At 47.2% G+C, this 56742-nt stretch overlaps 2 protein-coding genes across 2 annotated transcripts in view; one reads left to right on the forward strand and one right to left on the reverse strand.

Moving 5' to 3' along the window:
• Positions 1-5329: 5329 nt before the first annotated feature.
• Positions 5330-36465, forward strand: LOC119431415 (cytosolic 10-formyltetrahydrofolate dehydrogenase-like). The gene is given in 13 exon segments (XM_037698905.2): positions 5330-5877; positions 5879-5978; positions 17741-17901; positions 25207-25289; positions 26285-26450; positions 27848-28045; positions 29641-29910; positions 30257-30586; positions 31539-31912; positions 32867-33059; positions 33061-33108; positions 34689-34934; positions 34936-36465. Coding segments are annotated over 13 exon segments (2724 nt in total). The 5' UTR covers positions 5330-5850; the 3' UTR covers positions 35464-36465.
• A 3392-nt stretch (positions 36466-39857) lies between these two features.
• The window catches only part of LOC119432017 (transmembrane reductase CYB561D2), a 19969-nt gene continuing 3084 nt past the window's right edge, over positions 39858-56742 (reverse strand). The window contains exons 2-4 of the mRNA XM_037699465.2: positions 45834-45874; positions 43800-44045; positions 39858-40144 (exon numbers count right to left, since the gene is read on the reverse strand). Coding sequence (XP_037555393.1) covers positions 39878-40144; positions 43800-44045; positions 45834-45874 — 554 coding nt within the window. The 3' untranslated portion in view covers positions 39858-39877. The remainder of the gene's footprint in view (positions 40145-43799; positions 44046-45833; positions 45875-56742) is intronic.

Consider the following 56742-nt stretch of genomic DNA (forward strand, 5'->3'; position numbering starts at 1 on the left):
TGTGACGGCTTTTCGAAGCCTGGAATAAACTATTAAAGTGCGCAAAAATGCTGGGAAATTAGCAAGGTCACGCTGAATTCATTGGCGAGGATAATGAAAAATAAATGCCGGTTTTGACTACCGAGCTAAATTAAATCCACCTGTCGCATCGTCATCGCTATTAGCATCGTCATCACAAACAGTAGCACAACCCCTGATCTTACTGCTAATCAGTCGTTTTTGTACCGAAGAAACGCAAACGAAGCTTCAAAGAATATTCCACGCGTCCGAACTGATTTGATGTTTCTATTGATTGTTTGTTTACGAGATAACACGAGTCGTCGAAGGTAATAAACGTCCGCAATTCGTTTCAGCTGTGAAAGCGTTAATTTTTATTTTCCTCGCTGTTATCAATGAGTACGTTTATTTAACCTTAGCCACGCAATTGCGGTCACTAGGTGAAGCATGGCGAGCTGCTGGTGGCGTGCACGCGCCAACAACGCGCGCCGTCGTCAAGGGTCGTTGCCCAGGTTTGTGGCGTTGTGACGTCGACGCATCGACGGCGGCAGCATTCCGTTCACCGAAACATTGCGGTTGCGTTGCTGCCGCTCCACTCGCCGGAGGCCTCCGCTCTCTCTCTATATATGCTGAGTTTACGCAGATATAAGCATTCTTGTCCTGTACGAGCGCGAGGAGCGCTGGTATTTCAAACATACTTTTGCGCGCTCGTTCCCTGATTACAGCGCCTGCTGTTCATATATTTACCGCGGGAAATATCGGCCTGTTGAACTCACGACAACGGCGATGCACTTTTCTTCTGCAACGACTGCGCCGAGTATGATAGCATTTGGTGCATTTAAAACGAAAGGCGAATGCCAAGCGGAGGGAGTAGATTTTTTATTTAGGCTATCCGCTTAATTAAAAAAAAAGATAAAAAAATCGGAAGGACGAAGAAAAAAGAAAAGTAAGAAGCTTTAATTGTTCAGAGCAGAATTAACATGCACTGAACCGATCATCTGGCGCCCGCGGTCACGTGTACACTCCCAAACTTTACGTCTCCGGCATTCCCATTGTGAGCGAGGGATTCGTACGGAAAAGTAATTTTGTTTTCACTATGGTCGGCGACCTGCTTCTTTTCTGAGAAAGGCGCTTCAAGTTTATTGCATCTATTGGGCCATACAAAGCTAAAAATAATGATATAACACCGCTCTGGATTGTCCCTATAATTTTTAATGCAAGTTTTGCAAAACTCATCCTTACAATTAACGATTTCACGGCCGTCGGGGGGATTAATTGTGACCATCTGGCGTTCTCTAACGCGCACCTAAACCTATAAGTGCGCGAACTTCTATTGTAGTTCGTCCCAATCTAAATGTAGCTGCTGCCCTAGCCGGGATTGAACCCGCGACCTCGTACATATAGCAGCAAAACGCCACAGCCACGAAGCTGCCGCGGCGGCATACAGTTTACACACGCGTAAATTATAGATATATGATATCGGTCTTTGATGCAAGGTTACAGAGTTGCAAGCCCCGTGTTATCGTATTCTTTTTTTTTATAATCAAATGTGGGCAATTCTTGATAAAACTTGTTGGCTTAAATAGAAATTCTGCTTCCGTAAGTGGGTAGAATTTAGCTTTCTCACTCGGATGCAGCAAGATGTATTCGTGTACAGCGGTTGTCCATTGAGGCCATTTCTCTGCTTCACGCGTGTTTCAATTACGGTAATGCGAGATTTCAGCCAGCAGCCGTGGTTGACAGCTCCGACTGCACCGGTGATCGGAGTCCTCATCCTAACAGCTCCTCCAACACAATCTCGGGATGGAGGAGCTTAGTAATCCCGGTGTGCCACGCCTGGTATTAAGCTCATTGCCCGAAAAATTCGAGGGCGAGGAAGCGAGGACGAAAATAAAAAAAGAAGAAAAATAAAGAAATAAATAAAGCAAAGCGTATACCGCCTTGGAAGTCCCAGGTAGGCACAGGTAGGGCTCAGGAGCATTAACGCATTGCAGTTTGATTTTGCTATTCGAAGCAACGCGCTCGAAAAACGCAGGGGAAAAAAACGAGTTTCTCTCAACATATAATCGGTTGTTCTCGCCGAAGCGGATGGAAGCCGCGCCAACGTCAGGCCGGGGCAACTGTTTCCGCGGATTGCTTGCAAACCGACGCGAGATGTTCCTCGCGTCCACCGCACAATCGTTAGTGCGTCGCAAGTGAAGAGAGGCGCGGCACGTCCCTTCACCGCGCAAGGTACGCCGTGCACGTATTTTGAACAATCTGCTGTCTCGCATTGACCTTCTCGGAAATCTATAACCCCTTGACAGGCGAATATGTACAATGTTGCTCCTCTCTAACTGCGAATTTCTTTTAGCGCGTAGCACATTTATGCTACGTTTGCTGTTGAACCGCTGTGACTTCTCGAGCGTTAATTTACATGTTTTCCTTCGCTATTGCTCGCGGGAACACACTTACGGGGGCACCAAATTGTTTTGGCTACTTACCGTACCGACGCAACGACTCCGCTGTCCTGAGCAGTTCTGTGTTGCTCTCCCTGCGGGTACGATTGCGCGTAGTTCTAAAACGGCCCCTTTTTGGCTCCACTTATCGAACACGACGCTTGCGGCGTGATGGCAAGAACAGAAAGAACTCGCAGTTTTTATTTTTTAGAGGCAGCAATTAAGCTGGGCAATGACATTGATGGTTGTTTGCGTTGCTCGCCTCGGTTCGCGGCATTAAAGAGGCAGTAAATAGAGAACTGGGCCGGGATGTTGCACTTCCCGAGTGCCAAACGTCTCACTGCGAGAGAAGCCAGAAAGGGCTCAAGAACGACCGACTACACCACTTTCCCGCGCGAGCTTCCGCGATGTCTGGTTGCGACAGCATCTCTTGAATGTTAGCTCATTGTCTGTCAACTAGAATTACAATGCATTCGAAAGTACGCTTAAGACTTAGCGCCGTGGTGCCTTTGGTAGCATTCTATGGGCAAAATACGGCCGATATACGCGACATCACTGTGCAACGTATACCTGTGACCTCACACGGGCATGTCGCACTGGCATGACAAACTTGCCTCCTTCTTTCTGGGGTTTTACGTACCAAAACCAGTTCTGATTATGAGGCACGTCGTAGTGGAGAGCTCCGGATTAATTTTGACCACCTGGGGTTCTTTAACGTGCACTACAACGCAAGCACACGGGGGTTTTTGCATGTCGCCTCTAACTAAATGCGGCCGCCTCGGCCGGGATTCGATCCCGCGATCTCGTGCTCAGCAGCCTTAGTTGACTGAGCCACCGCGGCGGGTAAACTTAAGCCTTTCACTACGTTTGGGTACCATCGTTCATGAGTTCTAAACGTTTCTTTTAGTCTTATACGGGGTGTCGTTTTCTGTTTTGTTTGGCAATACAGAGTTTTTAAACATTACCAGCTGTGGCAGATAGCGTAATTGTAGTCCTTGAGCTGGATTATTCGAAACGGCGAACATTACTTGCACGACAAATTGATTTGTATAATCAAATAACAAACAAAAATATGCTAACGAACTTAATGATCAATAATATACGATGGATATTGCAATTTACGAATTGTAGCGTGTGATCTTGCAAAGCATTTACACTTGAAACGACTTCCAAGGATCGCACGGGTCTCGAGATATGCGCCTATGAAACCTTACGGTGAAATGCACTATTGTTCTACTTACTTTTTTAACAAACCTCCGTTTTATGCATTGATGCACAAAAGTAACTGGAACGCCCATGTACTTCAAGGCACACTTTGGGAATTATCTCGAAACTGGTGTCATCCTGAATATTCATTCCTAGAGGATGCGCCTTGCAAACTCATCGGCTACAATGTGTAAATTGCAATACGTGCCGTAAATTAATTAATTAGTAAGTTAATGAGGAATCTTTTGTTAATTTGTTGATTATGCATTTCGATTTATCGTGCAAGTAATGTCCGCCTCTTTGAGGAATACATCTCAAGGGACTAATTATGCTATCTGCTACAAACGATTTTGAAAAATTGTGTATGGTAAAAAAATTAAGAACAGTATATGACCAAAACCGAGTGCATTTGTAGCTTTAGCACACATTTTCTTTTCGATATTGCGGTGCGAAATTCTCTCGCATATATTCTTGTTCGTATTGCACATACCGGACATTAAGGTAAACCAACATTCTGATACCGTTGGGTCACTAAGATTTGAGTGCCGCTGACCACTTTGTGCGGTTGCTTAACGACTAGATTCCTCTAATCGCATCTGAGCGACTGTGACAACAAAGAAGCGTGAACAAACAGTAGCAGCTTGTAGCCACCGGAGCAAACGAACTTATAACAACAATGCTTTTTTCGCAAAAGGACGCATTGGCGAAACTGATAAGATGCGGAGTGTATGCCTGCATGTGCAAGATATGGCAACAGGTTATAGGAAGTGACACATACTAGAGTTGCCCCGAGAATGATAACTTACAGAGTACACAATCTCGACAGTCATATCAGGGTCCTTCAATACTTGAATGGCCATATCAAAAGTAAATAATCGTTATGAAATGCAGCCTGGCATGGGACCGTGTATTCTGTGACAATTCTTTTTTATGCGAAAGCGTCAAATGGGCCATTGAGCGAAAATGCCGGCGTATGTCGTCTGTATAGCAGCGGAACGGCATCTACACTCGCATTGCCTGCGACGCCACGTCACGACGGAGCAGAGCGGGCACGCCAGTGAGGGCATCGTTGCGACTCCACGTGACCCTCGCTCTCGGCACGAGCGCTGCCTCGACGGCGCAGAGCGGGCGAAAGTGAAGATGCATGCATCGCCGCGTCGGTGACACGCGGGCACCGCAGGCTTCTGCTGATTGCTGGCTCGGGCAGCACGTATGACACATCACTCGCAGCGCAAAACTCTAAGGACCGCTCAGCGCCGTTCAATTGGACATGAATGCTTTCGCATTCACAACTCATATTTACGTGTGCGGGAGTGACACAACGCTTTATTACACGCTTCTTCTGAAGTGAGTCAGGCGCAGTCGAAGAGGCAGTCTGAAGCTTTCTCCGTGAATGTTTACAGCGGGTGCGCGCTGTGCGTACGACGTTGGTAGGTCACGTGCACCCGTGAGCAAAAGTATACGGACCAGGGATTGCGCGATAAAGCCGATTTTTTTCAACTGCCTGCGAATGCAGCTTGAAATTGAGGACTGCAGTCCAATCTTGGCATTGCGAACTTTCCAGTGTACTCGTCAATTTCAGTTTATGCATGTTAATTACGAAGAAATTGAGTTTTTTCGGCGACCCTGTGGTTCGTATACTTTTGCTCACGGATGTACGTATGTTCCGGGGCCTGCCCGAGCCCCGCTAAGCGGATGCCACTAGCATGGCGCGTCACCCCAATAACACCAACCGTGCCCTGGCCGCGTCTCCATCGCAATACCCTGTAGCGGGACTAGTGCCTCGAGTTCGGTAGATAAAGGCTGCACGAAGAGCGGGAAGCTCCTACTTTCTCATTGTCCCCGACTGTCAAAAAGTATTCAGGGAGTCCCATCATATCACCAGAAATCCAAGTGTACGCCCTGACTCGATAACTTTTGACCAACACAGCCGATATTTCTCTCGGGTTATGATCTTCGCCGTCTCACTTTCCCTATCTGTCTTCGGCATACTATCTTGCGCTGTGCACGTGGTGCTCTTCCCCTCTGGCTGACCTCTCGTTAAGGTAATCTCTCGCTCAACGGCCGCCTCCCTTTCCCCGCATCCATTCCTGCCGTGAAGCAGACGCTCACGCAACCGGGAATACGTGACGTCATCCTCAGCAGCTTGTTTATATGTCTCGCAGCTCAACAGCCGGTGTGTAGCTCAGCAGCAACAGCGCCGACGACCATGAGGATCGCCATCATCGGCCAGAGCTGCCTTCGCCAGCGAGGTGTTGAAGCTGCTGCAGAAGAACGGCCACGAGATCGTCGGCGTCTTCACCGTGCCCGACAAGGATGGCCGGGAGGACGCGTTGGGTGAGCGGGACGCTCTCTTTCTACTTTGAAGCTTCTTGGCAAAGTCATTTTGGAAGGATTAATTATAGAGGTACACTAACCCACCCTTGAAGTGAGTATTCCTTCAAGACTGTTCGCATTTTGTTTTGGCGGGAAAATGTTGGTTACTGCCGAGAAGTCCAAAGTTCCCCCTTTTAAACTTGAAGGTTTAAACCGTAGTATCCGTACGTGTGTGCACCCTTGTGTGTTCGCAAGGGTGCAATAGAAAATTTACGTACTGTAGTATATCTATAGCAACAATTAGGCTTTAAAAACATATACAGTTTCTACTCCTAAGCGACAATAAAGTTGCAGAAGAAAAGAATAAGAATCGAAAGAACCGGTACATATTGGTTATACTAGAAAGATCTCGCAATATATACACCGACAACGCAACGCAATGCAGCACACATGTAGTACTGATAGTTGCGAACAGCATAGTTGGTATACCGATGGACTTAAACTCATTAAAAGATCACGCAAGAGAGTCATCATAGCCTTATATAGAAAGAGAGAGAAAGGGAAAGGTAGGAAGGTTAACCAAGGACGTGCCCGGTTGGCTGCCCTACACTAGGGGAGTGGGGGAAGGGGAAGAATAGATAAGGAGTTAGGTGATGGTATGTACGTGGTTGGGTCTTTGTTACAGGCTGGAATTTAGCAAGGTGATCCTGGTCGGCAGTTATTCCGCCCGAACGACGCGGCACAGCTCGTTAAAGGCCCGACAAACTGATATGTAGTAAGAGCGCGAGTAAGAGGGCCGACAGAAATTTCTTTGAACCCTTCGGGAAACACAGCACCTGCTTGAAACACGAAGGCCTTCGGGTCCTGGTCTGCCAAAGAGCGTCTTTTTTTTTTTTTTTTCCGCCTCGAGCCTCGGGCGCAGCAACACGAAGTCTTCTGCGCTGGCCCGCTCGTCCCGTGAAGTTCTTATGTAGTGGTGAAACAGGGCGTCGCATTTTAGTTCTATCATTCTCAGGAGATTGTTTCTCCGAAAAAAAAGTGCGCATATTACACAACGAGTAATGGTAAGAGAGTCAAAGAGAACCCGACTGAATATTACAAATAATAATATTGTTTGACAGGAACTAAAGAGATTTTATTTGCACAGACCAGGTTAGAATTTTTTTTTTCTGAGCTACACGTGGGACTGCGCAAAACAGTTCTTGTGTTTAACGAAACTAGGTTGGGCCAGGTAGTGTGCGTTCACCGCAAGAAAGCACAGGAGCCAACGAAAACGAGACGGAACAGGCACTGAGAGCGAAGAAACAGGCGCTGAGTTTTTATGTTTCGTCGGAGAGAAAGACACATTGCAATTTTTGCGCGTTCATGCTGCTCTTGAGTGTCATTTTCTTTTGCAGTATACTTGGACTTCGCATGTACGAAAGGACTCTTTGCCTATTTTGAGCTAATTTATCTTTAAGAGCAAGCTGTAGCTCGCGGAGACTGCGATTCTCCCATTCAAATACATGTAAAGCGCAGAATTTTTTTTTTTTTTTTTTTGTTAGACACCCGCTGGGCTCATTTGAATGGAATTTGTTGCGTTTCAGAGAGAAAGTAACATTCTATAGTGACTCGAGGAAGCAAACTTTTGGTTTAAGGCCTGCATTCTATAATGTAATTCTCAAAATTCGGAAAGGTTGACAAAATTGACGCATTAAGTTTCCAAATCCCCCAACTCTGCACGAAAAGCAGATACCGCAGTTCTGTAAACTGCACCTGTCAGACCATCTAAAGTGAAAAAAAATTGTCATCGGAACTTTACGTGAAATTATTACCGTGCTCACGCGACCGAGTGCCTCTTTCTTTACTACTGGCGTGGTTTCATAGGAGAGGTTGGCGCCTTTTGGTTGGCACCGGCTACTCCTCGTCACACGCAACACATACCGAGAAGCACCGAATACAGTCGAAGAGCAGCAACACATTTAACGTTCTGCACCGGAGTCCAGGAAGCCACAGAAGGCGCCAACATGCACAAGTATATACCTGTATATATGTGTAAGCATGCACAGTTCGATACATAAATATATCTCAAAGATTCCCAGTGCCCTCACGGAAGTTCACAGTTTTTCAGATGAGTGGACCAACGCAGAGTATACACGCAATTACATAACCTCCCACATATATCTATATCACAGATAATAAACTTTCATGACGCATGTATCACTTGTAGTAATCATGCCTTTTTGTTATTAGAGTACACGAATATTTAATATAAACCTATATTAAAGCTATATATAAACCTATATTATTATCTTCTAAACAAATTTTGAAGACTTCCGCAAAATAGGTCAGGTGTTGTTCTTGAGCGACACGCTGCCCGTGGCAACTCGATGCTTTGCGCATGCGAATAGTTGTATTTTATCGCGCGCTTTTTCAGCGGCACTCGAATTTGCATACGCAAATTATATATATATATATATATATATATATATATATATATATATATATATATACGAAGTTGGCAAGAGTTGTAATTCACAGAGTAAATTTAACTGCAGGGCTTCGCAATGAATTCTTAACCTCTTTCTCCGGTCAAATGAATAGTCTCGAATAAATGTGTTACCTATCTAATGTGTTGCTATTCTTGCTCTATAGCAATCGGAAGACATCACTATAGCGTTTAGCGTTCTTCGAGCACGCAGTTGTCAGAAAAATTGCAGTTGCAAACCACTTTCGAGGTAAGCGCATGCAGTGATTGCACACGTCGACCATCAGCTTCTTGACCACTCCCTGTTCTGGACACAGGAGCAACTCACGGCCGGGGATTTCTGCGAAAGCGGGCGCGTGCAGCTACGTTAGGAAAGGTCGCATGCCGCGCCCCGCCGTCAATGGCGCCGGCATGCGACAGGTATATTTTGTAACGTCGCTATACTCGGCCTTCGCTTGGACCTGGAAACGATCTGTTCGTGAGGCTTTTGACATTCTCTCAACTTTGTTTCGACACGACGAATCACAGTCTTGCGTTTAAACATTTAGGTTCCTGGTCAGAACTGCAGTTGTCCGTAAGCGGAGTCGTCTATAAAGTACAATGAAACTTCATTCAGAAAAAAGAACGCTCTAATCAGGCTGTGGTTGTAATAGCATTCGAATTCGCCTGTCTAGCAGCTGGCAAGCACAATGTTGCAATTTTCCGTCCAAGGCGGTCATGGCAGAAAAAAGAAAAAAAGAAAAAAAAAACACGCAAAAACAGAAAGCACGTGCGTACAGAGATTTCTTATGCACTTATCCTTTAGCCAGTATCCAAGCAGTGTTGTACCGTGCACATAAAAAAAAAAAAAAACGGATTGTCAAACATAAACAGCTGTGCCTCTACATTTATTACTTATTAGACATGTGGTTTGTATTTAAATCTTATTACAGTGGTGTAGAATGCTTGTATTCGTCGTCTGGCACACCTAAGTTAAAAATAGCGCTTAGTATTTTATGCTTAGAACACTCTTGCTTTCTTATCCCGCTTGTTGTGTTTGTAGTTTTCTGTGCAATAATTATCTTCCTGTTATCGCATACGAAATTTCTAAATTTCTCTTCATTAAATTGGCAGATGAATCACATTTTTCACTTCATGAATTATTCTTACTATCCTTTCAGGTGTTTTGAAAGGTCTGTTTGACGTTCATTCGAGACTAACAAAGCGAAAGGAATTAAACTAACTTGAAAAATATTCGCACATTTGGACGGGAACAAACAGCGCTAGGACGGGACGAAGTGAGTTCGACACACAAGGCGCTGAACTAACAACCACTGGTTTATTGCAGGGAATGCAATGTACACAATACACAGGTTCAGCGCAGAAGGCTAGAAAAAACACGGTTTCTGCGCCATGAAGGGAATGAAATCATCACATCAGGCGCTTGTGTATATATTGCATTCCCTGCAATAAACCAGTGGTTGTTGGTTCAGCGCCTTGCATGTCTGTTGTACTCACTTCGTCCAGTCCTATAGCGCTGTTTGTTCCCGTCCTAATGATGTACCAACCAGCCCAGACCAGCACACTCCTTCAATTCGCACGTTGTTCGTATCATTAGAGCTGCAAGTTAAAGAATATAGCCTCCTGTGATCAGAATTTTAAGAGTAAGCTTTAGCGCGGGGACAACTCCGATTTCCTCATTCAAATGCGTGTAAAACGCAGAAATGATTTTATGAGACAACTGCTGTGTCAATTAGAAAACGAAATATTGCATATATCAGCGATGAATTAAAGTCCAGTGACTGTAGATGCAGAATTGTGATTTAAGGCAGGGAATTATTTTACGAAAGTTCTCGAATATTCGTAGGTTTCACAAATATTGAAGCACGAAGTTTTTAAATCCGGAACTCTGCACTAAAAACCGATGTCGCATATAGTTCTGGAAGTGGCATCCTTTAGAGCACATAGAGCGCACAAGTTTCATGTGTGAACTTACAACTTACCTGAAATTAATACAATGTTTACGAGGGTTGTGCAAAAGTCCTATATATATATATATACTCACAAATTAGTGGTGTATTTCAATTTCAAAGCCGTGTATATTGCATCAATTTCGTCCACTTTAGATGTATTATTAGTTGTATTTACAGCATTGTGATATCGTTTTTATTTACTGAGTAAATAAATTACTTTACACGTATTGAGGCGAAGCTTTGCTTGATAGTTGAGTTTCCGAAATTTGGAATTTTTCATAATTTTCAAAGAAAAAGAAAACGATGGCCTAAATAAAAACATTCTGGTCCATAATTCACTAGATTTTAAATGTTTCTTTCAAATGCGACAAACCTCATGAAATTCAAAACAAAGTTGGCCAAAAAAAAAGATTTATTCGTTTCGGTGTATTTAGATAGGAGCTTAATAGCTTTTGTCTTACACTACGGCGTCCCTCATAGCTTTGTGGCATTTGAATCGAGCAATTAAGCAACGTATATTCAACATAGTTATACGTAGTGGCTCTCGAGCGCTGCTTTACACGTATTAAGACGAAGCTTTGTTGCCGCGTTCGAGGAACTTTTTCGTACGTCTCTAACGCCGAATGCGTTTAACGAATGGTGGCGCCGTCTAGGAACGGTGAAGCGAAGTAGTATTTTACCATTTCAAACATACAATTTCGTACAAAAATTACAAGAGGGAACTGTGGCGCTATTGTCCACGGAAGCTGCAAGCATGGCGATTCAGCCCGTATGGGAATGATGTGCACATGTGGCCGTGCCTAAACTTTGTCCTTGTGCCTTCAGACGGCATTGGCACTTTTCAAGCCCATCATTTTCAACAATGTGCGGCGTTATAAACAGTTACATAAACGTTATTAAAATTGTCCGATGGCAGAATTCGAACATAGGACCTCTAGCACACAAGCCTCATATTGAAAGCATTAAGCCACGGATTTTTTTTTCTTTATTATCTTCTTCGCAACAAATACAGAGCGGGTCACTTGGTGCTACACAATATTCTTACATAATTTGTCTAGGATGCATGCGTCGACAAGTGGCATAGAACACCCTTTCTCGCGGGCAAGCAAGCGCGTTGAGACGCATGGCGCGTTTCTATCCGCAGTTGCACTATAGAAGACATCGACGCATCAGAAACACCAGAGCGCCACACGACAATATGGATCACCACTGAAAATTTAAACTGATATATATATATTGTCGTGTATACCTTGTTGTAGTGCACGCTGAGTGAGTATCCAGGCGTTTGCACTTTGCGAAGCATAAGCGTCGACGCGAGTTGGTATGGTATGGTATGGTATGCCTTATATGATAGCGCATACCCACTGCGGGGTATTGGCCACGATTTGGATGGAATTAGGCAACCTTTGTTAATACTAAAATTGGTAAAGGTAACTGGAGAAAATGAACAAAAATAAAATGCTTAAGAATTCAAGAAAATCTATTTGAAGCACTTATAAATTCCTCCACGGCTGAGCAAATATCCCCGTGGCACTTTCTAAGAGAGGATGCTCTTAATGAAATGATATTTAGAATAGAAAAGCTTAAACCAAGCTGTGTAAATCTTGATTCTAGAATATTTTTCCTTAAAGAAGAAAAACGGCGGCAGGATATGAAAAAAAAATGTGGTTGATCCCTCTTATATAGGAATCGGTATAGAACACGAAAGTGAAACGTGTCTTCACAGAAGTAGTGTAATGTTTATTGCACATTGATATATAATGTCTATTGGTGTTTTGTGGCTAAAGCGCCCTTAGGCGTTGATGCACCCACGCTGACGCCTGGTGGCACGTCTCCTCCATCACGACTACCAACGTCGATGACCATGAGCAACCGTCGTGCATATGGAAGCTGCACTACGCTGCACACGCTAGCACAACGCGAAAGACGAAGCACGTAACTGACACACTAATACAACGCGCAAGACAAAGCACGTAACTGAATCGTCACCGAGTCAAATCAGCGCGTACAGCGCGTCGTAATTGCAGCCTCCGCGATCAACTTCAGAAACATTTTCAGAGCTAATTGCGGAGGCCACGCTCCGCTGTGCTGAGTACGGTGAACGCCACCTAGGTGGTGGCGTTGGTAGTGCTTCTTGATGCCAGCGTCCCTTCGAATGCTGGCATCGAGGCGTCGTAGTGCTGAGACCACCGAAGCGTTCACTGTCGGTGCGCGTTAGTGTCATAATGCAGTACTTCTCTTTTCTGCTCGTAGGCGGCGGCACCGCCCCGAGCAATAGCGCGGGTACACGGAGGAGTGTTAGATATATAAGGCGCGTCTGTGTAGCTCTCTGCAAATGCGTTTGTGGCGCAATGGGTTAAACGCTCGGCGATCTATCGTCGCGGACCGAGAGGTCGTGGGTTCGATTTCCAAATTGTGCATGTTTGTGGAACTTTTTCTTCTGGTTTCTTTCTTTGTATTATGTTCTATGACGTATTTCCGTGACGTAAATCACTGACGGAAATCACTGACTTCACTGACGTATTTCCGTGACGGAAATACGTCAGTGAAGTCTTGGTGGACCCCGGCATAAAACACTTTCGTGTTAAAAAAAAATGATCTATTGTTTCATCTTCTCCACAGAATGGGCACAGAGGGGAGGGCACCAGACCAGCCCTGTGACGATAGAAGTTTAATATTGGTACTCGACAACGTAATCGGGTAAAGATGACCAGTTTTTCTGGTGTGAAAAGAATTTTGGGGCCAAGGGAATAGGAGGTGTCGATATTCTGAGAAATTAGCTACAGCTGGGTTCAAAAAGTCTTGAATAATTGAAAATCTCCTGAATCTAGTAGTCGTTAGGTAAGCTATTGTAGGAAGTAATGGTAATACAGGGCCACTGAGGGCGGCTCTCGCGAGACTGTCAGCCATTTCGTTCATGACTAATCCTTTATGTCCAGGCACCCAAAGCAATCTAATTAAATTTATGTGGACAGACACTAGAAAATGAAATGTACGTAAAATGTTAGTGACACTATTTGCTGTGAGCGAGGAACATAAAAAGTTGCCGAGACGAAGCTCGTCCTCAGGGGCGGATCCAGGTTTTTTCTGAGGGGGGGGTCAGCTTCTGTCAATGATGATGATGATGATGATAGCAGCCTTTCTTATTTATCGAAATTCACCGTTTCTGCTCACGATAAACCCGCGTTTTATACGTCTAGAGCAACACCTGTTGCTCTTTGTGTTCGGCATGGTGGCTCAGTCAGCTCAGGCGCGTTGCGCTGCTGAGCACGAGATCGCGGGATCGAATCCCGGCCGCGGTGGCCGCATTTCGATGGAGCCGCACAAAGTGAGATGATAATAGTCTGTGAACAGTCCAATTAACTAAAATTGAACAATTATTTTTTGTCGACTGCTGTAAGTGGGTATGTTTGTATTGAAAACTTAGAGGCAGTCGTGTTTCTCACTGCAGTCAATTATTCCATTTTAGTCAATTCGGCTGCTGACAGCGATAATTATCACCTCACTTTGTGTCCCCCTGGCCACATAACTTACTTGCGCAGGTGCTCTTCACGTGCCTCCCAGTGCCTAACTTTAAGAAAACCATAATGCTTAATTTTGAACACCTGGTATATCTAGCCTGTATTGTTTCTTAAAATAAAATTTGGGATGATCTGTTGCAGGTTCGTTATAAATGCGTAAGCACGGGCCCGTCTTTGGCGTTCTGTTGGGACGCATTGATTTCCTTAAGGAGATTCTTTTTGATCGGCTGAGACACCTTCGTTTGCTTTGGAGCTCCAACGCGGCAACCACTACGCTGGTTGTTTACGATATGCGAATCACCGCGTATGAAGACTCACGACGCCACCTACAAGAAGAACGATGTGTTTTAGTAGCCGAGAGCGCGAGCCAGCATCTTCATGTTTTGTTTCCCGCGCGACGCCATCCTTTTACACAAGGCGCGCATCTGCTCACGTTTCTCTAACCACGCGACGCCATCCTTGGCCCGCGCGCTGGCGTTGACCGCTGACGTCACGCTCCCCCACTTGGCAGCCGCTGCTCGAGACTTCGCCCCGCTCCGCGAGAACGTCCACTCAGATAAACGGATCCAGCGGCTTTGACCCTATTATGCCTAATGTACGGCAATAAAACTGCGAAGTTACAATGAAAAACGTAGCGTACGAACGGTACTGTGCTCGTACTGGATATTGTCAACGTGTAACTGTGATCACAATGAGTGCTACAGTTAAAAAAAGTTGCCCATGCGTAGTTCTTAGTTTAGCTGTTAGTTGTTATTTATACAGGGTTTGTCCGAAAAGTAATGTCAGTCAGTCGATTAAAAAGAAATTATTGATCAGATCGGTACAACACAATAAAATGTTTCAAAATAGGCTCCTCCTGCGTCCTTACATTGCTTCTAGCGAGATTTTCAACCATCGAAGGCGTCACGGTAGGCCTCCTTAGGAATGTCCTTTAGAGCCTTGGTGCAAGCCTCATCGACTTTGCCAACGGTCGCGAAATGATGTCCTTTCATTGGAATTTTCAAGAGCAGAAAGAAGAAGCCTGGGAGAGCCACGTCAGGACTGTAGGGCGGCTGGGGAACCGTTGACATCTTTCAATCGGCCAGGAAGCGGGTCACAAGGAAGGCGGTGCAGGCTGCATGGTGCGTTGTCATGGTGAAGTTTCCAATCGCCCCCGATATCAGGCCGGGTGCGATGAATCCTTCGTTTGAGTCGCTTGAGCACTTTCACGTAGAATTTGGCGTTCACGGTTGTGCCATGGGGTACAAACTCATGGTGGACAAGGCCAACTGATGTCAAAGAACACAATCAGCATGGTCTTGAACTTTGACTTGCTAATTCTGGTCTTCTTGGGGCGAGGGGACGCCGAGCTGTGCCACTTGGAACTTTGCCTTTTTGTTTGGGGGTCGTATTCAAACACCCAAGTCTTGTCACCTGTGATGACATTGTCCAAAACGTGGGGGTCACTTTCGCACAAGTCCCAAACCTCCTGTCATGTTTCACCTCGGCTTTATTGTTGGTCGTCTATTAATATTTTGCGCAAGATCTTCCCGCACACTTTTCGCATTTGAAAATTATTCGTCAAAATCTCGTGAATGGTACGTTTTGGAATGTTTACTGTCTGTGCCACTAAACGGACACTCAAACAAGGGTCTGCGTACAAAAGATATCTCGCGCGCGTCACATTTTCGTCGCTGATTGTCGTTGATGGCGGTACAGCGCGGGCTTCATCGCTGACCTCTTCACAACCTTCTAAAAAGACGTTGTGCCCCCGGTAAACTTGACGTTCTGACAAACAATTATCACCAAAAGCTGTCTTTATCATTGGAAAAGTTTCCACTGCAGACTTGCCGAGTTCCACACAAAACTCGATGGCAATCCTTTGTTCCAACGAGTGCTGCATTACGGCTTGCACGGTAAATAAAAATGAGTTGACGAAAAACCTTGTCCTTACTCTCCAGATTGTCGCAGACGACTGAGCGACCACGCGTGCGTATGCTAACTTCCCCTTCCACCAATCCCAACTGGTCTTAGCGCCCTGCGACGTTTAGTCGCTTCACAATATAATCACTGACATTACTTTTCGGACAAACCCTGTATATGAACACTTCCGCAAGTGGTCTCTTTCATTAAGCAGGTTGGTCACGGAACAGATGACACCCCAAGGGGCAACTAAGTTGATCAGGCGCGAAGGCTCTCGCGCGGAAATCGGCGTGTTTGGCAAAAGGGACGTCCCTTCGTTCATTCGACGCCACCTACGGGACGAGTAAGGCACCGTCGGCGCCCGGAGGTCGAAGGTGTTCATGAGAAAAAATAACTACGGCAACTTCGCGACACCACACCCCGACGGAATACAACTAAGCTTGTGAGCGAGCTAGCTTTACTTCTACATGGCTGATATCACTGGTAGTCGCGAAATATACTTTTGAAGAATGCTGGTGGCCATATTTTCTTGCAACAGGGCCATCCCCCTGTCAGCGACGGGGCGATGCAGAAATCTGAGGGGGGGGTCAGGACATCCGGACATCCCCCCTGGATCCGCGCCTGCTCGTCCTCCTCTTCCCCAGTCCCCTTGCTGTGCCACACCACGTGGGAATATGTGTGTGTGTGTGATGTACTGCATGTAAATATGTGTATATAATATCCGGCCTGTCTAGAATTCACGGCAAATAAAATCATTTCTTCGTGCATAACATGCTGCTCTTTAATACCAATATGGAATACCAACACCAACTGGAAGACCACATTTCATATACACAGCACACATTGTTCGTGAGCCACTCGCACCAAGAATGCTTCGCTTTACGTAGATGTCAACTGGAGTTGCACCTGCCAGTTTTTTCTTTTTTCTTCTTTTTCAACACCCGGCCGGAGTGATTCCTACGAGATGCGTGTTTGTCCTCCCCTATCAAAATGATTTGAGGAAGTCTAACGCTATACACAGTGCAAGCAGACTTCTTCTTAATGACTGGCTTGTCCTCTCTCTCTTTCCCTAAAAACAATTTCACAGGTTGTCGATACGGAGATTCTGTATTTAATGAAAAGCTGGAAATTCTTGCTTAGCTGACGGCCTGGTATGATACTACTGGCGTTGTGGAAAACTATGACAGTTAAAGCAACAGATGAACGGTGGCTTAGCGGCCATGGTGTTGCGCTGCTATAAGCACGAGGTCGCGGGAACAAATCCCGGCCGCATTTCGATGTGGCCGAAATGCGAAAACGTCCGTGTCCCGTGCATTGGGGGCACGTTAATGATCCCCTGGTGCTCCAAATTGATTCGGAAGCCCCCACTACACCGTGCCTCATAATCAAATCGCGGTTTTGGCACGCAACACCCCAGAGTTCAATTCAACAACGGACGCACAGAAGGCGCGTGCAGCCACGTACACGCATTAAGCTTCTCGCGGAGTCTCATTAAGTTTCGTAGTCTCCAAAAATACTAGACGCTCCCGGAGTTTGAAGCTTGAGTCCCCGGAGAAATGCAGCACTGCATTTAGAGGCTGTCTAGAGACATTCTGCAGGTAAGTTTTACCAAGTCGAGAGAGTCTGAGGAAATCTGCTATGGACGGGAAGAATCGTGAAGAAAACAAGAATTTACGTTTACTAAAGTCTTTAAGACTTTCTTCAACACTTCAGAATGGTTTACTCATCAGCAGGCGCTCTGTGGTGTGTCTCAACAAATGCTTTTTTTGTGTGTGTGTTTGACAGATATGTGAGAGTGCAGTGGATCTAAATAGACCGTCGCCACTGCTTAAGCTGGTGATAGGTGGCAATGATTTATCGGCATCCCCTTTGAAACGGGGCGTTGACACATCGCCTGCTTGCTTCAGGTATGCTTTACATGTTCAACAACTTGTCGTGCAGCGACCACGGCGTCGGCTTGCGGCGTGGAGCGCGTGGTCAAGCTGGCGCGCTGGCGAGCCAAGGGCGGCGGTGGTGTGCTGCCCGAAGTGATGCGCACCTACGAGGAGGCCCGGGCGGAGCTCAACGTGCTACCTTTCTGCAGCCAGTTCATACCCATGGAGGTGATCGGCTCTCGCTGCGTTCAAACGCATTTGACGGCGTCCGGAGTGCATTTCGGTATGGCCGCACACACTGGGCTTGCCTGATGAACGCGCCACAGCCAATTGAGGGTGGAACTGCGTTACAACCTGTGCAGCTCGAACGTAGCCGACGCTTGGATGGTGTGACCTTTATTCGGAGCTCTGTTGCGCTTATATTGCAGTTAATAATGCTCAGTGGTCGAAACGTGGTCACAAATTTCTCTTATCGGATTCAGCATGCATCTGAGAGGAGTGGCGCGAAGGAAAGTACGAGTAAGAAGGGAAAAAAAAGTTGTCGCAGTTTCACCTGAAAGGCGAAGCATCAATTGCGATAGCAAACTTGTAGAGAGCTATACGGAGTAATGATATTAGCTTTATCAGCTGTATAAACTTGGACATGCAGCAGCATCGGCAACACGCAGAAATGTTGTCGACGCCATCGGCGTTTTGCCCGCGTTCGCTCAAAATGCGTGCGGCGTTGGTGACTGTTGCCGGAGCCTGTGATATAAATAGGCACTTGGTGCCGCAGCTAAACGTCGCCTCCCTTCCCTCCCCCTCCCCCACGGCCTCTCGCTCGTCGGAAGAAGGCGCGTTTGCTCTACATACATGGAGATTGTGAAGGAGAACAGAGACGCCTACTTCTGCAGCCCTTAAGCGAGCACGGCGCAGAACGCGCGTTTTTCTCCGCCGTGCGTTCACTCCCCGTGAAAGACGCGCCCCTCGCGCCCTTTCACTCGCACATACAGCGTTCGGCGCGCGGCGACGATTTCTTCTCCAAATGACGTCATACGGAACCTCACGGCGACGGAGACGGCGACGGCGACGGCAGAAATCTGCTTTTGAGTGTCCATATAATTGCTATCGCAATAAAAAGGATTCGCGCTTGGTCTCTTCCTGCTGGCCCCCAGTTGAATACCGAATACACACGCCAACTAGCTCAGGAACTTAAATGATCTTAAAATGACATATTGGTTATTTTGTATTTTACACAGCCGAAGCTAGTAAATTAGTACGACAGGCCCATCACTCCGCCAGTCTGCTGTGTTAACGCGATAGCGTTAATGACCACGTGTCGCAAAAAATCCGGCATCGGCGTCGGTGTCAGCGTGGGCTCGCGGGCATCGTTGGCCGAAATCATCATCCCGAACCACCCCGACCGAGCAGGCCCTTCGCGTGGCGCAAGGCGTTAGTGAACAAAATTAAATTTCTCAAAGTAAAATCCGTCAGAAAAATCGTCAAGTACGACTTAACCACAACCTACAGATGTGATAGTGTCGGATTGTAATTTGAATATACGATAAAAAAAGCCTGATAAGCAGCTAGGGATCTTTGAATGCTATTGCGTTCCACTCCTAAAGGCGAAGCTTAAGCGTCCTTCAATTTTTTTTTAATGCAACTCGCTTCTCAACAAATAACAGTGCCTGCGTAAAGGAGAGCTTGAGCGATTCATATCCACATGCCGCGCATGTCACACCGGCCACTCCTGACAGCCCAAGTTAACCCGACCCAATCGCGCACGTACCATGCCAACAGGCCTTTCACCTCTGTTCCCTGCTTTTGTTGAACATACTTGTTTTAAAGCAGCAGCTGTAGGAGCTGAAGTGCCAGCTTTCACTTTCGCAGAAACGCGGCGCCACGCGCGTGACTTCATTTCGAGGGTGGACGGCGGCGCTGCGTCCGATAAGCCGCTTGCCCGGAAGGCGCGACCGGCAGCGGCCGGCCGAAACCGATCTCGGCTCCGTTTTCGGAACGGCCTCGAGGTGGTCGATAAGAAGACACGCGTGTAAATGCGTTCCTCTTCCGCCTCGTCGTGCGAGCGAGCAACGCTGGTGCGAAGTTTCCAGATTACCACATCACGCAGCGTCTGCTTCTTTCTTACCCACGGACTGCAATGTGCGTCGACTGGACATGTATACTGACACCTACCTAATAGCGGTCTGACCTTAAAATAATTGCAGGTGAGGCAGAGCAGCCACGCGATTACGATCACCATTTTCAGGAAACCTCGTAGAAATTACACAAAACCAGTTTAGAACAAATAGGAAAGAAGAAACGGAGGGGCGGGGACGCTCAATTGGAATGTACGCCAACGGCAACGCACGTTCATTTACATATTCGATTGGGAAGGAATTTGGCAAAAGACACAAGGGGGCAACCAATGTGTACACGAGAAAAAATAGCAAGCGGGAGCACAGAGCAACTAGAAAAAAAAAAGAAGAGGTGGAAACATTAATTTATGTTGGCACAGCATCACGGTCTTCTATGCTGAAGCTTTGCAGAGTACACAGCAGTGCCAGAACACACAGCCTAGCGAATGTGGGAAGCAAAACTGGAGAGACGCTGCATACATTGGCCATGACACTTTCGATTGCTTATCACGAGGCAAGACTGTCCGAGTTGTGAAAACGTCGAAAGTGCGCATGCGCAGGGCATAACGAGCGACGAAAAGTGACCGCTATCGTTTGGAATGGCGTATCATTTTCATCACCTCCCTAGCGACCAATGTCGGCGACGCTGGGGTGAAAAAAATTGTCGCAGTTTCACCCGAAAGGCGAAGCATCAATTGCGATAGCAAATTTGTAGAGAGCTATACGGAATAAGGATAGTAGTTTTATCAGCTGTTCAAACTTGGACATGCAGCATCACCGGCAACACACAGAACTGTTGTTGACGCCGTCGGCGTTTTTCCCGCGTTCGCACAAAACGCGCGCGGCGTTGGTGACTGTTGCAAGAGCCTCTGGGGGCGGCTCGGAGGTTTTCGACGAGATCAGAACGCGACACTCGTCGAGCAGCGTCGGAAGTCTTTTCCACCTTCTTTGAAGTCTTTGCCCCCCCCCCACGGCCTTTCGCGTGTCTGAAGAAGTCGCGTTTGCTCTACATATATGGTGATTGTAAAGGAGGAAAGAGACGCTTAATTCTGCAGCCTTTAAGGGAGCACGGCGCAGAACGCGCGTTTGTTCTCCGCCGTGCGTTCACTCCCCGTGAAAGCGCGCGTCCCTCGCGCCCTTTCACTAGCACATACAGCGTTCGGCGGCGCGCGGCGACGTCCGCATCGGCTGCAGCTGGACGGCAGCACGCAGCTACCGACTGGGACGAGCGACGTCCCCGGCCTGCAGCTCCTGCGGGGAGCCGGAGACGATCGAACATCTCCTGCTGGCCTGCCCGGCGTACCTCCAGCAGCGGGGCCCACTCCTGCAGGAGTTCCGCCGCCTGGGCCTCCCCTGTGGCAAGGAGGAAGATCTCCTCTTCCCCGGCCGACACCACCTTTCTGCACTTCGAGGCGTCGTGGAGTTCCTTGACTCGTCAGGGCTCTCCGCACGCCTCTAAGGACATTTCTACAAGCGGGAAGGCCTCACGGCCTCCCACTCCACCCCGGGCCTGACCGGCCTGGCACAACACCCCTGCAGACTCTGCAGCACGCCAAGGCCTTCCATCTCGGCCTGATACGTGCCGCCTATGCCTGCCGGTTTTGCTTCGCCCAGCCATGGCGTCTCCACTCTATCCCTTCTTTCGCTCCCACTTACCCCTCCCCGTTGGCGCTGAGCCGTGCTCCCTCAAGGGCTGCAGAAGATAGCGCCAACCTTTCCCTTTCCCTCAAGAACCACTTACCACCACGCGCGGCGACGATTTCATCTCCATTGACGTCATACGGAACCTCACGGCAACGGCGACGGCGACGGCGACGACGACGGCGACGCCGACGGCAGAAATCTGCTTTGGAGTGTCCATATAATTGCTATCGCAATAAAATGGAAACGTCGTAGCGCCCTCCGAATAGTGCAGGGTGTCCATACCGCTACCGTTTCCCCCAACTAGCGCCAGACAGCGCGTATGAGCAGTGGGCCGGGACGAGCGGTGACGCTGGACTAGCGTAGCCATATACGCCTACCATGCCAATGCAGCGCATGACCGGAGCGTGAACGTCGAGAGACAAGAAAAAAATGTCACCGTTTCGCCCTAAGGGCGAAGCGATGAATGCGATAGCAACACAACAATGTCATACGAAGTAAGGTGAGCGGCTTTGGTAGCAATATGAATTGTAGTAAACATGAGCTGGATTAAGTAAGCAGGTGTGCTGCGGCGTAAGTAGACCGACATGAAGAGAGACTCGATGACCACGAGAAGGCGCGTGTGAAACGGTGGTGTTGATGAGAAGCGCTTACCGTGGGCAGCGCGTGCGAAGGGACACACCTGTAGTGCTGCACTGCCGATCTGGGCAGCATTGCATGTGTAGCGTGCGTTGGAAAATGTGGCCCGACTATTACTAACTGAATGAACAAGCGTGGTGTGAGCGCGCACAAACAAACATGAATAGATCACACTGAATGACTGCAGCCAACGACTGTCAAAACGCTGGCAGCGGGCGAAGGTACGTGCGGTCTATCGCTTCAACGAAAACTGAGCGGCGAATGCGCATAAAGGTCAGAGCCGTGTGGAGATAAGAGACGGTGCGGTCGAACGAACGACGAGCGCGGTTGTTGGCAGCGTAGAAGTGCGCCCCCCCCCCCCCCCCCCCCCCGCTCCTTCCGGCGCTGGCTTCCCGCTTCCTTGCTTGCGCGTGGGAGAGATAAGAGACTGTGCGGACGAGCGACGAGCGCGGTTGTTGGCAGAGAAGTGCCCCCCCCCCCCCCCCCCCCCCCGCTCCCTCCGGCGCTGGCTTTCCGCTTCCTTGCTTGCGCGTGGGAGATTGAGTGCGTTCGCTCTCCGTGATAGCGCGCGTCCCCGCACGCTGCCTCTGGGGCATACGGCGCGCGGCGAAGATTTTATCTATACGGAACCTCACGGCGACGGCGACGCCGACGGCAGAAATCCGGATGAAGTGTCCATATAATTGCTATCGCAATAAAAATTAAAAAAAGGAAGAAGTTTACGCATCATGAAAAAACGATAAATCGCGCAACACAGACCATCACATTTTGAGAAATGCTCTAAGAACAAACTCAGATACGCGAAATACAAGTGAGCTTAAGTGGACGTAATGGGGACCTGTGTCTCGTAAAAGAAATGTGGAAAGTACTTTTGCAGTGCGCAGAGAAGGAGCGTGTCGGGTGCGAGGGAGATATGAGAGGGGGGCAAGCATTTACGTCTCGGGAAAGCAAAGATAACGTGATCGCTGCACTTCTTGCCGAGGGGGCGTTTGAGCCCGCGTACCCCCTTTCCCAAAGCGAGCGTCGTAATCACTACGCTATACAGCCACGCCTGCCGAGCATACATTTATGCGAACCATATGATTGCGTTCGAGCGTCTTCGTCTTCGTCCACAGCTGGCGCGTTCGTACGCGCGTGCTCTGCGAGGTGAAGAGGTTTTGCGCGCTATGAGAGCGAGAGAGAGACGCATTCACTGAGCGGGTCTCCTGGAACGCGGTGTCGGTGTCGGCGTTGCAAGCTGCGCTATGCAACGCGCAGTGACGGCCGTAAGTCCGAGACGCGCGAAAAAGAAATTATCATCATCATGTGTAATAAGATGGAAAGTTCGCGCGCACTTCCGGAAAAATGCTGGGCTACGTTCGCCCAACTTCCCTGTTTCAAGCGTTGCGCGGCCGAGTGCGAGGTTAACGGTTTTATATCTACTTGTAAGAATCTGAAACCGGCGCAAGTGTAAGATAATATTTGCCAAATATTTCCCTCTTTTTAGCCAAATGTCGCTTGCAGAGATGAATTCGTTTGCTGCTTTTTCCAGGCGCTTGAAGCGAAAGTAGTGTCACACACGTGACAGGACCAGTGCGCAAAGCAAATTTACGCAAGAGCCCTCTGCGTTCGAACCCCATACCTCAGGTACTCTGTACAAACGCAGCGCGGAACGCGCAACGCGAACGAAAGAGCAATATTACCGGTGAATTGGGAGTTGGTCGATAGACTTCACAGGAAAGCGTACATTGGCTAGATATGCCCAAATAAAGTTTTGTGGTGGTTATCTTAAGGGAAGCGAAAGTTTTACGACCGGCTCCGACAGCGATGCACCGTATCACTTACGTATAGCACTTCATCGTGCGTAAGAGGTAGCACGTGTTTGAGGCGACGCTGCCAACACCCTTCTCTCTCGAGCACTTGGCGCCCTTCCCGCCGTGAAGCAAACGTGGTGCCCGCGATATCGCACGTGTGCATTCGTCCACGTGCAGTCCGTGGCATTCCTTCCACTATTTCTCTTCGCGGTTATTTGCTTTTCGATTTGATATCGGACAGGCGTTCTCGCTTTGCCGCAAATAGGCGTTAAGGACGCTTCATTCTGTTTTCTTGGCATCGGTCTCAGGTGTCGTCATCTTGCCCCAGTGTCGTAGCCAGATTTTTTTTCGGGGGGGGGGGGGGGCACGTTCCCGGTGTCCCCACCCTCCTGGCTACGCAGCTGGTCATCGCATATCTGTCATCACTGTGCTTCCCTGGCTGAAGAAACCGACAGAAACTCAAATTGACCCCACCGAGGGTTCGATTTCACGGAATTGCAATCCGCAGGCCGTCGTGCGTTATCATCACGGTAATCTTTGCTGTCAAGCCAGCTGTCTATGTTTTGGGCGGCGCGGCATTTCCTCTGAGTGGCCCTCTGCTGTATTTATTGATTTTTTTTCTTTTTCAAGCAACTCCGACGGGTCCTTCCTCTGTGTGTTAGCGTCGTCGCTTGGCTTCAATATTTCTCCCTCGTTGCACTGCCGTCTGTTTCATTACTTTTATGATTTTTTTAAAACTTGATTTTGTCATCTTGCTGCTCAGCTATAGTGAAGTCCGTCTTTCTTACTTTATTGGTCATGAAATGTTTCTTCGTAGAACTCACCCAACGCTTTCTTAAAACATGCAATACCTTTCCTAAATACTAATGTAGTCAGTGAGCTAATTTCCTTCGATGTACACGAATGCGAAACTATAAAGCCGCCTCTTAGAAGTACAGTTGCATGCAATAATCACAGAACCGCAGATTTTTTTTTTTTTTCGCAGCCTGGACGTGCAGGCTGAAATCAAGTGGCACAGCCCACGTGTGCATGGTCGACCGATGCAAAGCATTGAGACAAGTCCACTTTTCACGGCTGTGTCGGAAGAAATTTGAATTTCTCACAGATGCCGTGGTCTCTAGACTTTTGCTGGCAGCTGTACCTGTTTACTATTTGACGCGCCGCAGTCTCATTCTATAGGTGACGTATGCGCTTGCTCGCAAAAATATTTAGCGAATCATAAAGAGTTGCGAATGTTCAGTTGGATCTTGACAATAGAAAATGACAACGCTATCGTCTCGACAGCAGCTCTTTCGAGAATTCGAAATGTCTCAACCGCGGCGTTAATTGCTGCGTCATCCGCGCAGGTGATCACGTGGCCCAAGCATCAGTCGATCGTGTACCACCCGTCTCTGCTACCGCGCCACAGGGGCGCCTCGTCTGTGAACTGGTGAGCCGCGAGCGTGCTTGCATGCAAAAATCACTCTGCAAGTGTAGTTCAATTGAGAAGTTATTTGCAACACCTACAAATTGTGCCACGTTAAAGGTCTCTGTGGCAAGAAATCAGGTATACTGAGTCAGCTTGACGGAGCCCTGGAAGCCGATGTCAGGAAGCGACGAGACACGCTATAAATAAATGCATGCAAAAAATACTTGCCTTACTCAATGTCTGCATTGCATTATATACGTACAGTATACGTACACACGCATGCGCCTATACACACTGCGAATTCGTAGCAACGAAGTTCTCCGCAACTATATAATAACACCACAGGTACTCCGCAGCAGTATACGATGACTGTGCTTGTGCCCAACCGGAGTGAAGGTACACTAAAATTTGGTTGCTCGAAAAGTATCGAAAATGGAGCTAAGCGTACGTCGACACCTCACTACGCCAGAAAGAGTTGCGAGCACTCCTTTTACTGTTATAGGGCAAGGTATATACGGTCTAAGGGTATTGTGGCAACTGCTTGTGCGGCAGTAAATGTGTGCCCAGTTCGAGAGTACTTCGCACCACAGACTCATTACAAAACAGAATTTAAAAAAAGAAAGATCTCTTTGTTTGCACCGAAGCGGAGGTACTCCACTAAGGATTGAGCGTATATACTCTCGGAAATGTAGTTTGAATTTGAAATTTGCAGCAACAGCACCAATACGCTGAGCGTGATGAAGAAAAAAAAAGAAGCTAATTAGGACAGCTTGAGGGGACCTGGCCAGCGCACACACCCAGCAGCACATGGAGGCATGGTCAAGGGTAGTGAAGGGTACAATGCAATACGAGAACCAATAATATTCAATGCAACAACAGTCTTTTATCTAGAGGGTTCTGAAAGCGGGGAAAAGCAGATACTCTCGCAAAAAGAGTTAGCGGCAATTTTGTTCGGTATCGAACGACGTCCTCGACACCCGAGCCCAGTACAGTGGACGACCACGCACTTCTCGCAGGACCTTGATCGAGGGCGACGCCAAGGGGGGCCTGAGCGTGTTCTGGGCCGACGACGGTCTGGACACGGGTCCTCTGCTTCTGCAGCGAGAGTGCGACGTGCTGCCCGACGATACGGTCGACTCGCTCTACGCGCGGTTCCTCTTCCCCGAAGGAGTCAAGGCCATGGTAAGGGTCTCTCCACCTGGCCACGCGCTAAAGCACCGCGTGTGCCCAAGTGCAGTCTTCGTCAAACGTTTCTGAGACAACTGCGCGCGGGGTCGGGTCGCGGTCTCTGGGCCAAGGATACCCCGTGGAAGTTTGTTCGCTCGAAAGCCGCAAGCAGTTTAAAGTACATACGGCGCCGCCCGCACTCCCAACTTTTGGAGTGTGTGTATACGCAAAAGCCCTCAACACGTGACTGCTCGGTGGGCATTCGCGGTTTGACTCGGACACTTTTGATGAAGGCTGTGCGGACCTTATCCTAAACAAGAACCACGGAACGTATATTATCGAATCTAATCTCGCGCCATGTTCATGTGGCGATTTTGATGGCCGTCAAACGATTTGATAGCCGTGAATAAGAGCTTGCAAAGTTGCACTGCAACGCGCTTTGTTTACCAAGCTACCACAATGAACTGTTGTCTAAGTTCACATATTTTGCCTTAATGTCTGTGACCTCATATCGAGGTCTTCAATGAGTGCGTATCCTATACCTATACAGCGAAGGATCAAAGAGCGAACGCGGATGAAAGACGGCGAGAACGAAGAGTGTGCGAGGAGTAAAGCGGAGGAGGAGGGTATGGCGAAAGGGTGAAGAGGAAAACGGGGTTGCAGGAACCACTGTAACGGGGTGCCGGCGGCGACCAGACATCAGAACACTGGCGTGGGCTTCGGACCCACTGTGCATGGGCTACTCCGCCTGCGGCGCCGGCGCCGCTAAATAATGCGCCCTGCACGAGCGACGCGTTCCCGTGTTCATGCCTTCTTTCTGAACAATGTGCGACGCGCAACCGGTGGAAATACTTCGTCTGCCGCTGCTGTGAAACGAGCTGCTTGAGCAGAGGCGGAGCGCCGCCGCCGCCGAGAGCACCCTGTCGTTCAGAAACAATATATCGCGAATTCAAAACCCCTAAAAAGCTGCGCTCGAAATTCTCATTAGGGACTATCGTTAGCGTAGGTGAATTTTTTATTATTAACGTTTTCGCATTTATATTAGGGGGATCCCCAGCACAATCGGTGTTTATCCTTAATGTGCGCACATCAACATTACCTTTCTTTTTTTATTTTGTTCATACATATGCGCACGATGCGGCGTGTGCGTCCTCGTTTGCTGCTGTTTATGTTTTCCGTCGGCTGTTGCAAGCGATTTCGCCTGTGTGTACATGTTAGTCCTTTGTCTTCTGTATTTCCCCTTTTCTTTCACTCATTTAGAGCGCCTGCAACAGGCCCCGGACAATTCCTATCCTCCGTTTTCTGTCGCTCCTTTTCGGTCGAGCTGGTGCAGCTCAGCTAGGCTTTCTTACGAACGCACGGAATTCGTGGCAGGGACAGATTTTCGAGAACCTGCGTGTGGGCGCACGCAGGGCGAGGCAGTGGAGCTGATAGCCTCCGGCAAGGCACCGCGTATCGTGCAGCCCGCCGAAGGCGCCACCTATGACCCGATGCTGAACAAGCGGGAGCTGCGACGCGTGGACTTCTCCAAGCTGACGGGCCAGGCGTTGCACAACTTCATCCGGGGCATGGACAAGGTGCCCGGCGCATGGATCACCCTCGAGGGACAGGTGTGCTCCCCTACCAGCATTTATTTATTTATTTTACAAGATACTGTGCTGTCGTATTGTATCAGGCAGTTGAAATTTGTCATAAGAAAATAAAAGAAAACAAATCAAGAAAGCACGAATTCAAAACTAAGCCTACAGCACGAAAATACATAATGTTCAACAATCACTGTAAGATCAAACGATTTAGCAGCAAAGAGGGACGCAGCACAATGATATCTGCGTGCTTTACATTTGTAGGCAGCAGGCCTTGACTTAGTGCTAAGGGCAAACTGAGTGACTAAGAAAATGCAATGCACAAGAAATACGCGATACAGGTGTACATATCAAACGGAACTTTATTAGATACAACCCTGTCCAGAAGCACCGAATTCTCAATCGCGTGGCTATATGGACGCGTGTCTTGTGCGAACATTGTATCACTGACCAAGCCACATAAACCTTAAGACGCTTAGGGTTCCGCACGAAAGCCTTATTCACGTCGGCATGCATGATTTGAATCAGTCATGCAGTGACCCTGTTTATACTGTTCCACGCTCTCGTGCGATGTTCACGTCATCTCGACTGAGGAAAGGACAATATGGTTGTTTGAGAAAATAGCTTCAGCGTGGCACTGTTACAAATAACCCTGGGAGTGTTAACCAGCGCCACCACTCACAAACCTAGGCGGCCGATGTGGAACATCCTTTCTGCCTTTTTGGGTGAAGGCAACTGGTTAATAAACCCACATATGCTACCTGAAGGCATCAATGTTGCCGGATTTGAGGCCCTCGTTATGTAATGAAGGAGAAGAAAGGGAACCGAGGGGGCCCGATTTTAATCATATCATAAGAAGCTAACAAACATAGGCGCCAAGAACAACATAGGGGAAATTACGTGTACTTACTAATTGAAATAAAGAAATTACGAATTAATTGAAATGAAAGTGGATGAAAAAAACTACTTGCCGCAGGTGGGGAACGATCCCACGTCTTCGCATTACGCGCGCGATGCTCTTGCCATTGAGCTACCGCGGCACCGTTTTCCCATCCGCTTTCTGAGGTATTTATGTTTTACTATTACAAATAACCCTGAGACGTGGGATCGTTCCCCACCTGCGGCAAGTTGTTTTTTCATCCACTTTCATTTCCATTCATTTATAATTTCTTTATTGCAATTAGTATATAAGTACACGTAATTTCCCCTATGTTGTCCTTGTTGTCTATGTTTGCTGGAGTCCTATTTTTATATATATATATATATATATATATATATATATATATATATATATATTGACAGAAACTTTTTAACTTCAAGAATACTAGGATTGATTGTGTTAACGCCTGTTGACTATTCCAGGACTATTCGATATTTGATTCGATTCGATTACAGCACTATTCGATTCGTTTGGATTCGGTCTCAAAAATCCCTATAAGCACACCCCTCATTATTTGCCTAAGCTATTGTGAGGCTTAGGGGCCCACCGGTATGACTTCTCAAACGGTACCTTTTAGAAAAAAAAAATGTCATGGATATTTTGAGAAGACAGTGGGCCTGCTTGCAAGCACGGCGAGTTCCTCTTCGAGAGTGTATGCAGATGCGTCAGCGCGCGCACGCAGGCGACGCGCGTCTACGGCTCGAGCCTGTGGCCCTCCGTTCCCGTGGAAGGTGCTCGGCAGGTTTCAGTGGAAGGCATGTCCCGGCCCGGACTGGTGCACGGCGAGGGTCTGCTGCTGTGCGGCTGCGACGGCGTCTGGGTCAACGTGCGACAGCTGGCCTCGGAGGAGACGGGACGCGTCAGCCTCGCCTCACGCTTCGGTCAGCAGCAGGCCGACGGCGAGGCGCTGGAGCTCACCGACGAGGAGAGGGCTCTGGTCGACAAGCTGAGGGTCAGTACATGCGTGAGAAGCCTCGTTACCACAGACGTCATGATTGTATAGCGTATGAAGGGAGGCTCTACCGGGAAGTGTCTTCATCGGTTGTCGTCATCTAGCTAGCTGCGACAGCAAGGACCGGCCATTCTATTTTGTCGTCTCGTTACATTCAGTGCTGTTGTTGTGAGTTGCTGTGTAGTAGCCGGATCAAGTGTATGCGCCATCTTGAAGCACCGGATACTTAGCTCCCTTATCCACTTCCACAAATAGAGCTTAAATAAGTTATCTCTGTTTAGTACGAGAAGCGCTCAGTGCTTCGCGACATCCTTCATATGACGCGCGCATTCATTCTCGCGTATAGGGTATCTGGAAGAGCATCCTACGCCGTGACGTCGACGACGAGACGGACCTGTTCGAGTGCGGCGCCGGCTCCATGGACGTGACGCGGCTCGTCGAAGAGGCGCGCGACGCCTGCGGCCTCCAGTTGGCCGCCGAGGACGTCTACCTGGCGTCGCGGTTTGCGGACTTCGTGCGCGTCGCGGTGCTCAAGGCGCGCGGGCAGGGCTCTGGCGGCGACGAGGTCTCCTACGACGCGGTCGAGCTCCAGGCTAACGGCAGGACAATTCGTGTGCCGCACCAGCTCTTCATCGACGGCAAGTTCGTGAACAGCTCGTGGGGACGCAGCTCAGAGGTACGGAGCCGGTTGCCGCTCTTCGGCGGGACACAATGAATGAATGAATGAATGAATGAATGAATGAATGAATGAATGAATGAATGAATGAATGAATGAATGAATGAATGAATGGCTAGTGTGAATAACAGAATTACAGAAGCTCCTATGCATAGACTGTGGTTTCTAAATTGACATTTGTATCCGCGTGCACTGTCTGTGACCCTACATGATAGTGAACGTGACTACCTTATAGAAAATATTACGTGAGAAGGGTGGTAGTGGGGAATATAAGGGGGAGGGTTGAGAGAGCCAGCCTAACAAAAATGCTTGTGTGCCTATACTGTCGCTTGCAAAATGGGTTTCCTGGGGTTTCTTGTCATATCGTGTACGTTGTGTGTATGTACTATAGTAAGAAAAAAAAAGTAAATTATGTTTGCAGGTTTCAGCAAATTGGGTTCAGTTGTCTGCTTTTGTTGTTTATCTTGTATTGTATATTCACAGTATAAGTGAAGTGCCTTTACTGCGATGAGAAGCTATGAGGCCGTTCCATGGTTCTCTCCGTATACACTATAGCGCAAACTGCGCGGGATCTTTATATGCACTTTTGTACAGAAATACTTCATTTGTCGGCATCGATTTATTAGCGCTGTCCGTAAATACGTGATTATGGTTATTTGAATAGCGAAGTGTGGAACAGACTACGTGGCAGGATTCTCTCTGTAAAGCGCAGGTAGGTTTTAAAGGTGCAGATTAGAGAAGTCGCTAACGAGGAGCTTTAGGCTCATCTTTTTTTTTTTTTTTTTAGTGTATGTATTTGAGGCAAGGAGTCCAAAGCTGTCATCTGCGGCGTCGTAACAATTATTTTTTCTCTCAATAAACCTACTTCTGGGAGCGCGTTTGTCGCGCCTTTGTCTTGCGCGCCGTGCCAGCCGAGCTCTCGGTCGTGCCTTCAAAGAGCCGGTGCCCTCAGGTGGTGAACCCGACGGACGAGAGCGTGCTGTGTCGGGTCGAGAGCGCCTCGTCCGAGGACGTGGACCGCGCGGTGGACGCGGCCAAGGCGGCCTTCGAGCAGGGCGAGTGGGGCCGCATGAGTGCCCGGGACCGAGGACGCCTGCTGCTGCGGCTCGCCGACCTGATGGAGCAGCACCGCGAGGAACTGGCCACCATCGAGTCGCTGGACTCGGGCGCCGTGTACACGCTGGCCCTGAAGACGCACGTGGGCATGTCCATCGACGTGTTCCGCTACTTCGCCGGCTGGTGCGACAAGGTGCAAGGCAGCACGGTGCCCGTGAGCCACGCCAGGCCGCGCAAGAACCTCACCTTCACCCGCTGGGAGCCCATCGGGTGAGAGGCCATGGCTGCGCTCCATAAGGGGCCACTCGGATAGGGCACGGTAACGACCAAATGAATACGAAAACAATCGTGTGTCAGAAAAGAAATACTTGAAGAAAGAAAGAATACTGCACAATTGAGCGGTCTAACAATGTGAACACACCGTTAAAAATCATATATGCGGAATACTCACACTGTCATATGAACGCAGTAACTTCGTGGTCCTTCTTACTGCCTAATTCATCCCACTAGTATTTATGCCTTTACCAGAGAGAGGCCTTCACCAACAAAGATCTCAGGTAGACTGGTTAGTACACCTTGGTGCAAAGAAAACCGAAAGTCCGAGGCAGGCATACCCCATAAGGCCAAAGCGCAGTGTCCTTGTGGTTCTTTTTATGTCGCGCTGTTGGCTTTGTCTACATGTCCTGGGCTGCAGCCTATTACCATTTAGAGCATAAGCGCGAGGAAACGGGAATAAGAAAGTAGAGACACGGCGTTCGGCGCTACTCGAAAACATACTACGGCCGAGCAACACCGAAAAAACGCTTATAACACCCACTGTATTCTTCTAGATCACCCGATTTAAGTTATCTTGAACTGAAATTAGGTTATATTCTGTGGTTTTACGTGCCATTATTACGATATGATTATGAGGCACGCCGTAGTGGGAGACTCTGGATTAATTCTGACCACCTGTGCTTCTTTAAGGGGCACCTAAATCTAAGTGCACGAGCAGTATGGCATTTCGCCCCCATCGAGATGCAAAAACGACCGTGTACCGCGCATTTAAGATCCCCTGGTGGTCAAAATTAATCCGGATTCCCCCACTATACACGGTGTGCCTCATAATCATATCGTGGTTTTGGCACGTAACATCCGAGAATTTAAATATTTCTTTAGGGTCCATTTAATGCGGGGCCGTTGAGGCCACGGCAGTTGTGCCACGTGCTGGCTAATTGTGCGCAGCGTGTGCGGCATCATCACCCCGTGGAACTACCCGCTCATGATGGTGGCGTGGAAGAGCGCCGCCTGCCTGGCCGCGGGCAACACGCTCGTGCTCAAGCCCGCCCAGGTGTGTCCGCTCACGGCTCTCAAGCTGGCCGAGCTCACGGTGCGCGCCGGCATCCCGCCGGGCGTCTTCAACGTGCTCACGGGCTCCTGGCACCGTCGTGGGACAGGCCATGTGCGGACACCCCCTGCTCAGAAAGGTATACGGCCAATTAACAATACCTGCTATATTGCTCAGAGGTCTGAATCAAAGTTCTCACCTGCTACACTCAGCATACAGGGTATAGCGTCAGTAAATATTTAAAGAAGGAAAAGTGTTGATGGTGAGGACGAAAATGACGATTTCAATGAACGCGAACCGCGAAGACTCTTTCAAGTCTCCCATGCAGACGTACCACTCTCGTGCAAGAATACAATTGGACTATAGCGTTTTGAACATCACACCACCTACGACAAGGGTCGCCAAACTTACAAGAGAACCTATATTTGGACAAAGGCTTTGCCAAACGCTCTGCCACTTTTCTCGTTCGGAGAGTGCGCCCATTTACGGCTGTGTTTGTCAAACCTTCTGTATTGACTATAGACCAAGCGCTATTCCGGGAACCCTTCGAGTACGCTTTCTCTATAGCACGCAGAGAAAGCCAGACATCGCGCTGTCGCGGTTACAGCGGGAGGGACGGTATATATTTGAACCCCACGGGAACAAATAGCACCTTCGAACAATGTACATGATTAGCCGTATACATACGCGCAGTTACAGTCAATCATTGGTGAGGGCTCTACTCTGCACAGTGAATATTTTTTGCAGGGGATGGTTAGTCCCATGGCTAACACCCTTACACTTGAGGCCGTAAAATACATTTTCACATTACAAGGAAGCAAGCTCAAATTACATCTGCGATGAGAGAAGCCGTATATTGTTGAAAGCTGTGTTACAATAATTGTGAACACTTAGTGCGCACCAAAATACACCAGAATGTGACGGTAAAACTTTAATGCTCCACAGTGAACGCTATTGCACGATATTTCATTTCGTGTCGTCATGTTTACTTGCCACAAGAAGTCGCCAAAAAAAAAGGATAACATAATTTGTGCCCATCACTGATTCGATCTTGTCCCTTAAGGGTAACGTGTTAGCCATGACACGCCACCGGTGGTACATGCAGCCTAGGTTGGCGCAATCGCTTAATGGGGAAAACAAGCACACCTATGGGTGCAAAAGTTTTTATTGTGTGGAGTTTTCTCACTTGAAAAAAAGTCTGGGAAACATTTAAGGATATTTGAGCAACTTTCGGCTGCGTGTAAAGCGTAAAGCGTGCAGGGAACGGCGTGCAAAGTCTTTCGGTTCTAAGCCGAACAGCGTAAACTAAGCCATGAGTTTATTCGCTTTTCATTAGGTGCAACAACGCCCGGGAGCACAAAAGCGGGCGTTACCGGCTGACGCATTTAACTAGATGCTGTTCAACTGGTGTGCGATAAAATTAAGTACAAGTGCACACTGAATGCGTCTATTCTTGCTCGCGACTTCTTAGTGGGCTTCGTTGTTCATGTCTAGAGGTTCTGTACTCGCGAATAACGTTTCTTAAAACTCTGCAAAATTTGTAGGCAACTGCATATTCGATTACGTGGCTGTCAAGCAAAATCGATTAGTCACACTCGCGTAGTTTTGATGCTATTTCCGTTCACACAATTCCAAGTAATTAAGTGCATGCGCCCATCGCGTATTTAGCATTGACCTTTGTAGTTGGGTTTCTTTAATAAACCTCCTTTTCCTGTTAAGGTGGCGTTCACGGGCTCTACAGAGGTGGGCCGTGCCATCATGTCGAGTTGCGCCGCTCCGTACCTGAAGCGCGTCTCGCTAGAACTCGGGGGAAAGTCGCCGCTCATCATATTCGCCGACTGCGACCTGGACCTGGCCGTGCGCCAGGGCCTGAACAGCGTGTTCTTCAACAAGGGCGAGAACTGCATCGCCGCCGGCCGCCTGTTCGTCGAGGAGTCGCTGCACGACCGCTTCGTCGAGCGCGTCAGTCGCCGAGGCCCGCAAGATCGTCACGGGAGACCCACTCGACCGCAGCACCTGGCACGGTCCGCAGAACCACAAGCAGCACCTGGACAAGCTGCTGGACTACGTCCAGAGAGCCGTGGCCGATGGCGCCAAGCTGGTCCACGGAGGCAGGAGGCTTCCGAGACCGGGTCTCTTCCTCGAGCCGACCATCATCGTGGACGTGGAGGACCACATGGCGGCCGCCAAGGAAGAGTCGTTCGGCCCGATCATGCTCGTCTCTCGCTTCCGGGACGGAGACGTCGAGGGCGTGTTGAGGCGCGCCAACGCCACGGAGTACGGACTCGCGTCGGGAGTCTTCACGCGCGACCTCAGCAAGGCCCTGCGCGTGGCGGACGCGCTGCAGGCCGGAACGTGCTTCATCAACTGCTACAACAAGACGGACGTGGCGGCGCCTTTCGGCGGATTCAAGCAGTCCGGATACGGCAAGGACTTGGGTCACGAGGCGCTCAAGGACTATCTGCAGCTCAAGTGCGTCACCGTCGAGTACTAGCGTTCTCACTTCCTCCGCACACGCTGACCGTTGTTGACGAATAATCTCAAATGGACTCGACTGGGCCCACCGGCTCGTGTATACGTCAGCAGCAAGCACACACACACACACTAACATGTCAGGATTGGATGGTAGAAAAATATAATTGCCAGCGCACACTTACAACTAAGGATGTTCAGGAGCACAAGAATGTCATCGTCGACACACAGACTGTATTTCCGTGGAATAAATGCACAAGCCTATTCTTCTACGGGGGAAAAAAGGCCGTATACACAGATGTGCCTGCATCTCTTTTCTAACCTGACAAACCTTGTTCTCATTTCGCTTCTTCGACTGTTTGGCGCAATAAAAAGCGTGAGGGTGGCGCGCTTGTATTCGCTGGAATAAGACTACAATGTCAGCTAAAGAAATACCTTTTGTGGGAACTAGCGGTGAGCAAATCTTCGAAATTTTGAATACGAAACGATTCGTTCTGTTTCAAACGAAAGTATTATGTTTCAGGTTTTGGTTTTCGATTTCTCGAATATTCTGTCGTGGCCGAATATTTGAATGTGCATGCGAAGGTGCACATGCTACGGCTATTGTGGCCTAAGCACGTGGTCGCGGGATCAAATCCCGGCCACCGAAGCCTCATTTCGATGGGGGCGAAATACAAAAATACCCGTGTGCTTAGATTTAGATGCACGTTAAAGAACCACAGGTGGTCAAAATTAATCCAGAGTCCCCCACTACGGCGAGCGAGATAGTGGTTTTGGCACGTAAGACCCCCTCCCCGGCCCCCTTTTTTTTGTGCTTTCTTAATTGTGGCCTGTCTGCCATGAGAAAGGTCCCGCGCACTTGTTCCACCGCCCGCTTCAAGTGCGCCGCCATGAGCCGGCCATCCTGACTCTTGTTCAGCATTTGCAAGCTGCCTAGATGAATATACATGATATAGCATTGCTAGTATTGAAGGCAATAAATCTATATTTTTATCCCATTTCCTCTCTATGTTTGTTCTAGTACTATTAGAAGCATAAACGAATTCGGCACCCGTATATTTCAGATATTCGAATTTGGTTTAATAATCTCGCTCTTCGAACCTTCCTAGCAAAAACTAATTTCTCTGTTGAAAAGAAAAAAATGCAGACTCCCGACACTCTTTGGTTCCCCTATAACCAAATTAATGCGACCAACAGAATTGTGAAGTGTGTTCACGCAGTTGTTCTGCTTTCGCTTTCCGTTTCTTCTGGAGTTGCTCCTGCAGCGTGTCTGTCCAGCGTTTTAAAAGAGTACACACCCGCTCCCGCGGGCTACTTCTTTTCTGGCTTCTGCCTTTCAAAAGCAATCAAACGTGCGTGGGCAGGAAATACCTATGTATCATCAGCATAATCAGCCTATTTTTGTGTCCACTGCAGGACGAAGGCCTCTCCCTGCGACCTGCAACTACCTCAGTCTCGCGCTAGCATATATATATATATATATATATATATATATATATATATATATAATCTCTATCCTCACACACACACAGCCCTGAAGCCCGGGTGGGGAATCTGCTCAGCCAGGCATGTACACGTTCAGCCCATTTCCCAGCCTATAAAGGTTGATCGCTAGAAGACGGACCTCGACTACTGGTTAGAGCGATCGGCACGAAGACGCACACGCGATGCTTCAATTACCCACACCACATCACAATTTCTTTTTGTTTGTTTGTGCGTTTGTGTGTGTTTACGCGCACGCGCGCATTTGTGTGTGTGTATGTGTGTGTGTGTGAGAGATAGAGAGAGAGAGAGCCGTTAGAAATTCTAGCGAAGAGACGTACACGTTCAGCCTATCCTCTAGCTGATAACTGCTGTTACAGTAGAAATTTGAGACACTATATATGTATATGATCGACTAGGTAAGCGGCTATCCTCCGTTGTCGCACTGACCTCACCAACGTCGCATTTGCAAGTGTCCGTGTCGGCGCTCAAGCAGGTGATGCATATACATAACCTGCGTATAATATTACACAAGGAAATATACACCCCTATATCAAATGACAGAACTTTCAACTAGAAATACTCTGGTTGGCTACCCCGTTTTTGGTTGTGGGATAGAGTGGACTAGAAAGATGAGATGAAGGGGAACAGGTGAACGTATTCACCACAATAAAGATAAGTGAGGACCAGATAAGGTGCGTGCTCGGGTTATCGTTTGTGGCTTTGGAAAAAGTAATAGTCGGCATGTTATAGATGCTTTTTAAATGTAACAGATGTTACGTATGCTTCTTCCCGACTCGAAACGGTGCAGTAGGTGTTGAACGGCACCTAGATCAGCGGCCAAGTTGTGCGCAGGCGCAGTTGTGTCACGAAGTCTGCGTGAAGTTTGAATTTCCGTTTATTTTCATACGCGAGGAATGATGGTAGAAAAAGCTGCATTGAAGACAGCCCAGCTTGACTAGCTCCCACCAGCCGTTACGAAGGGATAATGACAACAAACGCATCGGGAGTGAATACGAGCAAAGAAAAAATGCACACAGGAATAAACGTAAATAAACGATAGTAATGTACGTAATCGTTACCAAAGAATTGGAATCAACGCACAAGAACTAAGCAGGTCCATCTCAGTAATGTGCACGTACAGATATAACCGACAGGTAACAGTAACCGACATACCAAAACCAGGGTTTCACACAGTTCAATCACCGGGTAATCACTGGTACAATGCAAAATACGCAAAGTAGACGTGAGAGTCCGATAAAGTACCACGGCTATCGGAGTGGCTGCAGTGGACTTACACAAATAAGACTGCCGACCTTTTTTCTTCATATTTGTTTTTAAATTGAATGTTTCAGACACTCGCAGTAAGTGTGAGGCCGCAGTGTACAGCCGCGAATACCTGCCACCATATCGAGGCACTTTTTTACGGTGAAAGTCTTCATTACTTACTGTATTGGCATATTTAATTTTAATAGCGCAGAGTTACGAACATGGAAACTGCTTGCGTCCAACCGTTCAACGCATAACAGTCGCATTTTACTTTGCTATATAATTGCTATATTGAATTTAATCTCACCATCACTCTTTCAAATGAGTTAAGCGGTTGCATAAGGAAAGCATTCCTATTTTCACGTTTACTTTAACAGAAAAAAAAAGACAAGAAAAAAAATATAACTAGCGCTCACTCGTAACGTTAGCTTGTCCACAACAAGATGCTTTCTGAGGTGAAGCCAGCCTCACACATTCTGTTTGCTTTTTGGAAGTATTTACGTCTCAATAAGAGGGGGTAAAGCGTTACCATGGTGACGGCGAGCTTATAATTAAGCAATATATGTCGCATTGGGAAATGAAGCGCACGAAGCGGGCTGCACTCTCTGTCCCACGACGAGCCTTCCCAGCTGCGGCTGCTCACCCGTCGCTGAAGGCGAGTGCAATGTGCGCCAGAAGTGCAGCATCCACGCGTACTCCGGAGGGCAGGAGAAATGGCGTGCACAAAGGCACGCCGCTTGGCCTCGCCCACCACATTCCTCTGGGTGGAAAGCAGCTGGGTCCGAAGCTCCGAGCCCCGCACTTCCGCCAACTGCTTACCGCGCCCTATCGTTCTAGCACAGGGATTCCAAGCAAGATTGGGTGTACACATGCAGTGATCGACAGTGGTCGAACAAGGGATGGGTGTGTCAGGCTACAGAGCCAACGTTTCGACGCGGGGGCTTGCTTTACAGGGTACAGTGAGGGTATAACGCCGACGCGATTCTCAAAACATCCGAGCTGCGCACAACGCAGTCGCTCACGTTCGGGTGGTCGCAGAGCGCTGTGCACTGACGAGGCAGCACAACATGAAACGCGACACGTATGCAACGCTCTCGGACGATTCGCAACGCGCCTCTTCTCGCTTCTGTACAGTGATTGCGTACGTTAGTCATCTGCTTTCTATGCAGCGCTAAATTTATTTTGCGAATCCCACCTGATTATTAGCCGATCCCGCTTACTGTGGATGTAGTGTAATATTTAGAGCAACACCAAACCAAACCGTAGCGCCGTTTGCACTCGGCGACTTAATTTCATTAATTCACCACGGTTCTCAGCAATTGCTGCGTTATAGCACAATTGAACGACGGTCACTTACTTATCGATTGATTGATTGATTAATTGATTCATTCATTCAAACTCACAGTGTCGTAACCGGGCGTTAAAGAGGGTAGTGGTGCAAACATTCCAGCAGCAAATCAACAACATAGCGAATAACCACGACCTAGTCAAGGCTCATATACGGAAGCCATTCTTGAGCGTTGCAATAGAACTCGCGAAGGGCGCAGGCGTGGCAATCGCGGCGATGACGTTGGTTGTTCAAGCCTTATATTTTGCAAGCTTTCGCAGACTCCAAAATTTTGAAATTGACCGTTCACTAACCGAGTACAACACTGGGCCCGCGACTGTTGCCAAGAAGGATGCCTTTATTTGCGAAATCTGTCGGCGCCGTAGTAGCGCCTCCATAGCTGGTGCACAATGGCGGTGAACGGCGCCGCGGCCAGCGCCTGGACGGCCAGCTGCACCGCACCGGCGTCGCCCAGCGGCAGCGCCTTGGCCAGGGTCTCGCGGCCGTAGTGCGAACGCAGCCCCACCACCATGGCGACGGTGGCGAACCCGTGCGCCGAAAGGCCCAACGCGCGGTGGACGCGCCGCAGTGCCGCGTACTTCAGCCACGGGTACCGCTTGCCCACCTGCGGAACACCGGTGAAACAGTGCGTTCCTTTATCGAGGGTGTCCGCAACCCGAGTTATTCACGGGCTGCGCATGATGCACAAGAAAAATAGGACAGGACAAAGCGCACACTACCAACGTCATTTCGTGAAACGACAAAAAGCCTTTACATAGACAAGCGTAATCACATGCGCCACCCGGTTTCGCACAAGCTAGACAATCATAGCGCCACCGCTAACTAACGCGAAGTGTGCATAATATCTTTCACTGGCGAAAAAAAATTGATGTGACAGGGAAAAGCTCATCCACCAGTCCATTCTAAAAACAACAGATAAATCGAATGTGAGAGTTTGCTTCAAAACTGCAAGGAATGCAGCCCTAAGGCGAAGGAAAGGGATAAGAAGCCAGTCCAAGTTAACCCGTTACATGCGCATTATCTCCCACAATGTCAAGAAGGTCGCGAGCAGGTGCGGCGTGAAGGTAGTGTTTCCAGCGCCTTGCAGGTTGGGACAGATTTGCTCGCTGATGTCCAGACAAAAAAAAAAAAAAAGTCTGAGTGTGCGAAGAAGCATGCAAAAAATTTTCACGAATTGTGTCTCCGCTGTTGTTGACCCTATTCCTTTATCTTGTGGGAGAGTGTACATCGGGCAAACGGGGCGCTGCATTAATCATCGCGCGCGAGTGCACAGTTCTGGCTGTAACTTGTAAGGAGTAACAATAGTGGGCATTTAGCTATATCCACTGCAAGAGTTGCGACTGCTCAGAGCAGCTCGATCAAATCGGGGTCATGGCAAAAGTACGTGATTATTAAGGCTTTCTTCATCAGGCATAGGGACAAGTGCGTAAGCTCTCCTTCGATTTTACTCTCAGACAGGGAAGTTGCTTTTCTCGATGGCCAATATATATGAGCTTTAAAGTTCTTTGCATTCCTTTGGTCATGTCGTTTTCATCATCACCTGCTTTTTTTTTTCTTTCTTTTTGCGTCAGTTCTTAACAATTCGCATATGCTATCTTGTCGATTGTTCTTGTTAGTTCTTTTTTTTAGGTTTTGTGGTTGATCTGTCGTTTCTAAATGGACTTGAGGATGAGCTTTTCCCTGAAGTATAATTTTTTTTTTTTTTCGCGAGTGAAAGGTAGCGTGCACCCTTCGTGCGTGTTAGCGGTGGCAATATGATTGTCTAGTTTGTGCGCATCCGGGAGGCGCATGTCACCAAGTGTGCTGGATGCTTTTGCATGTTTTATATGCGCCTTCCATGATAAGTTTGTTGTAATATGGATACCGATATATTTGTACAAGGGGGCGACAGTGAGAGCACTGTTATTAAGCGAGTAAGTGCAAAGAGAGTTTATTTTATGTCGGCTGTTGGTCATTAATTTGATTTTTTTTGTATTTAGTGACATTTGCCATGCGTGCACCAGTTCGTAATTTCATCTATATCTTTTTGAAGAGCGAAGTGGTCGTCGGGTGTCTTAATTTTGCGATAAACTACGCAATCGTCAGCAAATAATCTGATTGCTGATGTTATGTTGGACGGCAAATCATTTATGTAGATGAGAAACAATAGCAGACCCAGCACGCTACCTTGAGGTACACCAGATGGCACATCGGCCAAGGAAGATGAATGATTGTCAGTAAACGTAAACTGTTTACGGGATGTGAGGAAGTACAAGGTAAATTTTTTGAAAAAAAATAATGAGAGGTATACAAAAATGCTAGATAAAGAATATGTATAGTAAAGCTGATTAAATCAAGCAGGCTAGGTGACTATATGTCGCCGCCCTGTTTCAAAGGGGATGCCAATAAATCATCATCATCATCATCGCCCGTTGCCTCAGCGAAAGCAGCAGTCACTGTAGCAGCAGGAATACGAAACCATTACCGCTTCTGCCTTGGTATAATGTGCGATCAGCTGTCGGAACTAAAGCTGGGTGTTCGCTGACGCACTGTGATCCATTCATGCTGCAAGATGTAAAATGGTAGAGGGAAGACGTGCGCAGCAGTTGGCTGCAAAAATAGTGACTGGCATATTAAGGAATGGAATGAACCTGCGTGACCAAGTCCACGGACCATTGCTACATAAAGACTGACCCTGTTTCCGGCCTTTCGCGATGCACGGCTTGCCGAGGATTAAAAAAAAGAAGTTCACTCATCCGCCAGCATTGTCTCGCTAACCTCCAAAGAACGAACTTCAACCCAGGAACGTCGGCACGAGTGAGTAAACCGCTCGTTACAGAGTGAGAAAGGGAGTAGCGCCGCTGCATGGCGTATAGTAAGTTTCTCGCACGGCATCTACACACATCCACCTCAACTCACACGCACACTTACGCACACTCCAATGGCAACGTATCAAGAATAAGTGATTGGGCTCACACTTGATATAATGCTCCGAAGCATGGGTGACTAGCGTTCCTGCTCTGCTGCTGTGTGCATCCCACATCTCGGTGCGTGCTGTGGTCTGAGCGGTACGGTACGGCGACTAGATCGACAACACACGAATGATCGAAGCAGAAAGTTTCGTGACGGTCCAAAGAGTAAGCGAGTGACTAGCGATAATACATCTTTGCTACAAGCTATTACAAAGTTACAGAACATCTAATTTCCAAGCCTCGCGCGCTTTACTGGGCCAGAACCGAGTCACCGAGTCACTTTACTGAGTCAGAAACGTGACAAGCCGCTGCTTCCACGTGTTAGCCAAATAAAGAACGAACAGCAAAATAAACCGATATTGATTTAATTCACAAGCGGAAAGCTTGGACAACTTGGAATGCATTTTTAGCCCCGCTTCTAGTACAAGCACCGTAAACGCCGCTAACGCCGTTTTGACAAGGCGTGAGCTCTGAAAGCGCTTACATGTCCCTTGAAGCTAGGTCAAAGCTCCGTGTCGTCTACCTAGTCGCCGTCTACGCTGAAACAGAGGTTTGCTGAGCCGCACTGCGGCGTCATGCCCATCCACTGAAAACACGGAGGCAGTTGAGGCAAGCAATGGACGCGTCACTGTGACCAAGCAAAATTTCGGCGCCCGCGGAATCGCCGTGAAAAGAGTCTATAACTCGCAGTCTTACACCCGTAAAGGGTGTAGTGGTGCGAATTGTGGACAGAAAGCGGTGCAAATCGGTTTGCAGTGCATACTCCGTAAATTGAATTCTTTGGATCGGCGCGGAAAACGACGGTAACACAAAAAGGAAGGACACATGACAAGCGCTGTCTAACGTGTTAGACATACGGAAGAGTTAGGCAGCGCTCGTCCTGTGTCATTCCTTTTTGCGTTGCCGTCGTTTTCTGCGCTGAAACAAAGAATGCACCACTTCCAACTCGCCCAGCTTTCCACCTTACTACTCGGTAAAGCACGTGTGATTTGCTAAAAGTTACAGCAGGTGCGCAGACATTCTTCTTTCGCCACCATCAGAATAAGGCCTCCGCCGTCAGCCCTCAGCACCCTGCTGTTAAGACGATAAACCCTTTAATAACGTCACAACAAGAACCGTTATCAATCTCGAGCGCACTTTTCAAGAGTGTCCCCGTTGTTTTCCTCTCGGTAAATGCTATGTGGGAAGCTGAAACGCGTATGTATTCTAGACAACAATTTGCACCGTGCGCGCAGACTACTGGTGCGTGACAAGGTTACGCCCCAGTGAGGATCAACAGTGCCTAATAAGGAAGAACAGATCGGTCACCGTGGAAGTGCGGAGCGTCATGGCGCCCACTCCGACGGCCGCCTCGAGCAAGGTGAGCAGCAGCGCGGCGAGTCCCGTCCACGAGTGCCACGTGCTGAAGTGCGGCTTGCCCAGCGCCGCCTTGTGGACGAACGCGGCCCAGCAGCCGAGCAGGGCGCACGCCGTCGAAGCCGCTTGCAGTGCCCAGTGCAGCCTCGTGCGGCCCAAGCGCACCAGCAGCACGGCCGGCTGAGTGATCAGGCCGTACTGCGGCGGCAGAGTCATTTTAACCGATCAGTTATGCTACGCGGAGTTTGATACCTCAACATCCTGATTTAAGCGGGGGAAACATAACGCATACTACATATACTAGCGTTTTTGGTACGCTGGAGCGAGTTTACACTTGTGAACAGCGCAGCACACAAATGACTAATGAATTACTGTACTAATTAGTTTTCGACGCGAATAACACTTCATTATTTCTTTTTCTTCGTACAAATGCAATTTCCATGGTTAGAAATAAAGGTGACCAAGCAAATTTCCTTCATGTGTAACTGTGTTTCGGCATTACAGGGATAACGTTCCAAAGCAATAGCAGGTCCTACGAGAGACGCGCCGTAAGATTAATGTAGACCACCTGGGGTTCTTTGATGTGCACCCATATGCGTTCTCACAGTGAGCCCCCATGGGAATGCGGCCACTGGGGCAGGGAATCGGACCCGCAACCTCGCGTTTTGCTGCAGAACACCGCGGCCACTGAATTCCCCTGGTGGGTATACCTGTACATTCGCTTTTATCGAAAAACAAAGAGCAAAGTGAAACGGCGTGTGTAAGGACACAAGAGAAAGAGAGGCAGGGAGGCTCCCTTACAGCATTTATGGAGACAGTCTATAGAAATTTTATTGACGCTTGTCTATATGGCTGATCAACTGTCTGTAGACAAAATCTATGGACGTCTATAGATAAATTTTAGATACTGTGTATAGACTAGTTTATGGACATACTTATGGCCTTACACTTTTCATCGAGTATTGTCTATAGACAAGTTCTATAGACTGGTTTATAGACAGTATAACAACGCACTGCCTTACAATTTTACCGACTGTATTCTATTGAATATTTATACGCAAAGGTCTATCGAATATCTTATATTATTTATAGACATCATCTCTCACTTTTTATTGACTATTATTTACAGAATTTCTATAGACAAACCCTACAGAATGGTTTATAGACGGTCTATAACTTGTTTAAATCCGTTTTTGTAAGAGAATTAACCAACATCAGTTGGCTACCTTCACCTGGCGGAGAGGGAAAACATAGATTAGAAAAAGATAAGCAAAGAAGTAAGTGTGAACACCCTCGCAGAAATGACACAATGTGACAGAATCAGGCGACTTAACCGAATTGAAAAGTACTCGAAAAAAGTAAGTTCCTTCACGTGTACACGGGGTGTATATTTAGCTGCACAATAATTTTAAAGTTAGGCCAGATTAACTCACGGTGGCGTTATGGTAGCTATTCGAGTGTCCAGAGTGGTGGCCTCTAGATGAGGGGTAACTTACGCAGTCATCCGGGTAGTAATTATTAGAGTAGCGTTAATAATTTTCTCTGTTCATCTTCGATGGCTAATGCGTTTGAGCACATTGAAGCTACTCTTCGACTTTATCTAGTCAAACGATAAAATCTTTAGTAAAGGATTTTTTTTTTTTTTGTGAGGGCAATGCGAACAATTATTTCACTTGCATATGTTCATTGGAAGCGAAACCGACTGGGAAAAAGATTGACATTTATCAAGAGCATTTCTGTGTTGCACGAGGCATTGAATGAAGGGTATGCTTAGGTCAATTATTTAGCTTTGAAGACAACTTGGCGAGTTGGTGCATGTTTAAGGCCAAGACAAACTTAAGCTCAATAAAAGACGAGGAGAAACACGCACGACAGAGAAACAAAAGTTTTCTTTCTATTTGTTTTACACCTCGCGTCGCAGCATGCACCCGCAAAGCTAACGAAAATAAAGCATGTCTGCATGGGAATGTACAGGAAGACACTTACCGCCAACACCGCGAGAGTCGGGTGCCATGGGAACAAGAAGCCTGTAAATATTCGAAATCAACTCAGAATCGGCAACTCAAGTTCGGCTGCTTTCGGGTGTGGCGAACAGTCGCTCGAACCACTCTGTTTTGTTTTAACGAAATGTCGTAACGAAAGTGGCAGTTGAAAACAACATACCACTATATACGACTGCGGTTGTCTTCTTCCATACTTCGAAACTGATTTCTGAAAGATCGCCCGTCGCATGTAGCGCAATTCGATCTCTTCAGATCAGATTGACTCGAAGAGGCGCACACGCAAGAAACAATAATAATCATACTGGTAATTACCTGACAGCGCACTTGAAAAACACGAACAGAAGGAATTAGGACAAACACGGAGAGCTGTGTCCTCATTTCCTGTGTCGGTGTTTAATGATTGTGTGCTACTTTGAACTAAGTCATGAATAATCAACTATAGCCAATCACTAGCTGCTAAGTAGCGAAGCCATATCTTATCAGCATAAGTCCCTTCACAAAACCTACTTCGATCGAGAAATAAGTTCCGCAAATTGTGCTACACAGTATTCCAGTTGATAACTTCGCATAAAATAATTCGTGCGCTCAGGGACAAAACTATGGGCAACACCAATCCAAGATTTGGGGCCGGACATCACGAGACTGGCTTTAGCTTCAAATTTCCGCTGACTGAATCCGTTATCATTTGGCGTATTTTTGCAATCGTAATAAGTGCCCTAAGGTTATTAATTTGCAAATTAAATAATGAGATTGTTAATTACTTAACTGAACACTGATCTTGTCATGTAAGTTATGTTCGAAGTCTGCCACAGTCCGCATATTATTTAACATTGTCTATTCGAATTTTCAATCAATCAATCAATCAATCAATCAAATGTTCATTATAGTGCCCATGAACAGCTACGGAGCCTTTGGACTGGTACATTTAAAAGTTAATACGCGAGACAAAATGTACAGAGAAGACAAATGTGGCTGGTAGACAAAGTAATGTGAGATATAGAGAAACATTGTAAATCACAAAAGAAGGAGGCGGTCGTAAAAGTGAGGTTATCATACAACATGATTACGTACGCATATACAAAACACAGTAAACGAACTATGAAATATGCCAATACAGGCAGAATACGCATTACGTTTTTTTTTTTTTTTTTTTTTTTTTTTTTTTTTTTTTTTTGTCGAGCCAAAGGACAATCTTTAATACAACAAGGCCGCACAGAAAACGCGGAATGCATGCTGTCTTGTATATATTTACGGCACGGAAAATCGTACACGATCGAGAAGCTCTGGACAATGCATACTGCCATGGACCACCTTATAGAGGAATAGAAGGTCTGATTTAGTACGTCTTGATTTTAGGGGTATATTTGAGAGGTTTGAAATATTGTTCACAGAACGGCAAAAGCGGTGCTTTGAAATAGATATCAATTTATTTTGGACGCGTTCAATTAGGACAGAATTAGATTTGCACGTTCCGCCCCAAACTACAGAGGAATACTCTAGTAGTGGAAGCCACACAGTAGAATACAATTTCAGAAAGGCAGCAGGGGAGTCATGCGATATACGACAAACAATACCAAGAATTTAGAGTGCGAAGAGAAGCTTATCGTTTTGCCGAAGTACACACCAATATATTTAATTTCATTGACCCTTGGCAATGGAGCATCCCGAAGGGTGTATGCAAATTGCACATGATGTGTTTTCCGGGTATAATGCCATAGTTTTGGAAGCATTAAAGAGTAGCTATTATCTCTGCACCAGCTTGAAAGCGAAAAAAAAACCGTCCTTTTGGAGGTCAATGCAGTAGTGAACGCTGGTAAATCTTAAATAGCTTTGGGTCGTCAGTATACAGAAGGAATTAAGAGCGTTGAATAGCTAACGAAATGTTATTTATGAACAGTATGAAGAGAAGAGGATCAGAAACAAATCCCTGGGGAACTCCGCTAGCGACCTTATAGCTAACAGAGCTCTGTCCCTTAATGCCAACGCAGCATGATTAGGTAATTAGATACCAGGGCAGCGATGGAAGAAGGTATGTCCATTTGCATGAGCTTTGTAATAAGCTTATGAAAGTGAAAGTTTATTTCTTTTCGACGAAAAGAGAGCGCCAAGACAAAAAAGGCAAGAGCCTGACAAGGCCCTGGTCACCCGTAGAACAGCTGCCATTGTGCACAAGCCCTTCACAACAATTTCACAATTAATTTCACAAGCCTTGTAAAAAGCATGACGCCGTAAGTTAACAAGCATGACATTTGTACAAGAAAAGAATAACCAAATAGCATACACAACTTATCGTATGGGCGGTACAAAGATACGTAATAACTTTTTTACAAATATAAAAAAATGTCAGTCATAAAACACAGAAACAATATCACAAAGCTGGCAACATGCGCGTAAGAGAAAAACATCTCAAAGGTTGTAAAATAAATACAAAGACTAACGACTGAATAAATATATCATTCCGTTTGTAGGCGTTTTTAATGGTAGATTTAAAACGTTTTTGTGGAAGGTAATATTCAGTTTTAAAGGGAAATTGATTTATTACCGTGGGAATTTGGTAGCTTAGTGTTTGCTTGCCGTAATTGGTGCGTGTGGTTGGAACAAGTTTACGTTTCGTGCGGAAAGCATGCATATCGGCTGCTGGAATTATCCAGACAAGAAAAGAACAACTGATGACGACGGAGGTACTTAATTAGATAGAAATTATATACATCTTTTACTTTATGGATGCCATGTTTCTGAAATGGCGGTGACGTAGGTAAATCTGAAGGTCTGCCATGAAACCCCTCAATAGCGCGCAAAGAGCGTTTCTGAGTTGAAATTAGTTTAAGGTAATTGTTGGACGTCGTAGTTCCCCAAACAAGAATGCAGTATGATAACCTTGAGTACTAAAGTGCCTAATACATGGATATATCTTTAACCAGGGGGGCAACAAATGAGATGCCTTATACAAACAACCGACTGTTTTACTTAGATCAGACATTAATTTGGTGGCGTGATAATTTCAAGAAAGATTCTCATTGACCCAAACAACAAGAAATTTCTGGTTTGAAACTCGCTTTAATTCAATATGCTCGTAGACAACTTTCGGAATGATACTTTCTACTGTATTAATAGGATGAAAAACAATGTAGTTTATCGTTGATAAATTAAGGCTTAGCCTATTAGTCAGTAACCAGTTATGTAGCTTTCTCAAATAAGCATTTGCCGTAGCCTCAATTTGGGACAAGGAGCGAGATGAAAAAATATATTGTATCGTCAGCGTACATGACCAGATTAGGCGATTCGGATATGTTAGCGATATCATTTATGTATACTAAAAACAATAACGGCCCTAATATTGATCCTTGAGGAACGCCACCAATTTCTCTGAGGGTACGCCATTGACCTGAACATACTGCAATTTGTTATTTAGCAAGTCATATCCAACACAACGTATGCCATAACTGTTAAGCTTGCGTAGCACGGTGTTGTGATGAACGCAATCGAATGCCTTTCGAAAATTTAAGAAAAGGCCAAGAGTGTACCGTTTCATTTCGATGTTCTTAATAACTTTGTCTTTTACTGTTACCAGTGCCTGCTCAGTTGATTTGTTTTTCAGGAATCCATACTGCGAGGAAGTAATAATATTGTACTTGTTGCAAAAATTTTCGATACGAGTATTAATGACACCTTCAAATACTTTTGGCAAAACGGGTAGAACAGAAATGGGTCGACCTATAATTAGATAGGTAATTCTTTCCCCCACTTTTATAAACTGGACATACGCGCGCTGTCTTCAGCTGATCTGGGTACAGTCCGTTTTCTAACATACGATTTGCGATGTAACACAAGGTGTCACATATTAAAGAAGATGCATGCTTCAAAGGTACTGCTAGCATACCATCATGTCCAGGTGAAACATGATTTTTTACCTTATGAATTAATGAAGCTATTTCATGAGTAGTAGTTTGCAGAAGCGCAACAGAGTTTTGTAAAGGAGTGATTAGATTAGAAAGTGTGTCCGGCACTGATGTGGTCACCGACGTACATATAGAAAGTGCTACATTAATGAAAAAAAAATCATTATGGCAAACTACACCAAATGCTTTACTCAGGTCACCGTAAAGAGAGTCTAATTGGCCTTTACTATGTACCACATTAGAAGCATGGGTCAAGTTCGTTGTTGTGGAGCGCCCTGATACAAAGCCATGCTGTTAGTCTATTAAAATGTTCTTAGTACTAACAGAAAACAAGGAATGCAATACAGATTGAAACACTTTTGACGGAGCGCGGAGGATAGATATAGGCCGGTATTCATAGTAACTGCACTGCTAAATGAAAAATGAGACATCCACCCAATCGTAGCAATTGCTGCAAAGGAAACCCGTATACGGGTTCCTCGAAAGAAAAGCCTCACAGTGGCTAGCCTCTCCACCTAGCGGGTTTCCGCTGAACTATTACGTCTAACTGCACTTCTAGCACCCAATCTGTGTACGGGCACTACCCAAGCGCTAGGACGCGTACTAGACTTTCTTGAAGATGCTTAAGATACTGGAACCGCTGAAGATGCTTGCGAGAACAGGGACAAGTACACGTGCGGGAGGGATACCATCAAAGGCATCAGCAGTGTCCGAGACACCACAATTTTAATAATAATAATAATAATAATAATAATAATAATAATAATAATAATAATAATAATAATAATAATAATAATAATAATAATAATAATAATAATAATAATAATAATAATAATAATAATAATAATAATAATGATGATGATGTCTTGGTATAAATCGTGCTTAATCATTTCGCATAAAATCATTCGTTGTCCTACACATTCATGCAAAGTAAATTCGTCGCGTCCACCACAGCCATTGTCGAAAGCTTTACAGCCTCTAAGCTAAAGACAAGATCGGCCGGGCTACATTCGTAATCATTCTCTTGAATTTCGACGCTCAGTATATTATAAAGCAAAATTGTACCACTTTTGAAATTCTGTCACCGGGCCGCATGCTCGGACGACTCGACAGCTTTCGTTCCTTCTATTGAGAAGGAGAGAAGAGTGCCCGTGGGGTGCCAAAAATGTAAACGAAAAGATCCCGAGAAGTGCTCGAGAATAGCCCGAACTGTGTCCGAGGAGTGCGCACAAAGCAGTGCCCGAAAGCCCACCAAAAGTGCACAAAGTGATACGTTACATGCAACTGTTCGACATCTCCACGAGAAGTACACGGAATGTACCCCGATAATGCACAAAAAGTGCCCACGGACTGCCCTTTCAGTGATCAAGGTCCGTGTGAACCGACTGAAAGTGAACGATAAATGCCAGTAGCGCACCCAGGATCTCTGCCGGGGGGAGGGGGGGGGGGGGGTTGACAGCTTGCCTTAGTTTGCCAATACCATCTAAACAGCACTAATTTCAATTTCTTCACGGGAAATTGTAAAAAAAATTCGCTTTTTGCGCAAGTTTGCGAGTGTGCAGACGATTGCGCGTCTTACATCTTAGTTGCAGTACTCGAAGGCGCAAGGAAAGAAAAGGGGTTAAACAAAAGGGGGGTTAACTCGGCCTCAGGAAGGGTTACAACCCCCCCCCCCCCCCCCCCCCCGTCGGTGCGCCACTGATAAGTGCCCTGATTGCGCTGTCGACGTACTTAAGACGTTTGTCACAAGTTAAGCACAATTCCTTGTGCCCCAAGTTATGCACACGAAACTACGCACAAAACTGACAAGTCGCAGTTTTGCCGCTGCGTTCTAAAAAGTGCAGTTTACACAGCCGCGATATCTGTGTTTAGTGGGGAGTTAAATTTGTAATACTGATGCTTCAATTCTTTAAAGTTTTCGGACTTACCAATACTAGATGTGTACGTCTTACTCATATACAGCACATTTCATTCATATTGGTTTAGCAGTGACAAAGAGGAATTTTGCGCTTCACGCTATATGAAGACGAAGGCGATGTTTCCCTCAGAAAATAAGGCCGTCGAAACGAGAGGCCGCGGACGAAGAGGTTGACGTCATCGAGTTCCGCTTTTTTCTTAGACGGCGTTCTGATGCTTCCAGATTCGAAGAGAGAGAGGGGGGAGGGTCCCTCTCCCATTTTACTCGTTCTCACTCCCACCCCGAAAACAGCATCGGCGCGCCGAGTGTTCGCCGGGTATTCCTGACGTCACGCGGACGTCACGGGCAGCTTAGGACCTGCGATGCACGCCTCTCAAGTATGCCACTGCATAGTCAAGCTTCATCGAAAGGCAGGCGTACGTAGGCGTGCGAAATCGGTGCTGAGCAATCAGAATCCCTTCTTGCTGCTGCCGCATTTCTCATCAGAGTTGCGAAGTGCGGCTTCCCCTTGGAACCCGCGGATTGCAGAGGAATTTCGCAGCGCTTCCGCTACTCTCAACCCATCGTTTCCGGCAAGGATATCAGGAATGCTAGTGTTATATCACAAAAAGTGATGTGTGTGTATGTTTCATTTTGGAGCTAGAAACCTTAATCTGCGCCAATCTATCCGTACGTTAGCTCCAACTGCCATCACAGCAAAGCCACGTGACAACAGAAGCGCGCCAACGCAGCCTTTCGGTTCTCCAAAATGCAAAGCGAGGTTAAAGAGCATGAGCGTGGAGTAACTTAATTGGTTATCATTTGGCTCGGACTGAAAACAGTATATGGTTGTAACAAATGTTGCAGGAACAAAATCGACAAAAAGTAGCCAGATGGCTCAATTGTGCGCGGAGGTTCTACAGGATGGCGTGAAGTAAAGAAAAAATAATTGCGCTGGAGAAGATATGTCTTGGAACAAGATTCACGAAATATTGGGGACATAGAACAAGATTTGCCCAAAATCGCATAGGCAAAGAGGCGACTTATTTCTGCCGCAGCAAACAAATTCGACCCCGGGCCCCCAAGGAAGAAATCATGAAAGTCTCGCTCCTCCCCCCCCCCCCCCCCACAAAAAATACATTTAGCCAATAGCCCCCCTCGCCCCCCCCCCCCCCACTTCTCACAAAAATCATACATGACCACCTTGAAAATTTATTTATTTATTTGCATGGTATAAACCTTGACCTTAGGTTGCGTTGCTGCCATATCTAAGCCGTCCCTGTAGTGAAACGTTTTTTGCATTAATTCTTATAATTACACATGTTTTCTGGTTATTTACATGTAAATGATGCGGACTCAGTCAGGTGAGCATCATTTCCATACAAGAAATCCAGAGGGCCCGGGCCGTCGCCCAAGGACTCTGTCTACCGGCCCCGATCTGGGGGATTGATTGGCGGGGCCTCCGGCCCCGCTTTAATTCTTTCTCTTTAGGACCTCAATAAAGAACGTTATCACCCACTCCATACAAGAATATAGAAACCGTACGCACATGTGGGTATGTATGCGGAAGCATGGGATCCTTACAGCATAGGGACAGCCGAAGCATCAAGTCCGGTTGAAAGTCAACCCTGTTTCCCTGCTTTAAATTTCTTTTATTTGTTGAGCATCAATCTGAAGGACTCCACAAATCCATCATTACAGGTGACTCGCCAGGCGTCTCGAATGCTCCTTCGATGGACGGTGACCAGCCGGACCGCAGACCACAGTCGAGGAACTTCCCTATTCCGAGAAGCCAAAAGGGACGGATTTGCATCGAAATGCACTCGCCGAAACGGAGATCGTATTTGCAGTGCACTTACTCTGACCTCGCTGCACCATAGGCGGTACATCGAGTTCGCCCCTGTAGACGCCGCAGTGGTTCAGCACAAGGTCGTGGGTCCGATCACAGTGGCAACATTTCGATGGGAAGGGAATGTCAAAACACTCGCGCCAACTGTGCTTTGGGTGCATGCGCTGAAAATTAATGCGGAAGGGAACCCCTCACGGCCCGGGCAGTATGTGGCTGCATAATGGCAGTTTCTGTAAAATAATAGCGTTGCGTATAGCGGGGCTCGATAGTGGCTTACGATGTGTCAAACGCTTGGTTTTCTTGAAAGACCTATAGTAGCGGCGTGCCTTTTTAATGAACATCGAATAAGCTATGAAAAGCATGCGGACATGTAACGTTTGCTTCTTTCTCTTCTGGTGGTAACACAGCAATGGAATTGACGGCTGCCTAGCTGTCCTCTTGGTATGCGCATTGCTCCGCGTGTATGTGCGCGTTTTTTGTGTGTGTGTGTGTGTGTGTGTGTGTGTGTGTGTGTGCAGGGGCGGATCCAGGTTTTTTCTGAGGGGGGGGTCAGCTTCTGTCAATGATGATGATGATGATGATAGTAGCCTTACTTATTTACCTAAATTCACCGTTTCTGCTCACGATAAACCCGCGTTTTATACGTCTAGAGCAACACCTGTAGCCCACCGTGGTGGCTCAGTCAGCTCAGGCGTTGCGCTGCTGAGCACGAGATCGCGGGATCAAATCCCGGCCGCGGCGGCCGCATTTCGATGGAGGCGAAATGCAAAAACGCCCGTGTGCTTGCGTTGTAGTGCACGTTAAAGAACCCCAGGTGGTCAAAATTAATTCGGAGCCTTCCACTACGGCGTGCCTCATAATCATAACTGGTTTTGGCACGTAAATCCCCTGAACGAGGAAGAAGACCTGTGGTGAAGCCAGGTATCGGTTTCTCCGAGCTTATAGGAAAAGGACGTTACCCAATACAGCCATTTGCTTGGCGGCGGTGCCTGCTAATACAGGGTGTTCAAAACTAAGCTTTATGCTTTTCTTAAAATTAGGCACGGGGAGGCACGCGAAGACCACCTTTGCAAATAAATTATGTAGCCAGGGGGGCATAAAGTGAGATGATAATAATTACTGTGAGCAGCCCAATTAACTAAAGTTGAACAATTAGTTTTTGTCGACTGCAGTAAGTGGGTATGTTTGTATTGAAAACTTAGGGGCAGTCGTGTTTCTTACTGCAGTGAATAAAAAGTTAATCATTCAATTTTAGTCAATTCGGCTGCTGACAGCGATAATTATCATCTCACTTTGTGTCCCCCTGGCCACATAACTTATATGCACAGGTGGTCTTCACGTGCTTCCCAGAGCCTAATTTTAAGAAAACCATAATGCTTAATTTTGAACACCCGGTATATCTAGCCTGTATTGTTTCTTAAAATAAAATTTGGTATGATCTGTTGCAGGTTCGTTATAAATGCGTAAGCACGGGTCCGTCTTTGGAGTTCTATTGAGACACCTTGTTTTCCTTAAGGAGATTTTTTGTGTTCGGCTGAGACACCTTCGTTTGCTTTGGAGCTCCAACGCGGCAACCACTACGCTAGTTGTTTACGATATGCGAATCACCGTGTATGAAGACTCACGACGCCACCTACAAGAAGAACTATGTGGTGTATACGTAGTAGCTGAGAGCGCGAGCCAGCGTCTTCATGTTTTGTTTCCCACGCGATGCCATCCTTGGCCCGCGGGCTGGCGTTAGCCGCTAACGTTACGCTCCCCCACTTCGCAACCGCTGCTCGAGACTTCGCCCCGCTCCGCGAGAACGCCAACTCAGACAAACGGCTCCAGCGGCTTTGACCCTACTATGCTTAATGTACGGTAATAAAACTGCGAAGTTACAATGAAAAGCGTGTAGTGTACGAACGATACTGTGCTCGTACTGGATATTGTCAACGTGTAACTGTGATCACAATGAGTGCTACAGTTAAAAAAAGTTGCCCGTGCGTAGTTCTTAGTATAGCTGTTAGCTGTTATTATTTATACAGGGTTTGTCCGAAAAGTAATGTCAGTGAGTCGATTAAAAAGAAATGATTGATCAGATCGGTACAACACAACAAAATGTTTCAAAATAGGCTCCTCCTGCGTCGTTACATTGCCTTTAGCAAGATTTCCAACCATCGAAGGCGTCACGGTAGGCCTCCATAGGAATGTCCCTTGAGCCTTGGTGCAAGCCTTTTCGACTTTGCCAACTGTCACGAAATGACGTCCTTTCATGGGAATTTTCAAGCGCAGAAAGAAGAAGCCTGGGAGAGCCACGTCAGGACTGTAGGATGGCTGGGGAACCGTTGGCATCTTTCAATCGGCCAGGAAGCGGGTCACGAGGAAGGCGGTGCAGGCTGCATGGCGCGTTGTCATGGTGAAGTTTCCAATCGCCCCCGATATCAGGCCGGGTGCGATGATACCTTCGTTTGAGTCGCTTGAGCACTTTCACGTAGAATTTGGCGTTCACGGTTGTGTCATATGGGGTACAAACTCATGGTGGACAAGGCCACTGATGTCAAAGAACACAATCAGCATGGTCTTGACCTTTGACTTGCTAATTCTGGCCTTCTTGGGGAGAGGGGTCGCCGAGCTGTGCCACTTGGCACTTTGCCTTTTTGTTTCGGGGTCGTATTCAAACACCCAAGTCTTGTCACCTGTGATGACATTGTCCAAAACGTGGGGGTCACTTTCGCACAAGTCCCAAACCTCCTGGCACGTTTCAACTCGGCTCGATTGTTGGTCGTCCATTGACATTTTGCGCAAGATCCTCGTGCACACTTTTCACATCTGAAAAATTTTCGTCAAAATCTCGTGAACGGTACTTTTTGGAATGTTTACTGTCTGTGCCAGTAAACGGACACTCAAACGAGAGTCTAAGTACAAAAGATATCTCGCACGCGTCACATTTTCGTCGGTGATGGTCATTGATGGCGGTACAGCGCGGGCTTCATCGCTGACCTCTTCACAACCTTCTAAAAATACCTTGTGCCCCGGTAAACTTGACGTTCTGACAAACAATTATCACCAAAAGCCGTCTTTATCATAGGAAAAGTTTCCACTGCAGACTTGCCGAGTTTCACACAAAACTCGATGGCAGTCCTTCGTTCGAACGAGCGCTGCATTACGGCTTGCACGGTAAATGAAAATGAGTTGACGAAAAACCTTGTCCTTACTCTCCAGATGGTCGCAGACGACGGAGCGACCGCGCGTGCGTAAGCTGACT

Source organism: Dermacentor silvarum, chromosome 10 (assembly GCF_013339745.2).
Source record: "Dermacentor silvarum isolate Dsil-2018 chromosome 10, BIME_Dsil_1.4, whole genome shotgun sequence".
Lineage (NCBI taxonomy): Eukaryota > Metazoa > Arthropoda > Arachnida > Ixodida > Ixodidae > Dermacentor > Dermacentor silvarum.